We start from the raw sequence: 72,089 nt of genomic DNA, 5'->3' as shown, positions 1-72,089 counted from the left end.
TTGCTGGGTGTCCTACCTTCGATGGGACGAACTACCCCTACTGGAAGAATAAGATGTGAATGCATCTTGAGGCAATTGATAACGATCTCTGGTATGTTGTGGAAAATGGTGTTCCCTCAGTCACACCTTCTCTGAATGCTGCTGATGTGAAGAGATTCAAACAACGCGATTGTCAAGCGAAGAACATCATATGTGGCCATCTGAGCAAAGGGCAGTATGGAAGAGTGAGTGCTTTGGAAACTGCTAAGCTTATCTGGGATAGGTTGTCCAAGGTCAATGAGGGAGTCTCAACACAACGTGACTCTCGATTTGACGTTCTTCGCAATCTCTTCAACCGCTTCAAAAGACTCGACAATGAGAATGTCCAGCAAACCTTTGATCGCCCCACTGACATCACCGATCATGAGGTGGTGAAGAAATTGCTGAGATCGCTTGATTCCTCATTTGATACTCTGGCACTGATGATACAAGAACGTGGAGATTACAAGTCACTTGATCCCGCTGATATCCTCGAGAGGCTAAACACTCATGAGTTCCAGCTTGCTGAAAAGAGAGATCTCTATGGTTCGAGCTATGGCAGAACACGCGCCCTGAAGGCCAAGGCAGTCTCTAAATCTGAAGGTGAAGATTCTGGTAGCAGCCTTGGTGATCCTGAAGAACTGAGCCAGGAGCTAGCATTGCTCGTGAAGAAATTTCAGAAGTTCTCAAGGCGTGGTCGTTTTGGAAAATACTCAAGGAGTAATGATTCCTCATCCAGTGACTACAAGAAGAGGCTATGCCACAAATGCAAGAAACCTGGTCACTACATTCAAGATTGTCCTCAGTGGGAAAAGGAATCAAAGAAGGAGAAATATAAGGATTACAGTTCTGATGACTCAAAGAAGAAGAAGAAATCTTCATCATCAAAATCCTCTAAGTCTTCATCTCACAAGAAGAGAAGCTCTAAGAAGGCTCGGGGATTCACTGGCAAGGAAATGGACTCTGAAGCTGAATCTGAGGAACATGAGGAAGAGGAGGCATCTGAGGAGTCAGAATCTGGTGTGGCGAGCCTAGCTCTCGCTACTGCGTTCGTCAACAAGTCCATCTTCAACTCTGAAGAAAATGGCTTCACCGACAAGGCTGATGAAGGCGATGATGACTACGCTCCCACCTATTGCTTCATGGCAAAGGGTGCCAAGGTACTCAAATATCCCTCCTCTGAATCAAGTGAGGATGAATCTGTTGAAAACCTCAAGCCTGGCTACTCTAAACTTGCTAAGATTGCTGTGAAACAACAAAAGGCTTTTGAAAAGGTTCAAAACATGCTAGACAAAAGTGATGATATGTTGGGTGGAGAAATGGATCGCACTAAAACCTTGACTAAAAATCTTCAGAGACTTCAGTCCAAGTTTGACAACCTTCAAAGTCATCATAACACTCTCTTATCTGATCATGAGAAGCTTTCTTATGAATTTCTTCAAAGAAAGCAAGATCATCAAAAGCTAAGGGTGAGTTATGAAGATCTTCAGAAGGAGCGTGATTCATTACTTGCTCAACAAATCAGCGCTGCTCAGGAAGAATTTGTTCCTCCATGTTTGAAGTGCATTGAACGTGAATCTGCTAATTCTTCACCTGAATGTTCAAATGCTTCTAATGTTACAAATTCTTCACCTGTCTTTGCTATCACTAATTCCTCATCTGAGGACATTGCTAGTATCACTGATGATGCAGGGCTGAAGGAATTGTATATGACAGGCATGTACAAAAGCCTCAAAGGGCATCAGGCTCTTTGTGATGTGCTTAAAAAGCAGATCCTCAATAGGAACCCTAGGAAAGAGGGTATTGCCTTTGAGAGGAAACTCAACGCTGATGGTACTTACTGAAAGCCTGAGCAGTATCCCAAAACCTCATGGGTTGCTGCAAAGGGACCTCCAATAGATCCATCTACTTTATCTGGCTTTACATGTGAATCTCCTCATTCTTCTGATGAGTCATTTGACTCCAACTATAAACTGTTCAAAAATCAGAATGGTGAAGTATTTGCTAGATATGTTGGCACTAACTGCAGGAACGGTTCCCCTATGAAGAAAATCTGGGTTCCCAAAAGGTGCCTTGAAAATCTTCAGGTGAATGTCATCATGACACCACCTGTGAGGAGTAGGAACCCCAGATCAAATTCTTCATATGGACCAAATTCTCCATATGGATCCAAGTCCTCATACGGACCGAATTCCTCACATGGATCAAATTCCTCAAAAGGATCAAAGTCCTCATATGAACATCATCGTGCTAACACTTCTGTTTCGCAGGGAAGATCTAAGGGCTATGAATATGTGCATTATTCTTCAAACCATTATGTTCATAAGTCCTCAAAGAATTTCTCTACTTATTCATATGCTTATCCTAACCTCTCTTATGTGAAACGAAGTGGACTGGCTTCTATGCCACCGTTCTCTTATGGGGCTCGCAGAATGATGAACTCTTTTCCACCCCTTCAGATGTGGGTGGTGAAGAAAAGGAACTAATCTCTTATGCAGGGACAGGTCTCCAGACGAACTTAAATGTCTGATGAATTTGCTGGAGACCTGAATATGCCTGAAAGGACGCAGGCTAATCATGAAGAAATGAATCCTCATTTCTCACGTCCTCATACTGCTTTATCTGTTTTATTGCTTGATGAAATTGATCTGATGAATTTGATGTCATATTCTTCACTGATGAAGTATATGAGTTCGTAAGCTGCACTAATTCATCTGTAGGATGATCAACCCAAAGCCAATGAGTGGGTCCTCGATAGTGGATGTACAAATCACATGACTGGTGACAAGAATCTGGTGATGGATGTTCCCTTATCTCCATCACATCTGAAGCATATCATCTTCGCTGACAAAAGGCAAAAGCAAGGTATTGGGTCTAGGTAAGGTTGCGATCTCAAAGGATCGACACATGGACAAAGTCATGCTTGTCGAGTCCTTAGGATACAACCTCATGTCAGTCTCAATGCTTTGTGACCTTGATATGGTTGTTATCTTTGGCAAGTATCGTTGTGTTGTGATCATGGAAGCTGACAATTCCAAAGTCTTCGAAGGCTTTAGGAGAGGAGATTTGTATATTGTTGATTTCTCTACAGGACCACAACCAGCTATATGTCTACTTGTAAAAGCTTTAGAAGGCTGGCTATGGCATCGACGACTTGGTCATGCTGGCATGAGGAATTTGCACACGCTCGCGAAGAAGAAGCATGTCATTGGCATTGAGAATGTCAAATTCCTCAAGGATCACTTGTGCGGAGCCTGTGAAGCTGGAAAGATGACCAAGGCCAAGCATCCAGCGAAGACTATCATGACTACCACTCGACCATTTGAATTGCTTCACATGGATCTCTTTGGTCCTAATCACTATTCTGCAGTTACAAATGATGCATCTCTATATGGCTTTGTTATTGTTGATGATTACTCTCGTTACACATGGGTGCATATTGTCACTTACAAACATGAAGTGCAGGAAGTCTTCAAACGATTTTCCTCGAGGGCTTCAACCAACTTTGGTGTGAAGATCAAGCACATCAGAAGTGACAATGGAACTGAGTTGAAGAATTCTGGTCTTGATGACTATCTTGATGAACTTGGTATTACTCATGAGTTATCTGCTCCTTATACTCCTCAGCAGAATGGCGTCGTGGAGCGCAAGAACAGGACTCTTGTTGAGATGGCTCGCACTATGCTTGATGAGTACAAGACACCTCGTCATTTCTGGATTGAGGCAATTGATACTACGTGCCACATCATCAACAGGGTATATCTTCACAAATTCTTCAAGAAGACTGCATACGAACTCCTCACTGACAAGAAACCCAATGTGAGTTTATTTCAAAGTCTTCGGTGCTAAATGTTGGATTAGAGATCCTCATCACAATTCTAAATTTGCACCGAAAGCACATGAAGGTTTTATGCTTGGTTACGGAAAGGACTCGCGCACCTACAGAGTCTTCAACAACGTTCACCACAAGGTTGTTGAAACTGTAGATGTGCAGCTCGATGAAACTAATGGTTCGCAAAGAGAGCACCTACCTTCTGTGTTAGATGAACAGTCACCTGAGGAAACTATCAAGTTCAAGGCTACTGAGGATGTCATTCCCACCGAAGAATCTGCTGAAGAAATCATTCCAGAACGTGAAGAACATCATGTTGATGCACTTGAAGAAAATGGTGCTAAAGAAAATGCTGATCAAATTCCTCAACGACAACCCGCTCATCCTCGCGTCGCAAACAAAGTGTAGATTGATAAAATCATCAGCGACATCAACATTCCAGGTCCTCTCACACACTCAAAAGCTTCACATTTGTCTAACTTTTGTGGGCACTTTGCCTTCGTCTCTATCACAGAGCCCACCAAGGTAGATGAAGCATTTCTAGAGCCTGGGTGGATTCAAGCTATGCAAGAGGAATTACATCAGTTTGAGCTCAACAACGCCTGGGAACTGGTCAAACGTCCAGATCCTCGCAAACACAATATCATTGGCACAAAGTGGATCTACCGCAACAAGCAAGATGAAAATGGCCTTGTGGTGAGGAATAAGGCACGGCTTGTAGCTCAAGGCTACACACAGGTTGAAGGAATTTATTTCGATGAAACTTTTGCACCTGTTGCTAGACTTGAGGCTATTCGCATATTACTTGCTTATGCTAACCATCATGATATCACTTTATATCAAATGGATGTGAAAAGTGCATTCCTCAATGGTAAGCTTGAGGAAGAAGTATATGTTGCTCAACCCCCAGGTTTTGAAGATCCAAAGCATCCCGACAAAGTCTTCAGACTCAATAAGGCCCTCTATGGCCTCAAGCAAGCCCCTCGGGCGTGGTATGATACTTTGAAGGAATTCCTCATGAAGAAAGGCTTCAAACCCGGTTCACTTGACCCAACTCTTTTCACTAAATCTTATGATGGTGAATTGTTTGTGTGCCAAATATATGTTGATGATATCATTTTTGGCTGTACTGACCAACGTTACAGTGATGAATTTGCCTATATGATGAAGAATATCAAATGTCTATGATGGGAGAATTGAAATTCTTCTTAGGTCTTCAAATTCGTCAACAGCGCAATGGCATATTCATATCTCAGGAGAAATACCTCAAGGATGTACTGAGGAAATTCGGCATGCAAGATTGCAATGGCGTCAAAATCCCTATGCCCACCAATGGCCATCTATGCACTGATGAAAATGGTATTGACTTCGATCAAAAGGTATACCGCTCCATGATTGGTTTTTTATTGTATTTATGTGCATCTAGGCCAGATATTATGCTTAATGTTTGCATGTGTGCCCGATTTCAAGCTACACCGAAGGAATCATACCATAAGGCTGTGAAGCATATTCTTCGATATCTAGCTCACACACCAACACTTGGATTATGGTATCCCAAGGGCTCGGCTTTTGATCTCATTGGCTATTCAGACTCTGACTATGCTGGTGATCGTGTGGACCGCAAGTCAACATCAGGCACATGCCATTTTCTCAGACGATCTTTGGTCTGCTGGTCCTCGAAGAAACAGAACTGCGTATCACTGTCTACTGCTGAAGCTGAGTACATTGCTGCTGGTTCTTGCTGTGCTCAATTACTGTAGATGAAGCAAACTCTCAAGGACTACGGCGTCAACATGAAGAATGTGCCTCTCTACTGTGACAATGAGAGTGCCATCAAGATTGCTCATAACCCAGTTCAGCACTCGAAGACAAAGCACATTCAGATTCGTCATCATTTTCTTCGTGATCATGTGTGGAAGGGCGACATCTCTATTGAGCATGTAAGGACTGAAGAACAGCTAGCCGATATCTTCACAAAGCCCTCAGATGAGAAGAGATTTAGCAAGTTGAGGTGTGAGCTAAATATCCTAGAATCTTCGAATGTCCTTTGAAAAGGACACACATCCTAACACTTATGCAAAATTGATGACTTAGATGTGCAACACATGAAGAAACATTTTTCTTCAATCAATGAAGACTAACACTCTAAGTGTGAAGAAATTAACGAAGAATTTGATTCTCAGAGCCCTACGATAATTGTACACGGTGTCTGAAATCATCATTTTTATACGGTGGGTCACGCCACCACCAAAAGTTGAAAATCCTCAATTTGAGTTTTTCCTCATTTTTGAAATTCCTCAGTTGTTCATTTTCTTCAACTTTACAAATGTCTTCACTCTTTCCGATGTTGTTCTTCATTGGCTATATATATATATATATATATATATATATATATATATATATATATATATATATATAGGGTGGGTCTATTCTAATAACACCCCTTAAGAGTCTTATTCTGCACACACAATCCTTATTCTGCACACACCCTAAACCACAGCCCCGACCCACGAAACAAAAAGAGCAGGTCAACCCCGGCCGAAGCCCACCCGCCCACCCCCACTCCCCATCTCCACCCACCCCGCCTTCTTTGTCTCTCCCCCTCCCGACCACCGCACCACCTGCGCTGCCGGGCCACCACCTCCAAGTGCGCCGCCCACAACCACCCCTGCCCACCAGAACCACCTCCCGACGGTGGATCCGGGCCGGCAACCGCCCCCATGCACACCTCCCGCTGCGGATCCAGGCCGGCAACCGACCGTTGTCCTCCCTTGCCTCTTGCCAAAGCACTCCGACGCCCCGCTACCACTGCCTCGACGCCGATCTGAGCAGCACCAGGCCGTTCACCACTGGATCCAGGCCCTCCACCACCCTTCTTCGTTGTTCCCACGCCGCTCAACCCACTCGTAGGTGCAAGGCGTCGTCGGCGGGCTGTGCAGCTCCTCCGTCGTCAGGCGGGCGGGCGGGCCGCTCCTCCAACCCCGCCGATCTGTTAGGAACCGACGACCCCATCCTGCCAAGTTCCGTCGCCGCGTCCTTCTTCTGGCCGGCGACGAGGTCAGCCCTCTCCTCTATCCCCTTCTTCCACCTCACCTCCTCCTCCGGCGGCTGCAGCTGCTTTCCCCTCCTCTTCCAACTCCCCTCCTCTGTCCCAGAAGCACTGCCGACAGCGCCGCGCCGGGCCCCGTACTTTAGCCCGCTGGACTAGTCCACTGGGAGGACACCGCTGCCTACCACCTCAGCGCGCAGTTCGCTAGCACCGGGCCCGTGGTGCGGTTGCGCGGGCGTTGCAGTGCTCGGCTCCTCCTGTGACGAGCTGTAGGGCATCTGCTCCCGACAGCGCGGCCACCCTCTGCCCTGACCCCCTCTCTAGTTCTTCTCCTCCCCCGCAGTGCACGAGAAGAGCCCCCGATTGTCCCAGATGAGTCCCTCTCTCTGTTCGACTTCATCCGCCGTGGAGCAGTGCCTGCAAGAGCCTGATTGCAGTTCATTTTGAAATTTTTTTAAGCTCTCTAAGTTTTGTTTAGTTGCTCTCTTTCCATGGCGCATCCACCCCGGTGGCTCACCCCCACGGCGACGAGATTTGTCATGTGCAGTACACTGTTTTTGTTGTTTTTCGAGGAGAAATCAAAGTGCAAATGCAGTTCACTGTTTTTGTAATTTCCTAGGGAACTAGAAGTTCATATTTCCTTGTAGGAAGAATTCACTGTCTCTTGGATAGGTTCGCTCCTCTATCTGCTGCGGTTCACTATATGATCCCTTGTGATGCAAAGCAAAAAAGACATAAAGAAAATGACTGTTGGTAGTATGGGACACAGCTGTTCGCTTCAGTGAGGTTCACTCCATGAAAAAAATGCGGTTGGCCTTGTAATATTTTTTATTAGATCATGCAAAGCTCAAATGATGCAGTCCGGCTGGTGCGAGCGTGCGGTTCCCACAGGAGTACAAAGGAGTTCGCCTTGTACAGAAAATGTATGTTTACATTTGCAGCACAGTGCATGGTACAACGGTGCTCACCTTGTAAAAAAATTGTACACAGGAGTTCACTTTTTATTATTTTTGGAGAAATTACTTTTGCAAAATTGTATGGACATAGTATATAATTAGGTTGGTGTCGCAGTTAACTTCGCAAAAGTAATGTGGTTCGCTTCAATTTGTGTTGCGGTTTACTTTTCCTCAATATGAGATAACTCTTTCCATTCAAGAAATAATATGGTTCATTTCCGTTTGTGTTGCAGCTCACTTCTGCTAGTGTTGTGGTTCACTTTTGGTTGTCTTGCGGTTTACCCCCCAAAAAATATGAAGCAGAGAAAAATGTTACGGAAACGACAAAAAAAGTATGGCGGTTCACTTCTCGATAGTGTTGCGGTTCACTCTCGTTTGATGTGAAGCGCACTCCACTTCCTCACCTTGGAAAATTTACGTCCGACAAAAAAAACATGAAGTTCAGTTACCCATCTATTGCAGTGCGGTTTTCACTCTGAAGCAGCGCGGTCGGCCGTATGATGTTGTTCATCCCGTAAGTGTAAAAAAATTGTTACGGAACGACGAAAAGTAATGCGGTTCACTTCTTGATAGTGTTGTGGTTCATTTACACCCGATGTGAAGTGCACTCTACTTTCTCGTCCTAGAAAAAAATTTGTTTGAATAAAAGAAACCATGTAGTTCTCTTACCCGACTAATGCAGTGTGGTTTTTCGTACGATGCAGTGCGGTTTTCAGTCGGATGAAGTACGCACGTCGATTTGGGTGTCGCGAAAAACAGAGTGTCCGCATTTCCGTAAATTCGAAATTCCTCTTAAACCGTAAAGAATTAGAGAGAGTGTTCTACATGAAAAAGTTGCGCCTCGTCAATATCTTATCAACGGCGTATCGTTTGAATCGTTCCGACCATCAGTTTGTAAAATTTCGCGAAAAACGGCCGCTGCGACTCGTCGTCCATCGCGCGATTTTCAAAATTAACTTAAAACCGTAAGGAATCTCAAAAACATTTCAACATATGAAAGTTGCGCCTTGTCCGTAGATTTTCAATGGTATATTACACGTCTCGTTTCGACAAATGGTTAAAAACTGGAGCGAAAACAGTACCGAAAATTTGAAAAAATTTAAAAAACAGAATTCCGCGATTTAGTAAATTTGAAACTGCTCTTAAACCGTAACGAATTAGAGAAAACTTTAGATACGAAAAAGATGCGCCTCGACGATATCTATCCAACGGTGTATCATTTGCTTCATTCTGACAAGCGGTTTAGAAGAAATCGCGAAAAAACGTTCGTTGCCACTCGTCATGGGTCGCACCATTTTTAAAACTGCTCTTAAACCGTGAAGAATATCGAAAAGTGTTCAACTGGTCGAAGTTGCGCCTAATTCATAGCTTTTGAACAGTATATTACATGCCTCGTTCTGACAAACGGTTAAAAAACTAGAGCAAAAAAGGTACCGAAAAAACACAGCGTACAGTTTTTTGTGACGGGAAGTTCACTCGCCTGAGTACTGCAGCACACTTGGTTCAAACAATGACGTGCACTTGTGTTGAGTGTGCAGTGCGGAAGTGTTATCAGAATAATTATTCTGCTAATATGATAACACCCCTTAAGACCTTATTCTAATAACACTTCCGCTTATTCTGATAACACCCCGGCCTGAAACCCACCCCCACTCCTCCCAGGCTCCCACAGTCAAGCCCACCAGACGCACCTCCTCCCACCTTCGACTCCCCGTCTCCTTTTCCCCACCGAACCACCTCTCTTCCCCAACGCGTCGACCGCACAACCTCCCTCCCTCGTGCCGCCCCTCACGCCTCACACCAGACCAACCCCAATCCCCATCACCTTCTACCGCCGTCGTCGGCAGCCACCAGCGCCGCGCCGGCCGGGCACCCTGCACCGACCGGCCTTCAACCCACACCTGCCCCCACCGACGCCACCCCATCCTTCTCCTCCGTAGAGCCCCACCTCCTTCCCACCACGCCGCCCCTCTCCGGCGAACAACCTCCTGCCCTGCGCCAGATCGAGGAGGCGCAGCTCAGCGATGGTGCTGTAGGCTACGCGCCCGAGATCTGGGACGCGGCCGGTCGTACCCACCGACATCTTCCCCCGGCGCCCCCTTCCCTCCCGACCGGCGCCGCTCTCCAACCTCTGGTCGCACCAGCGCCACTGTGCTGGATGGTCGGCGGCTCACCTACCTCCGCTGCAGAGGTCGGATCCCGGGCTGGGAGTGGGCGGCGGTCCCGCATGTGCTCAAGGAGGCTGGATCCCCACGCGTCTGTCCCAGTGTGGCTGCGGGCGACCGTCACCTCCCCTCCCGCGAGCACCACAGCGACCACGCCATCGACCACCTGGACTGCATCCTATGACCGCAGCGTCCTTCCTCCTCCCCTCCAACAACGACGGCGAGGCGTGCACGGGCGTGCAGTTCTGCCCACAGGAGCATGCAGCTCGACCAAACGGGCGCATGCTGTTCGGTCCACTCCTCCGAAGGCTGATGGGGGGCCACGGGCTCCACCACCAACGCCGGCGGCCACCCATTTTGCCCCTGCGAAACACCACATAGTCGCCGGCGAGGGTGGGCTACAGGCTATGCAGATCTCCCCTCAGTGGACCTTCTCCTTCCGCTTGATGAACTGCAACATAATCGTCGTCGCTGCTATGCCATTCACTTCCATTGCTACACCCGTTCAGTTCGGCTTGGATTTCACAAGCAACACATCCTGCTGACCTCCATCCCCTTCTTTTTTGTGCAGCTTGGAGGCGCGCCACATGCAGTTCGCTGCTCCTTCTGCATGTGGTTAGTCCAAGCACGGGGCTGCACCACCACGGCTCGCCGGTAGTACTGCATTCAGCAAATCCGCCCAAAAAAAGGGGAAGTGCGGTGGCGCATCAAGTGAAGTGTGGTGGCGCGTCAGCTGCAGTGCAGTGGCGCATCAGGTGTAGTGCGGTGGCGCCGGTTGGCAAAATGACTGTGCCTTGTGGTTCGCCGGTTGACAAAAAAGTCAAAGAAAAGTCATAAACACTTCATCATGGAGTTCAGTGTGCAGTTTTTTGTGAGATTGTGAAGCGGCTCAGTATAAAAATACTAAGCGGTTTGGGGTAAAAAAAGTAAGAGGTTCACTTGGCAAAAAAATGATTAGAAAAAGGAAAAAGTCCCGAAGAAGTTTACTTGTTTTTAGATGTAGTTCACGGCCTCGTAGCAGTCCATTCTTTTCGCACCCATGGGTTCACTTAAGTCACACCAAAAAAATAACCCCATGGTCATTCACTTCGCCTTGTCCAGCCGTCCAAAAAGATGCATTACATGAAAAAAAAACTACGAGAAAAAGCAAATGCGGTTGACTTCGATAGCGTTTGCGGCTCACCTTTTATACTGTTGCGGTTCACTTGTGCAAAAAAGTGTAAATCACAAAAAAGTAAATGCGGCTCACTTCGATAGCATTTGTAGCTCACTTTTCGACAGTGTTGTGGTTCACTTGCCCTCATCTCCGTGGTCCACTTTTGTTTGTAAAAAAGTTAAAAAAGACAAAAGAAATCATGCAGTTCCTTTGCCCGTCGGATGCAGTGTGTTTTTCTATCCAAAGCAGTGCGGCTTTCAGTCCGACAAAAGAAGTCATGATGTTCACTTGACCGTCTGATGCAGTGCGGTTTTCTGTCTAAAGCAGTGTGGTTTTATTAGAATAAGGTTTAGTGTTAGTAGAATAAGGTCTTACGGGTGTTATTAAAATAGACCCATGCTATATATATACTTGCAGTGCGTTTGGTCCTCGGATGTGGTTCACTTTTGAGAGTGATGAGGTTCACTTGCGCACAACATGGAAGTGCGAAACAATTAGCGAAACAACAATAGTAATGCGGTTCACTTCGATATATGTCGTGGTTCACTTGCCCCATCTCTGCGGTCCACTCGTTCACAAAAAAAATTGAAAAAAAAAGACAACAAAAACTCGTTTGAGAAAATGTACGTCCGACAACAGAAATCATGAAGTTCACTTGACTCTCTGATGCAGTGCAATTTTCGACTGATGCAGTGCGCTTTTCTGTCTGATGAAGTTCACTCGCCGATTTGGGTGTTGCAAAAAACAGAGTGTCCGCATTTCGGTAATTTTAAAACTGCTCTTAAACCATAAGGAATTAGAAGGAGCGTTCTACATGAAAAAGTTGCGTCTCGACAATATCCTTCCAATGGCGTATCGTTTGGATCATTCCGACGAGCGATTTGTAAAAAATACAAGAAACGGCTGCAGCCACACATCGTCCACCGCACGATTTTCAAAATTAACTTAAAACTGTAACGAATCTCAAAAACATTTCAACATATGAAAGTTGCGCCTCGTCCATAGCTTTTCAACAGTATATTACACGTATCGTTTCAACAAACGGTTAGAAAACTAGAGCGAAAACAGTACCAGAAATTTCGAAAAATTTGAAAAACAGAATTCCACGATTTAGTAAATTTAAAACTGCTCTTAAACCGTAATGAATTAGAGAAAATAATAGATATGTAAAAGATGCGCCTCGACGATATCTATCCAACGGCGTATCGTTTGCTTCATTCTGACGAGCGGTTTAGAAAAAAACGCGAAAAAACGCTCGCTGCCACTCTTTATGGGCCACACCGTTTTTGTAACTGCTCTTAAACCGCGGGGAATCTCGAGAAGTGTTCAACATGGCGAAGTAGCACATAATCCGTAGCTTTCCAACGGTATATTACACACCTCGTTCCAATAAACGGTTAAGAAATTAGAGCGAAAACAGTACCAAAAAACACTACGCGCAGTTTTTTCCGACACGAAGTTCACTAGTCTCTGTAATGCAGTGCTCTTGCTAAAGAAAGTGCAGTGCCCTCGCGTTGAGCATGCAGTGCAGAAGTGTTATCAGAATAATTATTCTGATAATATTATCAGAATAGACGGGCTATATATATATAATAACAATATTCTGATCCTGGGATCAGAATAGTTATTTGGATCACGATCAGCCCTATAAGGCGCGCGGAGACCTTCCCGAACCCGCAGATAAAAAAAGGAAATCGTTTGTTTTAAACCGGCTGATGTTTGCCTCGCGTAAATCGTGTCGCGAGCCGTGCGATCAAAACCGATCCAGCGGCGCTGGTCTTGGGCGTGTGCGCCACCTCCCCACTAGACACTTTAGCATGCGGGGCCCGCTCACCGCTCAACGCTCTCCATCCCATCCTTATCCTCTCCCCGTCCGTCTTCTTCGTCATTCCCCATCCCCTGTCTCTCAGTTTTTCACACGCTTGACAGGGGAAGAGAGAAGCTCGATCCAAAGGCTAACCACCTGCTTCCAACCATGGGGCGTTTTGCAAGCATCCCGCTGCAACCACCAACCGCTTCTGCAAGCCAAAGCACAACCGGCGTTTGTTGCCGCATGCGGGGTAAAGCTGCCGCCGAGGATATGCAACGACGCCGCTGCCTGTGCTTCAAGCGGGCTGTGGGTGCTGCAGCGAGGGGCTCGTCGGTGCTAAGTCGTCGGGGCCACTGGTGCTGTGGTGCAGCGTCGCGGGGGTCGCCGGTGTTGCTATGCCGCATCGCCGGGGCCGCCCGTGTTTCTATGCAGCGTCGCCGGGGCCGCCCGTGTTTCTATGCAGCGTCGTCGGGGCTCCCGGGGCTGCGATGCAGCGTCGCCGAGGTTGCCGGTGCTGTGGTGCAGCGTCGCGGGGGTCGCCAGTGTTGCTATGCCACGTCGCCGGGGTAGCCGTTCCTATGTAGCGTCGCCGGGGTTGCTATGCAGTGTCGCCTGGGCTGCATTGGAGCGCCGCCGGGTCGTTGAAGCCGCGATGGGAATGGAACTGACTCCGCCGGGGCTGCAATGAAGCTTCGTCGGAGCTGCATTGAATCTTCGTCGGAGGCGTCGCGCTCGGTGTTGACATGGAGCAGCCCCCGGTGTCTCCCGGTGCTGCGATGCAGCAGTCGCCGGTGGTATGCTGTGCCTGAAAAAATTGCTGAAAAATGTGAGCAGAGGAGCTTTGCGTAAGCTAGATAGGAGTGTGGCAGTGATTCTACAGAAAAATGAATGTACAAGAAAGCGACGGAAGCAGCAGGTAACCAATGCATAGCCGGCTGTGGAGGGCCCAGGTAAATCAGACCGCCTCGCGCGTCTACGAAACGGTAGCTGCCAGACGTCAGATCTTGTCGCATCGGACGGTGGCGAACCCGACTGATTTGCTCGTGAAATCAGCCGGATGACGCCTAGTGCTGCCCGCACCCTGCCTGCCTCCCGCTCCTGCTACTCCCCATCGCCTCCACCCGTCACCGTCGATCCCCATGGCCGTGGAAGAAGACTACCACCAATCGCACCTAGTCAACTCCACCCGCTGCTACCCGCGTCGAGGACAGGCCCGATAGCCTACTCCGGTCAACTCTGCCACACAGCACGCCGCTCGGGGAGTCGGGGGCACCCTGCTGGGACGCCGTTCAAATGGGCCACCTCGAGCACCCTGTCGGGCCGCCGTTCAACTACACCAACTGCTGTCGTTCAACAAACTCACCCGATGCCGTCCGAGCAGAATTTGTCTAACTCACCCGACGCCGTCACCCGGAGTTTGGCGCTGCTTGGTTGCTCTTTTCTGCTGCTGGTTGTGTCAACCGTGAGAGAATAGAGTATTTCCTGTACGCTTTTGTTGCCCGCTCTATGTTCCAGCTAAGTGCTATGTGAAGCTGGTTGCCATTAGTCATTTATCATGTCTTTGTTCTAGAATCTAATAAACGACGTACGTCCGCTTGGGCATGGCGCATAGAGGTAAAACCTGAGTTTGAAACATCTTGCAGATTTTCAGATACATGTGTACAGTCGTCAAAGTTCAGACAAAATGCTAGCTAGCTCACTCCGAGGTCTGAGGCAGGGCACGCACGTTGAACAAAATGGATTCGTTGATCGGTTGTTTCTGATCGAGGCGGGGCGAGCACGTAGTAGCTAGCAAAAGCTAGCTCACTCCGAGGTCTGATACATACATCGGTTAGTTGATAGAATTTGTCAAGCTAGTACCCACGTGCGTAAGCAATAGCAAAAAGCATTCGGTGATTTTGTTCTCTATATTTTAAAGTATGTGGTGTACAAAAAAGAGAGGACTTAGTTGACCCACACACAACAGAAAAACATTGGTCTAAAACATCATGTTGTACAGTTTCTTGTTCCGTATTATTTCCTGAAGTTCAACGGTATGTATGGATGCAAAAAAATTACTTTTTTGATATGTTAGTTTCAATTAAAAAACTACAGAACACCAAGTAAGTTCAAATACTAGAAGAAGAGGAAGTCCAAAAAAGGAGAAAAAGAACACACAACATACACAACATGAAAAACAAGAAAAATAAACAAAGCCTCACCCAGAAATTGGTTACTCTTGAAGTTTAATAAAAGAAATAAGTTCATTTTTATAAAAAACAAAGTAATTTGACGTTCATAAAAAATCAATATTAAAAAAATCGTTTTTCGAAATAAATAAAAACCTAGAAGCTCAAATTAGAATAACAGAGCATTTCATTTTGTTGTTAAACCGAGAAGTTTGAATTAAACTAATAGAGTAGTTCGATCTTAATTAAAATTTTGGATTTTTTTGTTTCTAGAAATATAACCAAGAAGTTCAAATTAAAAAAACCAAAGCACCACGATACTTTCATAGGAAGAACGAAAAAACGCTCACCTAGAATAGTGTTAACTCTCGAAGTCCATATTTAATAAAATTAAAGAGTTCGACAAAAATGAGAAAATAAAACAGAGACACATAAATTTGTACCAAAAAAAGCTCATGGATTTCCTGTCTTTGGAAAATGGATTTTCCTCATTTCTAAAATAACCAAGAAGTTCAAATTTTAAAATTTGATCACTTCAAAAATTATAAAGAAAACATGGATTTCCCCCTTTCTAGAAAAACCTAGAGTTTCAAATTTAAAAGACAAAGAAGTCCAATATTTATTACAAACCCCAAGAAGGTCAAACAAAAAATACAAAGCATCTCAACAAAAATTTATATAAAAAAATTATCCGTTAAAATACCCAAGAAGTTCAAATTAAAAAATGGAGCAGTTCGATGGTTATACAAAATTCAGATTTTACTCTTTATTAAAGAATAAAACAAGAAGTTCAACTTTTAAAAAAATAGAGCAGTACAAAATTCATAAAAAAGGATTTTCACCGTTTCTTACAAAAAAACTCTAGAAGTTCATATTTAAATAACGGGCCTATTCAATATTTATTAGAAAACTAGGATTTTTCAGTTAATACAAGAAATAAACCAAGAAGTCCAAATTACAAAAATAGAGAAGTTCGGTATTTATTAAAAAACACAGGTTTTCTTCGTTACTGAAGAATAAAATTAAAGAAGTTCAAATAACAAAAGGAGTGGTTTGATGTTTACGGAAAACTCAAATTCTTTCCATTTCTAGGAAAAATAAAAGTATAGGGTACAATTTGAAAAAAAAGTTTTGATGCTTATTTGAAAACATATTTTTTTCTAAGGATAAAGACTAAGAAGTTCAATTTAAAATAACATTGAAGTTCGAAGTGTATAAAAAACTCAGATTTGTTGCAAGAAGTTCACATGCACCTCCGTGCGCGGCTTAGGATTTATACTGCGGGACGTCCGACCTCGAATTACATGTATTAAAATGGCAAAAAAATGATGTCCGCCGTTCAGTTTTGTGTAATTCAACGAATACAGAAAAATATGACGGAAATTCATAATGAAAACAACGAGAAGTTCAAGTACTGCAAAGAATGCATTTCACGTGAGAATAAAAGTATAGAAAAATAAAAGCTTCAAAGGTTTGTTGAAAGAAGTTCAAGTGCTCCGTCCGGGAAGTTCAAAAATTCTTGTGAGAGAGGTTCACCTTGTATTTCCATGTTTGAAAACACAAAAAAGAAATATATTTTTTGTGTTTTGAAATAATTCTCTCAATCCACAAAGAAGTTAAGTTATTATTTGAAAGCAATTTGATTTCAAAAAGAAAATAAAAAATTCAAATTATAAAAATGGAAAAAGTTCATGTACTACATGGTGTGTGTTTAAATATGAGAAAAATAAATTAAAAGGCAAGGTTTAATTTTGTTGTTGTTATAAGTTCAAGTCCTCGGTCGGAGAAAGTTAAAAAAATTATTGTGAGAGAGGTTTGAACAAAAGGAAGATCATTTGTGTAGAACTGAGGAATGGATGAGAAAATTACAAACGAAAATACATCACAGAAGTTCAACATAAAAACAACAGAAAGTTCAACTACTACAGTGAATGAATTTCAGATGAAAAACTTTTAAAACTATCGCGAGTATGAAAAAATGACCAACACGGGAAAATTGCGTGTTTACAGCAGCTTTCCATCGGTATATCAGTTGCTCAATTCCGGTGAGTGGATGGAGAGCTGCCAGTAAAAAATGCCCATGAAAAATAGAGTGAAGTTCAAGTAGACAAGCCAAGAAGTTCAGGTTATTCACACAGTGCATTTTCGAAAAATTTGTTTCGCGATAAAGGCAGAACGAATGATCTCGCCGTTTTCGAAATTACATGAAAATGACTAGGAATCAGAGAAAACCATCAACATGAAAAAGTTTCGCATTTTCCTTAGCTTTTCAACGGTATATTATTTGCCCCATTCCGATAAAGTTTGTAGAAATTACGGCGAAAATACGTTTTTATCCATCTTCAAAATTGACTTAAAACAGTAAGGAACTAGGAGAAACAATATATACAAAAAAGTTTCTCATTCCCTCAAGCTTTCCAACGCCATATCATTTGCTACATTCGGACGTACGGTTAAAACATTAGCACAAAAATACGAAATCGGTGCAACTTGAACCGTTTTCCAAATTACTTTTAAACCGTTCAAAATTAGAAAAAACTTTTAATATGAAAAGTAGAGCATTTTCATAATCTTTCCAATGCCATATCATTTGCCTCAATTGGATTAACTGTTTAAAAATTACATTGAAAATACGAACTCGGCTGTTCGATTTACGAAATTTTACGATTTTCCAAATTACTCTTTAACTGTAGGGAATTAGAGAAAACTTTCAACATGTGGAAGGAGCGGTTTTGCAGCAGCTTTCTAACGCCATATTATTTGCCTCATTCCAATAAATGGTTTAGAAATGCGATCGAAAATACGATTCACGTTTTTTGTGTGAAGAAAAAACGGTTTTCAAAACTGCTCTTAAATCGCTTACATTTTTCCAAAAATTTAACTTGGGTCATGATACTGGTGTCCATAGCTTTTCAATGGTATATCGCAAGCCCCATTTGGGCAATGTTGGCGGAAGTTCAACCTAGCACTCGGAGAAGTTCAGGTCGAACAACTCAGGCAGTAAAATTGCAAAAGACGCAATTTCATCACAATCCGAGAGCAAAATCCGCCAACGAGCGAGATTCCTATTTAAAACGGGTATTTAGTTGCTAAAAAACGTTTCTAGATTACACTAACATCATATAGAACACAACTAACCAGAATAATTCACGCGGGGAGACACGGTTGCGAAGATAGCCCGAAGGTCGGGTTCGTACAGAGGGAAGTTCAAGCGCGTTACTCAGGTAGTTCAGGTTGTGATCAGAATAGTGTTTATGTATATATATATATATATATATATGAGTTTATGTCCTCTACAATATTCACTTATTGCTATTTCTTCAAGTTGCTTTTTCTGCTAAGTGAATGTGATCAGACCCTTCCCCCTCTGTGCTAAACTCAACCCAGTCTATTCACAAATTCTTCATGTGCGTTCTATTTGAAAGTCGTTCAAAATCTTCACTGTGTTCTTGTCAGCTGAAGAATTTGCGAACGGAACCTTAAAACTTATCTTATCTGAATTTTTGGTGTTTGCCGCTCAAACCGTTCCACATTCCATGATACATTATCTTATTCACCCACGATCTCACACGATCGCCACCTCTCGGTATGTGGGTGACACATGTCACGCGAATGAGAAGGGTCAGGGGCACGTTCGTCCAATTTCCTCAGGCGAGCAGTTTTTCACTTCGGCTATAAATACCCCTCCCCTTCGTTTTTACTCCGCTCAACCTCACTCCCTCACTCGAGCTTCTCAAACCCTAGCGCCGCTGCTACTTCCATCATCGCCGATGAGGAAGAGCTTCACTGCCTCGACCTCGTCGCCGTCGTACTCGCGCCGGCCGCGGATTTCTTCACTCCGCCGCCGTCGTAGCTGTCTTCCTCAGCCAAGTTAGGGCGTGGAAGATCTGAACCGACGAGCTTCAAGTCCACACTTCCTAGTTCGTCGTGTTCTTCGTCAAGGGTAAATAAAAGTTACTTTTACTACCCTTGTTGATTCTGATGTTTTCTACAAAATCTTAAAAAGGTGTTTATTCTTCAAATCTTCACACACTAAACACCTCACATAACATCTGTTCTTGATCTGTTTCCCTAAGCAACATTTTTCTTCAAGATTCCTCAATTGTGTGGATTTTCAATCTGTACAACTCTGGAACCTAAGTCAAAGAACGCTTAGTGAAATTCCTCAAGACTCATCTGGTCAAATTCCTCAAACTTGTTCTTATTGCAAAAACTTCTGAGAACGCATATGACCTCCTCCAAATTCCTCAACAGGCCCCACACTGCTGAAGACAAAGGCCACTGCTGGACGAGGTTCTCGACCAAGTCCTCACAAGAAGCAGGTTGCCTTTCAAGTACCGTCTGATGACGACAAAGCTGATGATGAAGAACTTGTTGAAGTCATCAGAGATAGGCAACACAGGGTCGCTAGAGCCAAAGGCAGTAATGTGCCATTGATGCTGGATCCAAAGTTGATCCTAGACTTCATCGACTTGTGGCACAAGGATCCCAACACACCTCTGCCTGAGTTGAACCTCACTCCTGGCCAAAGTCATGTATTGACGGCCTTCATTGATGAACAGAAATGGAAATATGAACAGGAAAGGAAGGTGAAGAAAGCGCAGTACAAGAAAGAGCGCTTTCTGAAGCAAAATGTCTTGAAGCTTTCACCTGAAGAACTTGTGGCTCTGCAATCAGAGATCAAGAGCCTGAGTGATGAATTTGATCGCTACTATGCTAACTGGCTTGGAGCCAAAGTCAGATTTGTGAAGTTATCTGAGAAGTTTACTACCAATGTTGCAGCCCCAACGCAACAAGAAATTTCTCAGGCTGAGGCATCTGCTCAGCCTACTGAAGAACATGCCAGCACCGCTGATGAAAATTAGGCTGCTGATGATACTGCTAGTGTCAGGGCTGATGACTGCATTCCAGCCGCTGATGACTCTGCCAGGGCAACCACTAGTGTTGCGCCTGAAGAAATTGTCAGGACAGTTGAAGCTTCAACGGCTGTGCCTGAAGAAACTGAAAATGCCAGGGCAACTGCATCAGTTGTGCCTGAAGTAAATGAGCCAATTTCCTCTGCTCCTCCTGCACCTACCCCAAGTCCAATTCTTCCTTCTGCATCAGATGTGAAGAAGACCAAGGCTGCGGAGCATGCAGCTGTGAAGAAAAGGAAAGCATCAACTTCATCAGATTCTTCAGCTCCGAAGAAGATGAAGAAATTGAATAGCTCTTTTGAGAATCCGATTGATGTTGTTCCAGTCTCAAGCATGCCATCAAAGGAACTCGTTCCTTTTGATGAAGAATATGTGATCCCAAGCGGATCAGATGAAGAGATTCCTTCTGCTGCTTCGTCAGAGCAATTGGATGAAGAAATTGAAGCGGATGCAATCCCTTCAACCCCAGTTGTCTCATCACCTATGCCTCAGTTCACAGATGAAGAGGCCGGCGTTGAAGAAATGGATGAAGAGGATGTGGATATGGGGAGCACAACACCAGCGATGAATGATGACTTTTGGGAAAGTCAGCACCCCAATTCTCCTTTGTTCACACCTCTGCAACAAATTCCTCAGTCCCCAGTGAATACTGAAGTTCAAATGGGATCCGAAGAACCTCGCAACACCCCGTCTGTCCATGAAGAGATTCCAGCCACTAGTGCTGATGTTAATGAAGAATTGATGACCCAGGCTGCCACTGAAGAAGAACCTGAAATTCCTCAGCCTGTGGATCCTGAGATTGCGATCCCTGAGGTTGTGATGCAATTGACTGATACACCTCAGCCCAAACCAAAGGATCCCTTCTCGAAGAAGCAAAAATTCAAGGCTGATGACATCTTCGGCGAGCATGTGTTCTTCACCGAGTACAACCCATATGACTCTGCTTGTCTTAGAAGGAAGCGCTTCTGGACTGCCAGCCAAGCCAACTTCTATTCTTCACTACTTTTCAACAAAGACAAAGTCTTCGACCATGAGCATATTCCTCGTGTGGACATGGAATCACTGCCTTGCTTCACCCCAGTACTCAGTGTGCTTCATGATGCAGGACTGCTCAACTTTTGCACTGACATTGTTGATTGGAATGAAGAGCTTATTCTTCAGTTCTATGCAACGCTGCACATCACAGGAGATGCTAATGATGTGAACTCTTGGGTATTGGACTGGATGACAGAGAATACACACTACAAAGCAACGGCCTCTGAATTGCTTCATGCCCTGCCTGTCAGTCCTCCCCTTGAAGGAGCTCGTTGCCTTTACCATGAACCTGAACTTACTGCTCATTACATGCAAGTTCTGATGAAGCCGCTGAAGCCCGATCAAGCCCCAAGGACCAAATTCCTTGTGAAGGAATTGTTGTATGTGCCTAGAACTGTCTATCGCATTCTAACGAAGACATTGAGTCCAATAAAAGGCCACGACTCGAATGAGGAAGAAGTCGTTGGTGTCATGGAGAATCTGCTATTCAATATCATGCATGGCATCCCTGTCAACTACCATGATTTCTTCATGAGGACTCTGACCAATGTTGCACTCTCTCCATTTGAGTTGAAGCCTTATGCTCCTTGGATTATGAGATTCCTCAGAATAAGGTCTTCACTCAACTACAAGGCTGATTTTCAAAATCATCTCAGCTACTTGCCCCTCATTGAAGTCCTCAAACGGACATTTTCCTCAGCTGATGAAAAGGGCAAGGCCGCTGCTGTTATTGATGAAGGCATTCGTCCATTGGATGGTCAGTTCTGCAAAGCTGCATCTTACTCCACCAATGATGACTCTGCCACTCATGACTCTGCCGCTAATGCTTCAAAGCCAAATTCTCAAGCCACGGCTCCAAGGGTGATGACTGATCGTGAGCTTCTCCTCAGTCTTCACCAGAAGGTAGATCGCAACCACAAATGGGTTAAGCGTCAGTTTGGTTCCATTCTTCACAACATGACTGCTACACACAATGCAGTAAAGAAAAACCATTACTACCTCCATGAAGTCTTCGGTCGCACCTAGGCTGTTCTGTCACATATGTATGGTGAAGAAGATCTGAAGCAAATGGGTCTCAAGCAGGACTTTGACTGGTCTCAACCACCAGCGAAGAAATTCAAGAAGGTCAAAGTACCCTCCTTGGTGGCCAGCTCATATTCTTCATCATGCGACACAGACGAGCATGAAGACTTCGATGACACTGCAGCAGGCCCTACAACAACAAACGACCCCAACAACGCTGGCGCTCCTTCCTCAACATGATAGTCTTCAGGGGCGTTAGTCCTCATTTTTTTGATCCTTTTGGTCATTCGATGACAAAGGGGGAGAAATTTGAGTTAGTCTTCAAGCGGGTCTACATATATGGGCGTTTTTTTTGCTAAGTTACAACTCTCGTTCTTTTGAAGACTTTGCTGGATCGAGTTGTAAACTTAAACTCTATGGTGGTCTGATACTTTTGCTGTGTTCTTCTGCATGCTTACTCCTCATATATGTTAATGCACGCATGCTGAATTATATAAGTCACCATATTTCGTCATGCATTTCAAATTCTTCATATTATATGTTAAATGCGTGTATGAATTACAAGATATAGGGGGAGATCTCCATGATTCTACTCTTCAAGTGTGCATTGCTTCAATAGAAAATTCCTCACTATGCACATCTTCAGGGGGAGTTCTTCTATATCTTGCAATCAAATTCCTCAATATCAGTATTTACACTTCATATGTTTACCCCTGTTGAAAACTTAACCTATATTGTCATCAATCACCAAAAAGGGGGAGATTGTAAGTGCATCTAGTGCCCCTTAGTGATTTCGGTGTATTGAAGACTTATAGGTTAAGGGACTGATGCGTTTGTGAGTGTACACATGTCTATAAGTCTATGAGGAGTTTGATATTTACAGAGAAAGTCGACCCCTAAAAATGAAGTTCTTTGACTGAAGACTTTGGATTTCTGAAGACTTTCTGAAGACTTTGAAAGTGAAGAAATTGGTGTCACCTTGAAGACTTGGTATTCATTCGAGGAACATGAAGCGTGAAGACTTTTGTTTTCGTAGTTTCATTTTCTCTTTCTTGAGTCATAGGAAACACTGTACTGTTAAAGGGGGTCAAGGAAATACTAAGGAAAAATTTCCAAGTGATGCTCAACTCAAAATCCTACACCTACCAATCCCTTCGAGTGAAGCCATTGGAAATCTCATACAGTTCATTCAATTTCTTCAGTGACAGAGACGAAGTTCTTCTGGTCTTTGAGGAATTTGTTCTGACTGAGGAGTTAGGAATTCGCCAGTGCGGATTGCCTACAAGTGAGGAACATGATAGCCCTAAGGAATTTGAACCTCAAATTTCCGACCGTTGCTGTGCTACGCGCCAGCTGTCCCAAAATATCTACCCACCTAACGGTCATATCATTGAAGGGCATTTATGTCTTATCATGTCGGGCTGCTCCCTAGGCTATAAATAGCCGCCCCCTACAACCACTAGCTGGTTGGCTGCTCTGAGAGAAACTGACACTTGTCATTTTAGAGCATCCCATCCTCCGAGGACTTTGAGCGAAAATCATCAAGTGAGGAAAACCCAAACCCAAACACCTACAAACCCAAAGTGATTGAGCATCACTGAAGAGATTGATCCTGCATGGATCTGACGCTTGTTACCTTTGAAGACTGTGCATCTTCCAGACGGTTAGGCGTCATGGTCTAGAGCATCCAAGAGGAAATTGTGGATCGCCGAGTGACCGAGTTTGTGAAGGTTTGGAAGTCACCTGAAGACTTACCACGAGTGATTGGGCGAGGTCTGTGTGACCTTAGCTCAAGGAGAATACGGTGAGGATTGTGTGTCCTCAGGTTTAAATACCTAGCCGCTCCAACCAGACATACAACTGTCACAGCAGTTGGAACTGGTCTACCAAATCATTGTCTTCACCAAGCCTACCGGTTCTATTTCCTCAACTCTTTCATTTCCTCATTACTGTGTTGTGTGCTTGTTCATATATGTTTGAAGACTTTGACTGAAGACTTTCTCAATTTCCTTAGTTCAATTTCTTCAGTCTGTTTGTCTTCATCCTGTTTTATCCCGTGTTTACGCTTTCTATACTCTGTACTTGCTTTCATTTCATCATAATGACCATGCTTCTGTTCTGTCATGTTAGCATCTGAGTACTTATTCCGCTGCAAGTAGTTCTTCGCTTAGGAATTTCCTCATCCTGAAATTCCTCAGTGAAGAATTCATAAAAATTGCCTATTCACCCCCCTCTAGTCGATATAACGCACTTTCACAAATCAACACTATTGGACCAACCATACTCGTTAGTATACACTAAAAACACCATATTATGGAACAATGTTCAGAACTAGAACAAACCATCCAAATACGCAAATCCAACCAATACAGATTTGTGAGATGAAGGAGATTTCCTCAAGGAACGGAAATGACACCGGATCCACGAACCAACACAATCAATTTGCAAGGACTTGAGAGGGTTTAAATGGGGGAGACAAAGGGAAAAAGGGCAAGAGCTCGGGATGGCTAACGGGGGAGAAGCGAGTGAGTGGTGAGTGGGGGTGAGAGCCCCATAACCACTTAAAATATCTGGGGCAGAAACGCCATAGGACCTGGCGTTTCTACCAATGTTGGCTGGTTTGGCGTTTCCATCCTGCCACGTCAGCGAGTAACGCCAGCACGTCCTGATCGTGGGCCAAGGCAGGAACATTGGCTGGTTTGGCATTTCAGTATTAACCAACAACGCCACGGGCTCTAGCGTTTTCAAAAAGGGTTAGATCGTGAAATAATTTCATGGAGAGTTCATTTTGTGATCAAGTGTTCTGACAAGATCATTTTGGCCGAACGCACATGGGCCGACCATTTTGCAGCTATTGTTTTTTTTGCTTCATTATTTCTTTTCGGTTTAGGTTTTCTTCAAGTTTTTTCTTTTCGATTTTCTTTTGTTTTCTTCAAGTTTTTATTTTATTTTTGTTTATTCCCCTTTTTAATTTATAATATTTTATATATGATTTTTTAAATAGATAATGGGTATTTTTAAAATACGTGATGAACTTTTTGTTAGACACAATAGAGATTTTAAAATACATGATGAGTGTATTTTAAAGGCATGATGCGTATTTCTTCAAATATGTAACAATTGATTTTCACAACGTGGATGAAAAATTTGCATTTTTTCCAATTTTTCGTAATTTTAATCTCGAAAATTGTTTGAACAGTAATACTTTCTGAATGTTTTTTTTTGACGATTGTTTTGCGAGAAAATCTCTACTCCTAATGGAGGAGTTGGTAGTCTCCGTTCCAGGTTTATTTTCGTCCCACCTCACCCGGTTTTTTTGGTACCTATTTTGGTACCTCCTCCCACCTACTGCCGCCTAACGCTGACCCGTGAAAAACCCCTCCGCCAGCCCCATCGCTCTTCAGGTCGCGCCCGAGACATGCGACGAAAAAAAACCTACGACGGTTAACCAGCGGAAAAAAACCTACGACGATTGAACAGCGAAAAAAAAACCCGCGTCGTCACATGCCCTCGAGCGAGGACGACTCGCACGCCAGTCTCCCTGCACTGGATCGTCGCCGCCGCCGCCCTTCATCCGTTCGCCGCCGCCCCACTCGCACAACGAACCCGCCGAGTTGTTCCCCATCTGGACACGCACGCGACGACTCGCACGCCAGTCTCCCTTCACTGGATCGTCGCCGCCGCCGCCCTTCATCGACTCGCACGCCAGTCTCCCTGCACTGGATCGTCGCCGCCGCCGCCCTTCATCCGTTCGCCGCCGCCCCAGTCGCACAACGAACCCGCCGAGCCGTTCCCCATCTGGACACGCACGCCGATGCATTGATCCGCCGCCGCGGAAAACGTCCGCGATCCTGCGCAGATCGACGTTCAGTTTACCGGCGCAGATCCGGCGCAGATCCACCAGGTATGACGTTCGATAACACGTCCAGTTTACCTATATCCATCACATCTCATACAACCATCACATCTCGTCGATGCATCTCATACAAACATCATATAGGTATCACGCGCACGCCGATGCATTGATCCACCGCCGCCAAACACGTCCAGGATCCGGCGCTGATCGTTTTCGAGGAGACGCCGACGAAATATATGTATCTCATACACCCATCGCATCTCATACTCCCATCACATCTAATACACACATCTCATTGCAAGTTGGTAGTGCTTTCACAATGGCCATCTCACATACGTCATGAGTGAGACTTCAGTATCCTGTTCCAGTGAAAAATTAGATGTAGCATTCTGTAGGCACACTTAGTCATTTCACTTAGTCATTTTCTAATTGAACCTGGCATGAGATAGTAGACTTTTCCAGTTGAAGCAAAATCTATCTAGAAGTTCGATTTTATATTTTAATGCAGAAAGATGGGTACCTATATCCTTGGGGTGGGAGTCAGGTCATGTTAAATGGTAACATTTAATAATGTATATAAGCCACGGCAGATGCATGTAGAATCAGCTGCAGCTGGAGCTGGCCAGTTTGGTAGAGAGGGTAAGGGACCGTACCATGAAAACTAGAGGGAGGCCGATGTCTGGCGTCTTGGCGGGGGTGTTGTATTTTGCACTTGTCTCCTCAGCCGGCGTCCTGGGAGGCGCGAACAACAGAGCTAGAAAAGTCAAGATCATGGAGATACACCGAACAACAATATGATCATACAATTTGAAATTTTTAAAGCCTTCTTTCAAATTCTGCATACTAAAGGCAACACATAAAGTAACTAAACTGTCCTTATTACTTAGCAAATATAAAATCGCTTCTATGATTAGACAACACAACCAGGATACCAGTATAGATCATTAATGACTTTTCTTTGTTCATTGATAAAATGTGGTAACACTACAAGTCAAATGCAAGAAAGATGTCTTGTATCAATGGCATTTAGTGAGAATCACTGGATACTAGTAAAGATCATTATTGCCTTTTCTTTGTTAGGTTTGTGGACATCAAAAATTGTAGCCAAACAAAACTGTGATAATAAAATTGTAGTAAAGTCACGATCATGTAGAATCACCGAACAGCCATATGTATTCAGACAAAACTGTGATAATAAAATTGTTGTAAATTGAATCTTTCTGTGATCTCAAGCTTGGTGCTATTTTTCAAAGCCTGCTTTCAAATTCTGCATACTAAAGACAACACATAAATGAACTTGGCTCCTACGATAAGACAACACATCCAGGATACCAGTAAAGATCATTAGTGCATTTTCTTTTTTCAGTGATAAAATGTGGTAACACTACAAGTCAACTGCCGGAAATATGTCTTGTAACAGTGGCAGCAAATTATCATATTGATCATGTACATCAAAAAATAAATGGATATCAATCAGCTTAGCCAAGAACACTTATCTTCTTTGTGTCGTGAATAATCATTGCAAGACTGTCAGATTGAAGATCCACAGCAAACCCTTTATGCTGCTGCTGAGTATTTGCATTTAGTGAGCATCACTGGTTTGCTTCGAGTGTACCTTAGATGTCCAGCATGAGTAGATAAAGACATGCTTAGACAGACTCACTCATTAAAATTAGTATAGAAAACAAATTGTAGTTCATCATCAGTTTTAGTTGTCTTGGCTAAACATCAGTTAATTCAAATATTCTTCCCATCAAGCAATGATCGTTCATTAAATGGATCTTTTTGGTACCTTAGGTGAGTATGGCGAATTCAAAAAGTACGGCAGGTGAACATCAAACAGATGAGGACGTAACTACAGGTATGATGCAGTCCAACGTAAATTCGATCACATGCGATGCGTGCTTTTCTGACAGCGAAATGTGTTGCAGTCCTTACGAAAGGGGTAATTGATGATGAGTACAACCCAAACACCATGCCCGTATCTGAACATTTTGACGATATTTACGCGACGGAACCAGGTATAATTCAGTGTGCAGATTACTTATATGTGTTGCCTAACACAAAATTCTTACATGCACAAACTGTCGGCATTTTGTGTTGCAGTCCTTACGAGCGTTGAAAATGTTGAAGAATACAATGCATGCATCATACCCGTAGCTGATAATGTTGACGATACTTCCACAACAGAACTAGGTATGAGACTGTGTGAGTACTTCTTGGAATGTTGCCTACATCCTATGCCTCCTTTGATTCATTTGTCTTGTATTCATCAACATTACAACTCTACAGATGGTTCTAAATTGCTACGTGTTGATGATGCTCATGATTATTCGTTGTCCGCTCTGAGTAATATAACACTGAATTTTGGCACACCTGTAGTGCAACATGGAAATGGTACTGACTCAGACTACTTCATGTGACATGAGTAATAAAATTTATGGGTGTAATCCTTCATGTACAACCTAACGCAATTTGAGTTGATTTCTAATTTGTAGGGCAAGAACCTTTGAAATTCAGGATGCTTGAGTCTTTTGAAAACAATAAGGATAATACGACTAACCTACAAGATGAAAATGAAGGTAGTCTCCAAGCATGCCTATCCACTTTCCGAACCGCCGTTTTTGGTATAGCATCGGTGAGGTTTACTCAGATTGATGAGATGACATGTACGGGATTATTGTTTTATCCTTTTATTCACACTGCAGAGGACACAACTTGCGAGCAGAAGGCAACGGGATCTGTATTTTTTTAACGGAAGAAATCCGCTGATTAAGCTAGGGAACAGTTCAATGCACAGAAGCGCGCAGCTTATCGGAAGAAAAAAGATGAGGATATGGTCAGGTTACAAAAGGAGATTCAGCCTTCCCTTCCAAAGACTGGTAAGTAGTTTGGCGTGATTTTTCTGACTACTCTTAGGATTACATAGATTATTATTTGAAAGGGCACGGTATGCGAAGAATTCGTTATAGTAACGTAACTATATATTGCTCCTTAAACTCTCATATATGTGGTACGTATGATAGACCATAGGGATCTTATCAACGCGTGGAGGCGGGCATCTTATCGCACAAACAAGTCAGATTGTTTAAAAAAACATCAAGAAGATGGGCATAATGTTCATCGCCGTTCTCTATGTGATATCACCAACGTGAAACAACCTTCATATGTGATTCCAGGTATATTGTTGGTACTTTCGCAATGTTGTGCGTTATATGTGTGTATTACATAAGTGTACTAGATCAGCTTCTATTTATTTTATTTTTACTCTCCGCATTTATGCCGGAATACAATAGGAGATGAACTGATGGGACAATGCAACAAAAACGGGTCGGATCATATGCTTGGGCAGCTAAACAAACACACACGAGATGATCTATGTCCCCTTCGTATTTCAAGTAAGTCTATTTTATCTTACATCTGTACATTCATATGTTTGTACGGCTCCAGCTAAACATTCCCATACGAGACGATATTTGTCCCGTAAGTGATTCAATAACATCTGGTTCTGCCATTTAAGTTTATACTAACCAATCATTCCCATCGGATAACCCAGGTAGCTCGGACTATACATTAATCTCGCATAATGATGCGGGATATCCTTGTAGTGGTACGGACACTTATGGTATGATTTCTGCGAATGATATACAAGGTAATATGATTGGACCTAATCCAATTTCATTTCATATCAAAATATGTTGTTTCCTTTGGTTTTTGAGAGAATGGCATGAATGTTACCAGTAAATGACTTGAACGCCAACAAAGAAAATACGCAAAAAACAGAAGAAGAACACAAAAGAGACCATAGAAACGCCCTAAGGAGAACTACAGGTCGGCGAAAAAAAGATCTGCGACTCCAGGATGAAAATGCACAGACCCTTAATTTATCAGGTAAGCTTTAAAAGTTTTATTAATCATAGTCAGTACCACGGTTAATGTCAAAACCTTTGAGATTGCAATATGTATTGATTACTTTGCTTAAGTAGACAACCCAACAAGCTTATTTTGGTATACATCATTCTCGCATGATGAGTCAACATTTCCTGCAACAGCTACTGTCACATCTGGACTCATTAATGACAATGATCTACAAGGTAAACAAATTGTGGGTACTGAAGTGTCAGTTGCTGACTTGGTTATGTTTTGTTATCTAAAAATTGTGAGTGTCCTCATTTATTTCAGATTTAATCTTGAGTGACACCCAAGAAACAAATCCAAAAACGGAGGAAGAACTCAAGAGAGACCGTAGAAACGCCATGCGGAGAGCTACATATCGAATAAAAAAGATCGGCAACTCCAGGATGAAAATGCACATGCCATTAATTTATCAGGTGAGCTCTAAAAGTTATATTAATTATAATCAGTAGCACTACTCTTGTCTTAACCAGTGACTTGGCGATATGTATGGACAACTTCTGTTAACAAGACAACCCATCTATCTCCAACTATACATCATTCTCGCATGATGGGTCAACATTTCCTGCTACAACTACGGTCACATCTGGTCTCATTAATGACAATGACCTAGAAGGTAATCATATTGTTGGGACTCCATGATCAATTAAGGGCCCGTGGATACATTATATTTTAAATTTTGTGAATGTCCTGAATGACACCAGACGTCATCTTGAATGACGCCCAAGAAACAAATCCAAAAACGGATGAAGAAATCAAGAGAGATCGTAGAAACGCCATGCGGAGAGCTTCTTATCGGAGGAACAAGGATAAGCTTCTCGAAGAGGAAAACAAACGTCCACTTTCATCATCAGGTAAAATATTACCTTGAGTTTCACCATGTCTGTTACATTTTTTTTGTTGCTCATAGCAAAATACTTTTTAGTGACCATCATGCTCGAAGCGTACAGTTTAACGGTTCATCTTAATGCACATTGTTTTTATTTACGTTAAATTAGAATATGTATGATGACACTGCCTCCATACGTCTTAATATCGAATAGTGTTAATTATTTTTGCAAGACATTGTTCAACCAGCCCCCCCCCCCCCTAATAGCTCGAGCTATACAGAAATATTGCAGGAGGAAGCAACATTTACCCCTTCAACATTAGACATGTCTGGTGTCAATCATGATAATGATCTTGCTAGGAGGAAACGTGATAATGAGCGGAAATGTAATTTAACAAACGAGCAAAGGGAGCAGATAAACGAACGTAGCCGAGCTTCTTATCAGAAGAAAAAGGAGGAAGTAACGGTTGATGTGAGACAAAAACAGAATGAAAAAGTATGAGAGAAGCGGATGGAACGCCGGAAAAGCATGTCAGTAATTGAAAGGGGGAGTCAAGTGCTCAAAGGAAGGCCAATTATGGCAGAAGGAAAAACACCCCGTGCAACGAATCCATCGCTATCCCCCGTCCAGACCTGGGAAACTCAACCTCTCAATGTCCGGCATTCATCTGCCGCACATCACCCGTCTCTCGGGCCGTCGGAGATGATTCATCTGATGGCGACCCTCCGACGAACATGCCGAATTACACTGTCCGTACTGATGGTATGAATGTACTATTGTCACTTTTCTTATGCTAATTATAAGCAACCCTCTTGTAACATGATGAAGTCTACTGGCACATTCGCCACGACGACAATGCAGAAGACATCGATGTATTCCTAAGCGACATCATGGGCGATGAGCCGACAGGTCCCAATTTGATGGACGAGGAGTACTACATGTTTCGCAACCAAGGTATGGTCAACTCTGAACTAGCACGTCGTGTGGCTTTATTGTAGTTAGAATTATGTGCAGTTTTTATTTTCAATGTGATGTTTCAACAAATACCCGTAGGATCCAATAATGACAGCATGGATGATGAGAGCAAAGCAACCATGACTGGTGGTAATCCTAGCGAGATTGATCCATTTGACTTTGTCTACTCAAACATTCCAGACAACACTCACATCCTGAAACTCGCCGCAAACTGTGAACACTGCAAGGCCAGAAAATTTGAGTCTGAGACTAACGGGTTCTGCTGTCGCAATGGCCAGATCGAACTTAAGCAACCGGAACCAGTCCCAGAGTTGATGAGGCTATGGTCCAGCATGGATGCAGATTCTAGACATTTTCGGGAGAACATACGGTTCTTCAACGGGCATTTTGCCTTCACAACCCTTGGCGTCAGCCTTGACGAAAACTACACAAACATGAAGTCTGGGGTGTACACATTCCGGGCACACGGCACCATCTACCACAATGTGCATTCGTTCGGGCCTAGCTCCCGTCCTGAACATCTGCAGTTGTACTTCTATGATGACGACCCAAACCTTAATCATCATAAGGCGGCGACCAATCAATTAGACCAGGATGTCGTGAAGATGTTAGTAGACATACTCAAAGAAAACCCATACTCCCAGCAATTTAGGAGTTTGGGTGCACACAAGGACAACCTCGATAATTATAGGATAGACCTAAACACCGATAAGAGGCTTGACCAAAGAAGATATAATAGACGGCTGTCAACTGAGGTTTCTGCAATTTGGGTTGAGGGCAGTGACCTAGCCAAAAGGTTTGACAGGAGGATAACGCTTTGTGGTAACAACAACAAAAGGCACAGTATACGTGTGACCTCCGGAGCATATGATCTGTTGTCTTATCCCCTATTCTATCCAAGGGGGGAGCTAGGTTGGCACCCAAAGCTACCTAAACGTAATGTTCCATGGGAGGTTGTACAACATCCTCAACTGGGCCATGATGATGAGGAGGATGCAGGTATGTCGTTTGTGTCCGATTTGGTTACAAATAATATATTATTTCTCAAAAGTATCCTCATTTTCGTGGTACTCAATCATGTGCAGAGGGGAATAGCAGGTTATGCGTCTCCGTTAGGGACTACTACTGTTACATGCTGCAAACACGGCCTGCGATCTTCAATCCCATACTCTGTGGAGCACGCCTGCTGCAGCAATGGCGGTCGACATGTACATCAAGATTGAGAGTTGTCGGTTGAGGTGGTACAGGAAGAACCAGACGCAGATTCGTGCCGACTTGTATAAAGGAGTTGTTGATGCGATCACATCGGGGGAGACAAGAGCAAGCGCTGTTGGCACCCGAATAGTTCTCCCTGGAACATACCCTGGTGGCGACCGCGACATGAAGAAGAGGCATATGGATGCCATGGCAATTGTCCATACATACGGGAAGCCTGACATCTTCTTGACCATGACTTGCAACCCTAAATGGGAAGAGATAACAAATGAGTTGCTTCCTGGTCAGACGGCGCAAGACCGACCTGATATTGTGGCTCGCGTGTTCTACGGCAAACTAGAGGCTATGAAATACATGTTGTTCAAGAAGCATATCCTGGGTGTTGTGGTCGCTTACGTTTACGTAGTCGAGTTCCAAAAGAGGGGCCTCCCCCATGCACATTTTCTGTTGATCATGGATTCAACATATAAGCTTGTCGTCCCGGAGCAGTATGACCGACTAATTTCCGCAGAGCTCCCAGACAAGCAGAAGTATCCGGAATTGCATGCATTGGTGGTAAAACATATGATGCACGGACCCTGCGGTGCTCTCAACCCGAAGAATGTTTGCATGCAAGATAACGAATGCAAGTGCAGATACCCGCACCCGTTCAATGAGAACACATCACAAGGCAAGGACTCATACCCAGTTTATCGGCGTAGAGACGATGGAAGTTGTGCTAAGGTCCGAGGGAAAATGTTGGACAACAGATGGGTTGTGCCTTATAACCCTTACCTTCTGCGGATGTTCAATTGCCACATCAACGTTGAGGTCTGCTCTAGCATAAAGGCCGTCAAATATCTTTACAAGTACATTTACAAGGGCCATGATAAGGCTTCTTTCAGCATCGACCAACCCGATGCCGATGGTAACATCGATGAGATCAAGAGATACGTTGACGCAAGGTGGGTCACCCCTCCGGAGGCTATGTGGAGGATATTTGGCTTCCCACTTTGCGCCAATTACCCGCCTGTCTTGCAGCTGCCTCTTCATCTCCCAAATATGCACAGGGTTGCATTCAATGCGCAGGCTGACTTGAAGAATGTTGTCGCCTCCGAAAATGCTTCAAAATCCATGTTAACGGAGTATTTCAAGGCTAACCAGGAACACCCTCGGGCTAGGCATATATTGTACAAGGATTTTCCCGGAAGCTTCACGTGGCAGAAGAAAAAGAAGTTTTGGAAGCCTAGGGTCGAGCGTTTTCAAATAGGTCGCATCGTGTCTGCCAATCCTGCCGAGGGGGAGCGATACTACCTGCGTGTGTTGCTAAACCATGTTACGGGCAAAACATCCTTCAACGACTTGCTCACCGTGGACGGCGTGCTATGTGGGAGCTTTAGAGATGCTGCTGAAAGGTTGGGACTCATCGAGGCAGACAACACGCTCGACGACTGTCTTACTGAGGCTGAGCAGTGGGCGATGCCATGTTGTCTTAGGAGGCTCTTCGCAACCATCTTGGTACACTGCGAGCCAGGCGACGTGCGCGGTTTATGGGATAGGCACCTCGAGCCTATGTCAGATGACTATCGTCGAACACGCACGTCCCCGAACGAGGTGGAGCAGATGGTGTTGCTTGACATTAGGGGTATGCTGCAGTCCATGGGTAAAGACATTGTTGATTTCGCTCTTCCAAGCATCGATGATGCGTTTGACCCAACCGAGAGCGAGGCAAGAGAGGTCATCGAGGAATCAACCGTTGAGTTTGACGTGGATGACACTAAATTGGCATCTTCCCTAAACTTGGAGCAGAGGGCCGCATACGACGAGATACTAGCGGCTGTTGAACGCGGTGATGGGGGTGTATTCTTTGTTGATGGCCCTGGAGGTACAGGAAAGACCTTCCTATACAGGGCGATGCTTGCCAAGGTGACGAGCGGTGGCAAGATTGGTATCGCTACCGCGACGTCGGGCGTCACCGCTTCTATCATGCCTGGCGGCAGGACTGCCCACTCGAGGTTCAAGATCCCATTGAGTTGCGATGATGGAGCCTCGTGCAGCTTCACCAAGCAGAGTGGGACCGCCAAGCTGCTAAGGATGGCCTCATTGATAATATGGGACAAGGCCAGCATGACGAAGCGACAAGCGGTCGAGGCATTGGACAATAGCATGCGCGACATTATGGGAATACGCGACCGACCCTTTGGAGGAAAAACTGTTGTTTTTGGTGGGGACTTTACGCAGGTGCTTCCGGCCGTCAGAAGGGGGTCGCGGGGCCAGATAATTGATGCAACCCTCCGAAGTTCTCATCTATGGAAGGGTATGCGGCAGCTTCGGCTCATCACCAACATGAGGGCTCATAATGACACGTGGTTTGCAGATTACTTGCTAAGGGTCGGCAATGGCACTGAGGATGTCGACGATCAAGGCAACATACTACTCCCTGAAGACATTTGTCTGCCGTCTACAGGCGAGGTTGACGACCTGGAGAAGCTTATTGACCACGTGTTTCCGAGTCTAGATGACAACATGTCTGATTCGAATTACATGACATCTCGCGCAATCCTTTCCACGACAAACGACAATGTCGACAAGATAAACATCCGCATGATAGAGCGTTTTCATGGAGATGAAGTAATCTACCATAGCTTTGACAGTGCGGAGGACGACCCATATGGCTACTACGCTCAGGAGTTTCTGAATGGATTGACTCCTAACGGTCTTCCTCCGCATGCACTCAAGCTAAAGCTGAACTGCCCTGTCATACTTCTAAGGAACATTGATCCAGCTAATGGACAGTGTAACGACACTAGGCTTGTTGTTAGAGGTTTTGAGAGGAACACCATTGATGCAGAAATCGTGATTGGACAACACGCTGGCAGGAGGGTCTTCCTTCCTCGAATACCTCTCTGCCCATCTGAAAACGACATGTTTCTGTTCAAGTTTAAAAGGAAGCAATTTCCTATAAGGCTTAGCTTTGCTATGACCATTAACAAGGCTCAAGGGCAGACCATCCCGATTGTTGGTGTCTACCTACCCAATCCCGTGTTCTCTCATGGTCAGCTCTATGTTCCTCTGTCTCGAGCCACCGCGAAAAGAAATATAAAGATACTCATTCAGAAGGAGAAGCCGAAGGAGAAGGCCAACAAGCAAAAGGACAATCCAAAGAAGCGAAAAAGACCGACCGTGTCCTTACTGACGTCAATGAAGAACATCGTCTACAAGGAAGTCCTTACAGGCTGAATTCCGGTCTTAATAGACCGGCAGGTTTTGTAATGACAGAGCATTTATTCTTGCGATGGTCAAGATTTGCTGTAATTCGTTTTTTTACATATATCTTTTTATTTGGTATTTTGATAGTTGGAGGTATACTCCATTTAGTTGAGCTACTAACTGCATTTCAATAATCAGCCGTCACATTGGCACCATCATCGCTGTTATAGGTTTTCTACTATCGCAATGTTTTTGGCAATGTACATGTCACACAGCGTAGTATTTCATGTGTAATATGTGATTCAGATATAATGATTGGCCTGATAAATATCTGGAACATGCAATGAAACTCTTGTATTACGGCAAGTGATCATATCCGTTGTTATTATTTTGGTATTTTGATAGTATGCTTGAATGTAAAATTATTGGCATCCTTATTATCCCTGTATTATTCTGATAGGTCAGAACTATCAGATTATTATTGGTCTGAATTATAAGACCAACACACGCAGAAGGGGAGCTATGATTATTAAGCTACTATAGTGCTCCATAGTACATGTGAGTGCCCGTGCGTCAAATAATCTCGCTGCCAACTAAATCTCATCTGGTGCCCACACATGATCATGCATACAACTGGAAGATACAAATACAGACTTCCGTAGCTATCTTCAAGTACTTTCAGATTCATGGTGGTTTGTTATGCAGGTGATGCCCTGCCTGAGCACCTTAGGCTTTACCAGCAAGACCAGGCTACGGGCAGGTCATATAATTTCAGACATTCAACATTCTCCATGTATGCTATGCAAATGGTGATGCTGTGTGATGCACGGATGCTGGGGCGTGTTAGCAGGTCGGCGGGGCAAAGGCATTCTAACTGATGGTTGATAGGAAACCCGCCCGTAGTATAGTGTAGGACTCAGTTTTTCCACCTTCTAATTCTGGTAATTCAATTCATAGGTTACTAACTTTGCTTTAACTAACAGCCGGCATAGTGCCATCTATGAATATATGAACAAAACAAACTGGTAGTCTTTTAGTTGCCCTAATTCTCCTTGTGAAATGCTTTCTGAATGTCGACGGTTGTGTAGCTTTTCAAGACATATTTTGCATATGTACTCCTAATAAATAGTAAAATGCTAGCCTGCGTACTTGCGAATAAGTTTAAATGCCCATGCGACTCTGGAGAATGTGACAATGCACATGTCTGATCGCTGAAGTGTGCAATCTTTGGAAAAAAGTTAGACTACTTGTACTTTCACGCATCTAAACTAATTATTTAACAGTTCAGAGCAAGTTTCATATTTTTTTCTTGCATTGGTTCATTTACCTTCACGAATTTTCTGCGGATCTGAGAGAGCTCAGACCTAAAAATTTGTACAAGGCTGCATTAATCTAGGACCTGGCGAGGATGGGTTCAGCGAGCAAGCATCCTTTCATGGATTTCTGGTCCATGAGAACTTGTTTTCGGCTGATATCGAGCATACTGTGTTGTGGTGCCGTAGCGGGACAACAAGGATTCGACTTAGAAGGAAAGCAACGTCAGGAGTCTGTCAGTGGCGAGATGGTGCATTTTCTGCCATTTTCTGAGACCATTGTTTCCATCATGCTAATTCTTAATCGCTTCAATAAAGTCTCTTCAATATTACTATACTTTCTGTTTCAAGGAGGAAGGCTATCATTCTGGTTTCATTTTCTGCATATTTGCTATGTTCATGTTATCTATTCTCTTCCCCACAATCCGGGATATTATTGTACTTCTTATTTGCTGTTACCACCGCTTGTGATCTATAAATGGGTTAAGCATATTTGATCTTATTAGGAGTTTAAGAAATAAAATGGAAAAGGAAATTACTATATATATTGACATTTTTAGAGCGAGTGAAAAAATAGTGCAGATAAATATTGATAGTTATGGAATTTCCTAAGGTGGTTCATATGACCATACTTGGAATATTAAGAGTTTAACAAAAGAGGACACTAAACCACCAAGCGTAGATGAATGAGGTGACAACGAGTAGCCCTAAGAAACAAAGAAAAACATGCCCAGAGAGAATCAGTACTCAGGTATATTGCAGTGCCAACTAAATTGGCATTACTAATACATCTGCTTTTCGAGGTTTTGACATTGTATAAATACTCGGTGTGTGTGCCAGAAAGCTATAGTGATATTGTGTAAAAGGCAAGAGAAATAACATCCATATTGCACAAAATGATCCATTAGTCATAACTTTAACCAGTACTTTTGAATGCGAAGTAGCAACACACGGGCCTTCCAAAGTCGATGCCATTAGCAAGAAACTGTTAAAAGGATGAATATTAAGTTTTTGTCCTACTATTTATCTTCTGCATGTTTAAAACATAACAAAACCGGAAAAGGAAATAACTTAATTTTAATATCGGCAGACTTATTAGTATATATATCCATAATAAAAGAAGCCAAAATCCCCATATAATATCCTGAAACAAATAATATATTATCGGCAGACTTAGTATTTATTACGGCAGGTGATCATATCCGGTGTTTATATAATGGCATGTTCGGTGTTTTTCCTTGTAAAGTACTACTGGGTTGATCACGCCGAATCACAACTTTCCTTCCAATACGTTATAGTATCCAATCTCCCGGTGTGGCCTACCATACATTCATTGGGTTTCCCAGTTTGGCCATTAATTTTACCTTAATCGGATTTGCTTATAAGGAAAGTTAAATCCTGCTTGTTCCGGTCGGGAAAGGGAGACGTATATAATAGATATATAATCCGGCGTTTATTTATTTGCCCAGTGCAGTAAGGAATAAAAATAATTGCTTGTCTGTTTATTAGCAAGGTTTTGTAATGGAAACATGCAAAGATGGAAGGATAAGGGGCACCTTCCAATCCATACAACATGCTAATGCCTCACCGACCTGGTGCCGGACAATTCCCCTCCGACACTCATATATATGGTCCGGCTGTGAGTCCACCATTGTCCAATGCCCCCTCGCTCGCTCATCCTGGTGCTAAGACGACTTTCTGCCCGCGGTAATGGCTGCAATGCCGATTTTTGATGGAGTGGACGATGCAGTCGAGTACATCTACAACTACGTCATGGTTTCCTCAAACGAGGAGGAATTAGAGTTTGTTCTGGCAGCCCTAAACTCCATCTATACTTTATTTGCACTTGTTAGCTGCAGATCACTACCATTATAGTTTGCATTATCGGCTTCTTATTTTAAACCCGAGTAAAAATCTGTTCTTTCACCTAACCATGGCGATTAGTTGGTCACGTTCATAAGTTGTTGCATGCATGCATGTACTGGTTAGGATCATGCTATCCTTTCTAAGTCCATAAGGTTCTTAAGATCTAACGTAGTGGTTGCAAAAAACTGGCCATGCGCTAATATTATCCTTTTACATTACGCCATGATAGTACCATCCACAGCACGTTATTTTAAACTACAAATTTTCTTTGAACGGTAGTATATTGCAACGGGTCCTGGTGCATGATACGTGTACCATCTACAGATTTTTTCATAACTGGGATACTACAGAAATACATTACAACCTAACATGTCATAATAGATTTGGTTATCTTAAGAAATAGTACTTCTCTCCTCAAATGACAGTACAACTCCAATTAGAAGATACATACATTTCAGACCTTACTAAAGTTTTGAAAAAATTTTACTATTGTTTGCCCACACATTGAAGTACTACATTTTTTTGATACCCTTATTTTTCTAACAACTTTGCTATCATGCCGGTTTGTTTGCAGCACAATATGGATAAGGAGCCCTCGTCCATTCTTGATCGAGTTAAGTCTACGGACTATCCAAGACACCATGCGAGGTGATACATGGGTCAATCCGAGCTGCTTTGATCTTGCAGTGCGTAAGCTTACTAGCGACGCGATACAGAGGAACGCGGGAACAGACTTTGTTGGCTCCACACATATGTTTGATTTGCAATTCCATCGCCTAGCACAGGTGCTGAGTCAGACCGGCTTAGGCCAAGCTGAACGCACCAACTTGTTGATTAACACTGTTATTGTACGGCCTTTGCCGAAATACAACGTGCTCATGACCCCGTCCATTGCAAGGATTTTCATTCTAAAAAATTGGTGTGTATACTACCTGTTCACCATTAACTTTGTATACCTATTGCAGTACCTATTGCCGTTGTATTTGGTGGATTCCTCCTACGGCCTCCTTGCAGTTAATATTGAAAATAGGAGGACTTTCCTGATTGATCATTCCAATGAGTCATTCCTAGGCTTAGAGGACTTTCATGACAAGGAACTTAAGAAGGAAGCCCTGATGGTTTTGCAAGAATTTGGCAGTGTATTGCAACAGGGGAGGCCTGGTTTGAATCCCCAACTCGTGGATTGGCCACAAGATCATACCTATATTACAGCCCCGCGGTAATAGTTTAAATTGGTCATGCATATTATAGCCACACTGATATAGGTTCTAACATATGGAGTTTTTTGGTCACAGCCTGGACTCTGGATTCAAAGTCCTACAGGAGATGGCTCACCAAGATGATACTCTCGGGCATAACATGTCCAGGACTTCGGTACATGCATATATAACAAGTTTCTGTCTTCCATAGCTTTGTAATTTATAAATTTATGTTCTTCCTATCACGTAGGTCTGTTGTGCAATTCATTTTTCAGCGATTTATTAAATTTTTGTTTATGTTTTTCAGGATTCAATACAGCTCAGAAAGCACTTGCTGGTCCAGATGCTGATGATCAAAGGCAATGAAGCAGCTGGAAACATCCCAGCTGAAATTACAGCGTCCTTGAGGTTTTTGGACGAATGACTATGGACTGATGCATATTCAAATGTCGCAAATATAATAAGCTAATAGAACTTTGTTAGGGATCAAATTGAGATTTATCCTTTTGGCAATATGAATAATGTATTGGATTATATATATGTAGGGAATAAACGGTTTGATGGCACCCTCTAGCTTCGTATTCGCTTCAACATTGTCTGCTTGTTTTGGTTCTATCTATATATTTTGGCTTCTATGTATATTTTGTACTATAATACCCGTGCGGTCAGGAGCAGGTTTGTTGCTCCAGGTGAACCGGAGGCATTTTGTAATGGACCATGGCAGGTTCAGCCGGCAAGTGAGGTTTTCAGTCATGCCTCACATCATATACTAACTCGTATCGTGTAACTCCATCCATACACGCACTGCTATACGATACGAGGTTTACTTTGTCGGCAATCGTCACATGCCAGCTATGGAATAGCCAAATTAAAAACATGCTGGATATAAGGCACGTACCTTCAATTGCCTTTGATCTTCAAGTTCGCACATGATCCACATTTCTCTGTCATGCTCATGATGTTTCTGATAACCAGCTGATTATATTGTATGTGTTCCTGAATAGAGTGACCAAAATAAGTCCCCGCCAAAGTGTTTTCTTATTGACTACATAAAGTACTAGACGGTGCCAGCATTTTCCAACAAACAGTATACGTTACCAACATTTCCTGATTTGAGGGGGGGGCAGGAAGAAAAATATTATTAAGCTACTCTAATGGAGTCATATCTTGTTCAAATATAATATAATTGAAAAAAATGTGTTGTATGTATGAACTTTCTCTAAACAGAATAGCCATATATACCTACCTATGACGTTAAATAACAATAAAATAAAGGAGGCACTAATGACTGATTCAGAGGACCAAAAAATAGGCATATGCATCTCAATAGGTATTACACATGAAATGCAAGAAAGAGTTGTAAGCTGATCTCAATAGGTTTATTTTTATTTATTTCCCTAATTCATGTTTATTTTTTGATTTTCTCTTTCCTGTTTGAACAAGGAAATGTAAGAAAATATTACAGCTGGCACAAACTTGAAGGAAGTGTTAATGCATTTGAAGAAAACACTATTCAACATAGTTTTAAAAAATTCTCGTGTATTAGGAAATTTTAGAAGTGTTTTTGAAAAATGTACATCATGCACTCAAAGAATAGTAAGAAAACTATAAAAAAAATCTACATGTATTACAAAAAATAATGTGTAAAATTATTCTTACATTTCTGCAAACACGTTTGACATGGTTTAACACATTTATAGACTTTATTATTTTTACACGATGATTTTTAAAACACGTTGAACAGTTTGCAAAAAAATGTAGACAAAATTTTATAGTACACGTTGAACTGATTAAATACACATAAATTATATAGATAGTTTGTTTGGGACAGGGGGCCGGTTTCTTTATATGTTTTGTTTGGGAAATATATGGGCACCTTCCACTTATCGGAGAAAGATATGATCCGTCCGGAGCTGAAAATAATTTCTACTAGGAAATGAATAATATAGACATGCACGGATGGAAGGATATGGGGCACCTTCCATCTGCCTTAGGTACCATGTGCTGTGAGACTTAATGCCTCCGATGTTGAAAATCAGGTGTAATCAAAAGTTTGCTTATTATTTGGCTTTCAAAAATGGAAGTTGCCGTATTATGTGGAAGGCACTTAAGTCTTGAAAATGCAGCTGTCAAACAGGATCTGATCCCTTCATATAACCTCCGACGAGCTCATGTTTCAACACCCACCCCAGTCTTCACCAATTTTCGATCACTCACCACTCTCATCAATGGAGGTTGTGCACGAGCCAGTGGATGTTCATCTCGCACCACAAGAGGCTTTGCCCGCCCCTCGGGAGGCTGCGGGCAACGTGAATGCCCTAGCAGATGCCGTTGAATACATTTTTCAATTTATCACTGTTGTCCAAGACGATGAGGCACTAAAGTAAGTTGTATTGCTCTGCATATTACTCTCGTACACAGCAGGCTAGATATCAGTTGGGCACCACAGCAGGCTAGACATAATTAACCATGATAGTCCACTATATTATGTTTGGTTGTCTAGGTGTTATATATTTTAGTGTATATATTTTATGCACTGTTACACCGGTGTTATATATTTTATGTGTGCATCTGTATCACACCTTTTTACCTATGGTACATGTGCCCATGTTATTTTTATACATCTAAAACATTATTACAGAAAAAATAGCTACCAGGTTATCACAAAAGCGCTAGCATGTTTTTAATTAAATAACTTTTTTTCACTGCTTTATATTATACAAAATAGTTAGTCTAAATGTGATACAGAGATGGATGGATGTTATTTGGTAAAGATTGGTCTGCATTTTTTGGGCAGCACAATTTGGATTAGAAGCGAACGACCATATCAGATTGAAATCAGCCTACGGATGCTCCAGGAAACAATTAGCCTTTTTGGACAAATTCATCCCGAATGCTTCAATCTTGCAGTTCGTAAGCTTGTGAGCGCTGAAGTAGAGAGCACTGCAGGTACAAGAATGCTTGGAAACAAACATTTTTTCGACTTGCAGTTTCATTCTCTTGCACGGGCCCTCAGACACTCTTCGATGGAGCAAGAAACACGCACCACAGTGCTGATTGACAATGCCATTGTTCGGCCGTTTCCTAAATATGATGTGTTCAACTCTAACATTGTAAGAGACTCGTTCTTATAATTTAATTTGCTTATTATATTTTGTACTAACATGTGTCTATTTACAACAGTAGCTACTAGCATTTGTTTCCGTGGATTCTTCGTACGGACTACTTGTAGTCGACATGGAAACTAGGAGGGTTCTCCCAATTGATCCATCAATCGACGTCTATGGTGGACCATACAGCTTTCATAGCACTGAAACGAGGAAGGAAATCACAATGTTGAAACAAGAGTTCAACAATGTGTTGCAGATGAGGATCCATGGTTGGAATAACAATCTCATGGACTGGTCACCGCACGGCATCTCTTCAACCGGCAGGCGGTAATATACTAAATTGATCACACGCGTTATACGCACACCGTTATAGTTTTAATATAGTTTCTTTTTTTTGTAACAGCAAAGACTCCGCTTTCCTTGTCCTACAGGAGATGGCCCACCAGAATGGTACTACTGATTCTGGTAGGAAGACCACTCACGTAAGTACACAATAACGAGGTTTATCGTGCGATTTTTTCCAGCAATTTATAAATTACTATTTTTCCATCTTTTCTAGGATTCAATACAGCTCAGAAAGAACCTGTTGGTCCAGATGCTGACGATAAAAAACAATGAAGCAGCTGGAAACATACCGGCTGAAATTAGAGCGGCATTGAGGGTTTTAAACGACTGACTATGGTTCGATGCATATTCATATGTCGCAAATAAATGGCTACTACAGCTTTGTTAGGGATCGAATTGAGAATTATCTGGCAATACGGATAACTATAAAATGCATTGGATGGTATATATAGGTTTAAATACTTTTTGTTGTTTTGGATATATTAAACATTTGTTTTGCAACGCACCCTATAATTCCTCGTTTCGTATAACTGTATCCAAGATATGTCAACTAGAACTCGAAATATCACGTCAATGAGAACAAGTCATGAACTACATATTTGGTAATACGAACTATATATAACTAACACGTGAATGCCTACTTATCAACATCAGCGCTAAAAGAAAAGCAGTTGTCGTAAATCATAGGCTGATGGAAAGTATGTATCTCATATTCAAAGCTTATTGAAAGCCAACAATCATTTCCTGCATGCTTTGCCTGCAAATTAAAGTGGAGCTTGACCCTATTGTCATGATGTAATGGACTCAAGTTATCAAAATTTTGTGGATCTTACTCTTACATGAGAAGGCATCAAGGCTCCCCCTGATTGTACATTCACCAAGGTTTGGTTGATCAAAGAACACATTTACACTGAAAACAGACATATGCAATACGATACATTAGTAGCAAGAAAATCCCATGTTACCAGTAGCACGACGAGTTCAAGACAGAAGAAAATATGTCATACCAGTCGAACGGGGTGTATTCTAATAGCTTCATGTCGAATGTCTTGTCAACTCATACAAATAACTACCAGATCAGATGTGTGTCTAGAAGCTTAGCTTCATAATAAAAGCTGCCAAATCAACACATCAAAAGATAACTACAATGAGTTAATATACAGTCAACCAAACAAGTGACATAAAAGGCCAAAGCATTATTTTTCAGTGAGAAAATAAGTGAACAAAAAATTCATTATAATTTCACCGTTACCACTTTAATATTTTAATAGACAAATTGCATATTGTAACTATTATATTTTTATATGCGAAAATTTTATACCTCATAAAAACTATTCAGTAACTTAAAGAAATAGTAAAGAAACAAAATTGTTTTAAGCAAGTTTGGATCTTTTACATCTTCTCTGATTTATTAGCAGACGTACTCCAGTGCAATCCTTCGGTGTATACATTAATATGAGTTAGTAAATTAAATATTTCATTTGTCTGGGATAGAGAAATAAGATTGTATTAAATCTAGAGATACGATTTTCCTAATAAAGAGATAATGCTTGTACATACAGACGACCACGGGGAGTAGGAAAAGGAAGTTTCTTTTATTTCCTTTTCTGTTGTATTCACAAAATAAGTGGGCTGAAATAATGGAATTGGGAATATATTATCTGATACTGGGATAAAGAACAGATACAATAATTTAATTCTTTAGTAAGTTCTAATTTTTTACATCTTTTCTAATTTATTAACATGTGTGCATTTGATGAAAAAAGGAAATATATCTGCACCATCAACAATGGTATATATGGTAGAAAACAATGGTATATATGGTAGAAAACAATGGTATATATGGTACAACTATATTCAGCCATGATCTGCTACCCAGTTATTCTCCGCATGGCCTACCTATAGATGTTAACCTCCTCTGCCATCCCTCCTCCCCCTCCTTGCTCTTCCTTCGGCCATCACAACAGCAGACCTGGAGGAAAATCACAACAGCATCAAGAAGGCGAGTTCCTCTAGGTACGAACAATTCTGGATCTTTATCTTCTCTAAAAGTGTAATACTTGTTATATTAGGATCATGTTTGGTTGAGGTATACAATCAAAAGTATGTTTTATCTTGCATTTTCTGTATGTTCACCTACAAAATTATGCATGCAATTATGAACACATGATTTTCTAAAGCACATTTTATAGCAATAAAAGCATGCATGCAATTCTGAACATGGCAGAAAACAAACAAATAAACAAACACTTCTGAAAAACTTAATATCATGACAGTCATAATATTAAGTCCTTCTATGTAATAAAAACCGCATAAGGTGAAAATGCTTCGATGGAATACTCTAAAATTATTCAGAATGGGCCCCTCATCCAACTTCCACCACTAGATATAATTAATACATTAAATTTGTCCTTAATAGTAGTTTAAAAAAAGCATACCATCAAATTTCTGGATCTTTCTCTTTTGTAAAATAATTAGATTAGGATCATGTTTGGTCAGGCATACCATCAAATTCCAAATGAAGAACACCAGTGGAGATAGTGCCAGCTTATAAAAAGCTCAGAGCCAATACAATTGATTGTAGATCTAATCAAGCAGTCCTATTAGGTGGGATGCAACTGAATACAAACAGTTCTTTCAGATATTATAGGCTAACAGTCTATTCTGGGCATCGCAAGTGTGGCATACACCTAACTTTTTAAGTTATGACCATAGTTCACTGCCTAAATTTGCATAGCCAAGCAATATTTTTTTAATGAAATCTCACAAATATATTTGAGCCAGAAGAACAAACTAATAACTTTTTAAGTGTTTCAACATGCCAGAAAACAAACAAATATAATTATCTGTCTGTGAACAGATGATTTCTTTATATGAAATCGGAGAGGCAAGCTCTCTTTTATCAAAAAAAAAGCATCTAAAGATATATATCATCATAGTCATAATATTATGTCATTTCATGTAATTAAAATTGCATGAGGACAGAATGCTTCGATGGAATAGTCTAAAATTATTCACAATGGATATGTAATACTCCAATACCAACTATATCCCAACCAAATGAATCTACATTCTCAAGATAGAGCAAGTAATACGATGCACGTGCTTATTTTGAGCTGGCACTATTTGCAGATGCTACTAGCACTCCTAGGAAAGTGAACACCGTGCACTGGGCTCACCGTTTCTGCATGGCAATGGCTGTCAGTGGTGTAGGCCCCTTCTTGCCCTCAGTTGGAGGAAATTTTTCTTGAAATGCTTTGCTTCTGCATCAGTCTGCACATTAAGAATCCAGTGAATTAGCGATTAGGAAAGACGGGATAAATAACAATTAATCACTTGCTCTGCATAAGTTGTGATGTGGGCATTCTTCTTTATTACTAGAATATAACAACAATATTCTAAACCACCTTCGTAGCTGCCAAGTGAAACAACTATTTAAACTTTATATTGGCTCATAAAGCATATCTTGCAGACCATCACGAATCTATAATTGATGAGAATGGTAGTAAGGGGCACAACACAGCTTATCAAACAATGCTGTTGTTAGTACAAGAGTTTATATCAGTACCTTCCAGTTTCTTCACTTAGAGTTCCTTGGCGGCCAATATTGTAATGCTGATCTCAGTCCAACTTCCACAAGAGGAGGTTTGCCTTGTTGAGGCTGGAAATGGCCCAAGAATCTGCATTTCAAACAAACACAACATCAAAATCTTGTGTGTAACAATATTAGACCAATGTCTCTCTACTCCTAAGGTTTTGTCAGAGTGATATTTTTGCACAGATAAATTAACTTACACATTTATAGATCCTGCTTCTCAGGATCTGTGTAAGCATAATTGTATTAACGCTGAAAGGTTCAAAGGAACTCCTGGGGTTGGGTTCCTGCCTTCCACTGCCCTCTTTGTTCACTGAAGATCTGTCGCTTGTTTCAATGGAGAAGTTAGACTGATCATTCAAAATACAAAGTTGCATTTATGTTGACTATTGAACAATGCCTACCAACAAGACTCAAATCATTCTGAAAGAAAGATGTTCAAGATAAAACAACAAACACTTAAAATGAGAATTAACTATATGGTTTTTCTCAAAAACTATAATCAGTAAGAAATGCCTGTTACTTTAGTCACAAAAAATTTAGATGGAGGGTGACAGATGCCCTCGGCCTCTTATCGTCTTGTACTACTAAACAAGTTTCCAAAGGGCAAAGCCGCGTGTACGAATTGATTTAGGAAGTTCACTAGATAAATGCCCGTGCGTTGCTAGGGCAACAATATAGATACATAAATTAAAAGAAAATTTCCATTTAGCACTGAGATGACAAATAAATACTGAATAGCAGTATGGGACGTTATCATTGGTGTACCATGTGCATTGTACTCTCGTTGAGGTACCCATTAGCAAAATGATCTGTACAGGGAGCCAAGTTCCTCGAATCGAGATCACATCGAAAACAAGACGCATAGATCTTCAGAATGTAAAAGGGAGCCAAGTTCCTCAAATCCAGATCACATCAAATCCAGTGATAAGGTGAGAGCCGATTTAAAGCCAGCATCCACCCATCCATTAAGCACCTACTTCTTTGATCGTCTGGATGTCTAATCTACGCTAACGATCTGCTAATCAAATAATCCGTCCAATTTCTAAACCAAGATGAAAACCTAGCACGCAAACCTTGATAGAGCAAGAGTACTTATAACACAGAAAGAGAAGGGCAAAGGGAGGACTCACGCTGCTGCTTCGCTTTCCCCGGCAGCACAGGTCACACATGCACAGACTCGTAGAAGCTAGAAGGAAAGGGGTCGCCGGCCAACTCCTCCACAACATCTCTCCGACCGCCGCATCACCTGAGCCCAACTTCTCTCCCACCAAGTGCCTCTGTTCACTTGCCTTCTACATCATCAGGCGCCTCCCAACCAAGCCCCATCAGGCGCCTCTCATGGATGCGTCAGACGCGGCGTCGGGAAGCAGTCGTCGTCCTCGTCGTGCATGTGTGGTTTGGTGACGGTGCCGCGGCACAGAAAGACAAGAGGAACGAGATCAGGGACGCAAAGATTCGAAGAAGACCAGGAGGGGCGGATCGGAGCAGCGTGCGTTTAATGGAGTTGTCAGGTATGGGGAGTGGCGTACCAGAGCTGTGGCATTGCAGATCGGGACGCCTCGCTTCGGATCCACCTGAGACATCGCCGGAGAGGAGCGCCGCCGTGGATCCGACCGGAACGGGACCGGATCGAGCACCCACAGGTGCTCCAGGAAGCGCGCCCCGTCCGTCCCGCTCGGTCGCGCAGCACGCAACACCAAGGTCTGTCGATGCAGGAGATCGATGCGGTGGTCGGCGGGCGAAAGAGTGCGGCTGCCTGCTCATCGACGCGGGCGGCGATGCGGCAGGGGAAGGGGAAAGGGCGAGATGGTTTGAGTGAGTGAGTTGAGAGGAGAGGAGAGAGTGATGTGGATAAGGGGAAAGGGGCGAGGGGGTAGGTAGAATGCGGCGGGGGGAGGGGAAAGGGCTTGCCGCGTCGCTCCAGTGCTTCTGCCGCCCGAGAGGCATGCGTGCCAGGTGGGCCGTCGTGCCGGGCCGTGAGGCTGTTATATAGTGGCTTCGCTGAAGCTTCGCCTCGCAACAGCCCTGTTTGGGCCGGCCCATACTTGTTTCGCTGCTGCCTCCCTGTTTCTTCTGCTTTCTATTTCTTTTATTTTCCTTTTTCTCTTTCTTATCTTTTTTTGTTTCTGTTTATATTTCTTTTCCTATACTTTTTTATTCTTTATTTATATCGTTTCCTTTTTATTATAATATACAAAGTTCATTGCATGTTACACAAGTGTTCATCGGTATATTAAGGAAATGTTCATGGTTTTTTACAAAAGTTCATCATCCATTACAAAACTGTTAAACATTTATTAGAAATTGTTCAATGAATATATAATCACAGTGTTTTGAAATTTGTTAAATGTATATTACACAAATGTTCAATGTGTATTACAAAATTGTTCAACTTATATTACATAATGTTCAATGGGTATTCAAAATTTGTTCAGAGGATATATTTGTATGTTTAAAAAAAATCATGTATGTTAAAAAAAGTTCATTCTATAATGAAAAAAGTTCATTGTATGTCAAGAAAATGTTCAACGTATATTACAAAATGTTTAGTGTGTATTTTTTGAATTTTTTCAAAATAAGTTTGATACTTAATAGGTCGCTCCACAAGCCTATCACGAGGTTTCTTTAAGACATGTGGTTAGTTTCGGGCCATTTTTCTACGCGGCTGGAGCTCGTTACCTCCAAATGGGCCGGCCCAGTCGCCCCTGCCTTCAGCATTATAATCAAAAGCATTTTTTATCACAGAGAAAATAGTTGTGTTAGTTTCACATTATATGATGCAGCAAAAAATACTATTTATATTTCAGCATAGCTATAAAGTGATGGGTTCCAACATACGCACTGATGTAACGATGACAGACCGCACTGAAACACCACGAGAAGAGGTGCATATAGCTAACCTTCCTCTCTATGTATATTATAGATGATAATATGAAAGGTCTATTTTTATATTTTTGGGTTTTCAGAATATAGGAGACATGGATATGGACTTTGGAGATGCACGGAAAGAATCCATTGAGGGTTCACATGCAATGTCGCTGAAAGGGGACGAAAATTCATAACATAATAATGTCGAAGAGGTTATATCTCATAACAAACCAAAAAAGGATGCTAATTTACATATTATCCCACAAGGTATTTTTTTAATATTATTATCAATCTTTTTTTTGTGATATTGCCTTCTGTATTCAACTAACTTTGCTCATTTGGATTTCTAAGTGGGCTCATTTTTTATGAATTCGACAGACTATGTTTGTACCCCTAAAGATATTACAGTCATTGAATCAATCAAGTCTGCCCCCAAGAATACCCAGTTCGTGGACATTGGAGATGCCTTGTTATCAACCGACAATTTGGAATGTCTTATGAAAGATGATATGTTCTTACATGACGGTGTAAGACCAATTGCATAAACCTTGTAATTAATAATATGAAAAATATATAATATCATGAAATATAAATATAATCTAAATGTTGATTACAGGTGATAAATGCTTACATATATTGCATGCTTGCTCACGACCATCTACAAGATAGGGCGGGTGAAAAGGTACACATTATTAGCATGTTTGTATCTGGCCAGATAAAAGAAGATGGGGAAAAAGACATAGACCCATCAAAATATCACCGCATTGTGCATCATGTTAATACTTATCTACAACAAGATATGGTTAGTTTTTGTCTCGTTATTCATGCATATAATTATGGATTGTTTTTATTTAATTCATATGTATAATGATTTATTAATATTTATATCTAATTGCGACCGTGACTTGTATGATATTTACACCAGTTATTCATTCCGATTAACATGCCGGGCTACCATTGGTGTCTAGCAGTCGCCAATGCCAAAAAACGTGAGATTCAAGTATTGGACTCACTTGGTTCTCGGGTCAAACGCAATGACCTTGCTACTACGGTAACTATCTATTTTTTTACTCATTCTTAACATATGCTTTGTTTGCCTTCATCCCTAATATTTCTCATGTATAAAATAGTTACTAGGACTCGAGAAGCGTCTGAAACTTGTAGAGCATAGTCCGGAGTTTATCAGAGGTCATAGTGGCCCGATCTCAATGTTACAAAATGGACGGTTGTAGAGCAGTTTCATGAGGCAATACAAACCGATGGGTAAGCACTTGTTAGAATGGTTTGTTTATTTGATTCATCTGTGTGATATTCTAAAGCATTATTTTATAATATTATAGCGTATCATGTGGGTTGTTTATGCTAAATTATATGGAATACTAGACATCACATGGACTGTCAGACGAGTTCACCCAGGTATTTCATTTTTATACATTATCTCGTTATTTCATCTCAAAATATTTTATAAATTGTTTTTATATATATTTTGTAGGAGGATATAAAACATTTTCGACAAAAATTAGCTGTCATTTTGCTCGATTCAGAGCTGAATAAGCTAAAAGGAGGTCCCATATACCATCAACCTGACGATGAAGAAACTTTAGCTGATTCTGATCTCGAGATCCTGGAGAATCCATCTGACGTACTCAAAGACAAACGTCCTGCCCCAATCACTATCATACCCACGGACCAACGTGAATTACTTGCCGGCCTTTGCAACTACATCATGTCGATCAATGATGCCGGGTGTTTGGAGTAAGTATCATGTATCAATATTTAATGTGCGGATGTATATTATTGTTCTTCTTACCATCCAATTTATAGGGAGGTATGGGTTCGGAGCTCGACACCCGATCCAATGGGCTTAAGTCTTAAGAAACTTCAGTGCATACTTAACATGGAGCAGCCCATGGACAATGATTGCTTCAACACCGCCGTGCGTATGCTGGCATGTGATGAGGGAGTATTGTTCACAGACCCTCCTGTACACTACATGGATCTACGATTTTGTGTAAGTTATCGTAACTCTTCATTCTATGTGTCATTAGTATCAACATGTTGAAACAATATTTCTTTTTTTGCTTAGTCCATGATGCTAGAGTCAACACGAGGTCAGAAGTTTTGCGAGAAGGAAACTATCCAGACGTTGGCAACATTATTTGATAGCTGGCCTGGGATGGACAGCGACATCTCATCGTGCAACAAGGTAAGTAAAGTATTTTGTCCATTGTTATCATGGTTTATTGTTGTTTCTAATAGCTTCACTTTTAGATTTATCTTCCCTATGCATCCATCGGCCGATACATCTTGTATGTCGTCGACAAAGAGGCACATCATCTATATATTATGGACCCTATTCAAACATCACAATCGTTAGAGGAAAAAATTGAGGCATGCACTGAAATTAAAAAGTTTTGCAAGGGATTTCAAAGAAGCACTCGAAATAAAGCTGCCTGGTTGGAATTATGATATATCTAAATGGCAACGTTTATTTCCGTTCGGTGTTCCAACGAGTATAGACGGGTAATGAATTAATAACAAAAACATTTACTTTTGTTATCACTATATTTATTTATATTATTAATTTAAAATTTTGCAGGAATGTGTCTGGCTATTTTGTTTTTCATTTTATGCTCTGGTGGAACGGTAACGAATTGGTCAAGCCGATTTGCGCGGTGAGTATTGTCCATTACATGTTTTAAGCCCTTCGGCGTAAAATTTTCATACTAACTACATGTATTATTTGTGCAGGATGGGTATGAATTGAGGAAGCAGTTTTTACTATACTTGCTAAAACATCGTGGGAATGAAGCTAAAGGAAAATTTTCTGATATTGTGAAAGAATTTCTTAAGCGCATCATCTAGATGTTAATAGTTTTGTAATAGATGTTTAGTTGGAACATCGCTCAGTTTGTTACATGGACATGTCGTTAATTTTCTTTATGTTATCAATTTACATTGCAAAAATGAACTTCAGTTATTAAATAATTATGTTTGTTTATATTGTTTGTACGTGTGGAAATTAATATGTAACTCTTGTAAATTATTTTAAGAGCCCGTGGCACGGGCATTCTACTAGTAAGATGTAAGGTTTCTGGGCTGCGCTGTGGGCAGCCCATAACGGAGCTGTCGGCCTTGGCCCGTCAAATAGGGGGACGCCTCCTTCCTTCCTCCCATCCCACCATCGGCGGCGTGCACCACTTCTCTCCTGCTGCCGCTCGCACAGTCTCGCAGCTCCCCATACCTCACCGCTTTGCTCGCCACACGAAGGCGAGAGACGAATCCGGCCGAGCCTCCGCCGCCGCTCAGCTCTTCCGCTCGGGACCTCGACTCGTCGAGGCGGAGTTCCTCGCCCCGTCCGTTCTCCATTCCCGGCACCAGTTCAGGCTTCGTACTCCAGCTCCAGCTGCAGTGTGACCCTTACCACCGGTACAATACAATCCCGACTCTGTACTACGGACCTTTGCTGTGCGCAGCTTGTTCTTTTGAAATGGTCTCTAGTGGCGGAGACCTCTGAGCAAGAACCCTAAACCCCGTCTGCTCGGCCATTTGCTAATTTTCGCTGTCACGAAGGCCTCTTCCCTTTTCGCTGATTCAAATTTCCCCTTCCCAATCTGTGCAGGGACGGTGGCGCGCGCAGGGGCAAATCGTATTGCCATGGCGGTTCAGTAGAATGGTGCATTCGGGGGGCGCAGGCTGCCACCGGTGTGGTTTGTGGCCAAGTGGATCCGCCCCAATTATCGTTATCACCATCTCGATGATGCGCCCTTCCCATTTCAGAGCACATGCGGTGCATTTAGATTGTCCCCCTAGAACTGAACAGAGAAATGTTGACGATTTAGTGGTGATGAGGCCTTACCAGCGGCCTGGGTCAGGGGACGATTTCGCCAAGCGGAAGAATGCGGGTAATGTGGTAGTAATGCGGCCAGAACGAAGAATGCGGGATGGTTCGGTGGATCGTGCAGCCTCTGGAAATGGCAGAGCAGCCGGGGACATCGAGAGGGCCATTTTGTCCCTGCAAGCTAAGCCGTGGAAACACTTGGGTCAGAACTCAAACGAGGGGGTTGATTTGCCAAAAGATAAAGGGGTGTTTTATGCTGGCAACCTTCGCCGGTACTGCAACAATGGGAAGCTCATTCAAGCTTGCTGTGTGATTGATGAGATGGTGCTACATGGCCAAATTCCGGATGCTAAGAGTTGTATTAGATTAATCCGTGGCCTTGTTAAAACTGGTAAGGCAAATAAAGCCAGGGATGTCCTTGAGGTTATGGCGCTCTCAGGTGGGATTCCAGATACCATCACCTGTAACATGCTGATTGCGCAACTTTGCTGCACAAGGCAGCTGGATTTGGCGATGAACGTACTGGAGGACATGAGGTATGGCGGTATCTCTCCGAACGGCATCACTTTTAACACTTTGATTAGGTGCATGTGCAACCAGCGTATGTATGGCCGGGCAATCACCTTTTGGAAAGAGCAATTAAGAATAGGTTGGCCACCATATGTTATGACGAGCACCTTGCTTGTTGATCTTGTATGCAAAAACTGTGGTCCTAAGCGTGCCATGGAAGTCTTGAATGAACTTGCTCTGGAGGGATGTCAACCAGATGTTGTCACCTACAATGCTCTTATCAGTGCATCATGTAAAGCAGGCAGGCTGAAGGACGCAAAGACCATCTTAACTCGTCTTATTGCTGAAGGCCTTGAACCAAATAGTACAACCTATTGCATCTTACTCCATTCTCTCTGCAATACAAAAAGGTGGGCTGAAGTTTGTGATTTACTTGCACATATGAACCATGCAAATTGTGAGCCTGATGTTACTGCCTACAATATCTTTATCAACTACTTCTGTAAGTATGGACATCTCGATCAGGCTATTGGTGTGTTGGAGATGATGGTTAGTGATAAATGTTTTCCTGATATAGTGACGTACAACACACTCCTAAATGCCATATGTAAAGAGGGTATGGTGGAAGAAGCTCTTTTGATAGCCCATTGCATCAGAGAAAATGGATGGCAGTTGGTTCGTATTACATACAACACCCTGATAGATGCTTTAGCAAACAAGGGTGAGGTGAACAAAGCTATGGATCTGTTTGATGAGATGGCTAGTGATGGGATCAGTCCCGATGACATTACTTATGGTTCACTTGTTATGTGCTTCTGTAGGAAAAACATGGCTGAAGAGGCCCTACTGCTCTTGAATCGGACGCTTGCTCTTGGTTTTCAGGTTAAAGTAACTACTTTTGTCATGGTGATCCAGGCATTGTGCAGAGATAGCAAAGCAGAAGCTGCTGCTGATATACTGCGAGTAATGGTATCAGAAACTAAAAACACCAGTAACTCATTTTATCTATCTATAGTCAGAAGAGTCGCCAATTCAGGCAGGATTGAAGAAGCAGAAAGGCTGCTTCAGGAATTAGTTGACTGCAAGATAGTGAAAGAAGATTCCCCTGTTGTGTTGAGCAGCTAGCTACTAGAGCGTGATGCCAAGATACTTCCTAGTCGTGAAATATGGAAGTCAGCTAACTTAGCAGATAACTCCTGGAAGTTATGCATAATGTCTCGGCAAGCAAAGGTACAGTACAAGGCTATGCTCACTCAATGGCTGTTTATGTTGCAAATATTATGAATGAAGTTTGAAGCGTGAATTGCTGCTATCTTTTTCATTTGAAACATATTGTCTAGACTCTAGATTATATATGCTCTAGTGTTGTTTCAAAAGGAAAACTTCTATGCATTCCTTGGATTGGAGTACACATTCTTCTGTTGTGTTCTTCGTTGAGTGCGCGTTTCTTCGAAGTGCATGACCACTTCATTTTTTCAACTGCATCACGTTTACAGGGAATTTTAATTACTCAGTTGCTGCATTAAGGAAACAGGGCTATCCTAATCTTGTTGTACTGATTTTATATTTGCAACAGTTGCCGCTGTCAGGGAATTTTAAGGACTCAGTTATCTTTTTTTAATTCTAATCTTGTTGTACTGATTTAAACTGTCCCATCTGCCCCATGCACTTGCCCTGCCGTCCCTCTCCAATCATCTCCATCATGCCTTTTGTTATGCGACAAACTCCACCAGCCTCCTCCTTGACTGCGCATTTGTGCCTGCTGCCACAGTTTTCAGTTTGCTGGGTGGGTTACATCAATGTCCTGCAGGTCTTAATTCACGGAGAACCTCAGCCGCTTTCTTCTCCACAAACCTCTAAATTGGCTGTGGTACGAGCCCGGCGGCCCGCGGCAAGGCTCTCCAGTCTGACCTCCACGATGACTATGGGAAAGGCAATAGTGCCCTGCCTATCTGCCACAGATTGTTTGATGTCATCTTCAGAAATATTTAGTAAAGGAATAAAATGCAACATAAGTCCTAAAACTATTGGTGATGTGTCAGTTTAGTCCTATAACTTCGAAACTGCAGCTTTGGGTCCTAAAACTATTGGAGGTGTGCCAGTTTAGTCCTATAACTTCGAAACTGCAGTTTTTGGTCCCAAAACTATTGGAGGTGGTGTCAGTTTAGTCCTATAACTTCGAAACTACAGTTTTGGGTCCCAAAACTATGCAAGTTTGTTCATCTCAGGTCCTAAGCTTGCATGGCCAGCATCTATGGTGCATTTTTTTTTTCAAAAGAGCACTTTATATGTGTTTACTTCCCCAAAAGTGGTCCATACGCTTCAACGTCGCAGTGTGTTGCAACCTGCACGCCCTCCACCTGCGTGCCCATGAGCCACAAGGCAACCTTGCTAAGAGGTTTTGGCGCGGCCGCCGGGGAGACCCCGAGCCAGTCGGCATGGAGAACAACATCCCTCTCCCTGGGCGCGGACGCCGGAGAGACAGCGAGCCAATTGGGATGGAGGATGCCATCCCAACCCCCCCTCTCTCTCTCATGACATTGCCCTTGCCCTGATACCCTTGCCCTTGCCCTGATACCCTTGCTGTAGAGCTGGTCGTGCATGTTGTTGTTTGGGCACGAGCATGGCCACAGGTGGGAAATAGTCACTGCTGCGGGACGGCGCGGAAGTTAACCTGGTGGGTCCATTGGGTCAACGTGGCAACAATTCAAGCATCTCCAAGTGACACGGTGGCGAGTCAATGCTGGACATGCAAGCTTAGGACCTGAGATAACAAACTTACATAGTTATGGGACCCAAAACTGCAGTTTCAAAGTTATAGGACTAAATTGGCACACCTCCAATAGTTTTAGGACCTAAAACTACAGTTTCGAAGTATAGGACTAAATTGACACACCTCCAATAGTTTTAGGACTTATGATGCATTTTACTCTTAGTAAAGTGACCACATTTAATCACTAGATGGATAAGTTGATTTTAAAATGAAATTAGGACCGGTGGAAAGGACTTACATGTATCATCCAATATCGATCAGAGTTAAAATAAAATCCACCGAACTGGAAAGAGACTGAGCGTCAATGTACAATTACATTTTTGCCCCTTACATCAAGGTACTCCCTATCATTGGAAGTTTGCACTCCGCAATACTGGCTATGAATTAATCTTTTTTTCCCCTCGAATACGCACAAGCATGCGTATCATCGCATTGAAGGAGCGGCAAAGAAGCCGGATACAAGGCCTTTCAACCATCACAACGCAAATCACGACAATTAGCCGCCACACCCACCACACCCACCCATCTTGCCTACTATGATACATGCTTCCCTAGTCCAACCTCATGCCGATGGCGATGAGGCGAGCCTTCAGAGCAACCAAGCCACGTCACAACCAACGCCGAGACCTCTACAACAAGACCAAGACCCAAGGCCAACACAAACCAACATACCGCCACCCATTGTGCCAAGAGGAAGTCGGCAAGTGAGCGGCAGGGCCTGGGCAGACTTAGGGAAGGTGCCGTCGAGATAGCGCCGACGATGTCGTACATTGCGCATAGGAGGCCCACGCCCAGAGCATCAGCTGACCATGACTCAAGCCACACCGTTGAGACTCCTTGCGCAACAAGACACGCCTTAAAGAAGGGAGCGATGCCATGACGCCGCCGCCGCCTGATCCGGAGGCCGGACCAAGGGTTTCCCCCGAGCTCGAGGAAGGGAGCCCGATCTGGACCAAAACAACGCCTTCAGGAAAGGAACGACGCCCGCGGGGGTCGCCGTTGTCAACCTCATTCGAAGCAGGGATTTCTTCCAACCCAGATCGAAGAACCATCGAAGTTGCTCAAGCATGCCAACCGTGCAACTGGAAGGGTTGCAATCGCACCACAGTAGTCACCACCATGGCACACCCACCGCGGCGCCATCCAAAGCTGCAGCTCGCCGCCACCACCACAACTCCCCCGGCCGAGGGAGGCGACCCCAGGCACCCCAACATGCACATCAGTGCGCCTCCACTGCCAGATCTGGGGCCGGGCGCCAGATCGATGACGCCGGCCTCAGCACCGCCCCACATGCCCCCAACCGTGGGAGGGGACGAGCAGCGCCGCCGCTGCCCCGGCTTACCCGCGCCGTCGAGACGCAACCGCCGCCTGAAGCGCTGCCCTGTTCGGGGCCGAAGCAGCGCGACGAGGTGGCTCCGCCGCCGCCGTCTGCCGAGTGGGCTTTGCTCGTCGGCGGACAAAGGAGGGCGGTGGCTAGCCGCCCCCCCGCGGGAGCGACGCGAGCGTTGATAGGTTTCCCCAAAAGTTTGTCTCACTATGAATTAATCTCACCTGTTAGATTAGAAAAAAAATAGACCGCCCTTATTAACTTTTGGGTACTGTATAAGGACTTGAAAACTGACAGACAAAAAGTATAACTGATATAGTTCGACAAAAAGAAGGCACACTATAAGACCATGTACAATGCTAGGTGCTTGGACAAGTACTTAGAAAAACAAACCAATTTTTCCTTAAGTGCCGGTGCTTATTTCTGGAGCAGAGGTTCCTAAATAAGCACCTGCGCTCTGCAAATAAGCGCAAGTGCTTAAAAAACAACTATTTTCCTAAGCCCTTTTATTAGCACTTAGCATTGTACACAAAGGTGCTGGAGGACCCATCCATAGACTAAACCACCATCCATGCGGGTTAACTTGCTACTCGCTCCAGTTGGGTGCATGCTACCAAAAAGCTCCCTGTGCTCCGTCTGCTGAATAAAAGACTGCGTATGGAGCCAATGCGTACATGAGTGTATAACCTGCGTAGGGGAAGAAATCCTCTTTTTGTCAAAAACCACATCATTCCTGCATAGCTAAGAGCCCAACACACCCCCACCAGGATATGGGAAGAAAACCCGTGTATTCTAGGGTGGCAGTTCTTCTATTTATTCACGCTAGCACATACTATTACTAAGATTTGCTCAATCTGATTACGGTTATTAATTTATTATACACTCTGTTCATAGGGTTAGACAATTTCCTTCCGAGACTAAGAGTCCATTTCTGTATGTACTCCCTCCGTAAAGAAATATAAGAGCGTTTAGATAAGTGGTGATCGAAACGCTCTTATATTTCTTTATGGAGGGAATATTTGAGTTGCACTTATACTGATGGAAATAGAAGTTGATGGCCTCTGCACCCCTTCAGCTTAAACAAATGGGTTTCAGTTGGCTCTGCTGTGCTTGAAGCTACTGTGGAAAATAAGTAGAAAGTGTTACTCTGGTTGGTGATCTGAGCTAAAAAGTACAATAAACCCTGTTATCCAACCATTTGGTATGTTTTAGAAAACAATAATACATCTTTGCTGCTTGATCAAGAAAAGACGCCAAACCCTTGATACAAGCAGCTCAATCAAGCAAGGTTATCGTAATCTAACATGATACCGGGTGGAGCCTTAACCAATTCTCCCTCAAACTTTCACCTCAGAGTAAACAATTTAGTTACTGTACTAATGATCTATAGTATTATTGAGAGTTTGTATTATTCATCAAGATTATCTTTATTTTTCTTCAGGGGCTCTTATGAGTCTGAGAGGAACGATGGCTTTTCTTGATGGTCCTCTGCAAAAGTCTCGTTCCGGTGCTATGCAATTATGCTTCAATTGTCCAGACGTCGCAATGGTGTGCCCGTACCCTGCCCGCGTCACATCTTCAAGCAGCACCGTAGCCGTGGTTCGGTGCTGCGGCGATGTGCTTGGAGGTGAATGAATCGTCACGCTTTATTCTTTCGGCCTCAGAAAGATGATGTATTTTGCTTAAAATTTAACTTTTAAAAGTATTTTGTCTAAAGTTTGGATGCATGTAATGGCGGCAGCAGTAGCGTGCATCTTATCGTCTGTTTCCTGATGAGGTGGCGATGACAGTGGCCAATGCTGCCATGCTGGTGCGCTTTTCTTTTCTTGTGATGGAAAATTGTTTGCGTTAATTTATCGAAGGGCCGCACTAAGGGCCGGCGCTTCCCTCCTCGCAACGGCATGACAAACAATGTAAAAAAAAAACAAGCATGACAGATTTTTCTAAAATCAAATTTTCAAAACTATTTATCTCTTAAAACGTTGACCCGATTGACGTTCCACTTTCATTGTTGGCTTCCTCGCGATGAGATCTTTGAAACTATATTGACGTGTTTCGACTACTTGATTTACTTATATTTGCTAGATTATTTTGTTGGAATTTTGCTAGTAGGCCTTTGTCTCAAAGCCCAATTAAAATTCTGAAATTCTCTTGGCTCATTCATGCACACGTGTGAGTGGAGTGAGTGAGACTAAAGTTTGGTCCCAGCATGGAAGTTGAGTGAGACTTGCACCTCTTTATAAGGTGAGCTCTTCTAACACTTGTATGAACATGAGAAGAGGAGACCTACACGTGCGCTCCTCCTCGCTCGCCTCGCCACGCCGCGCCGCGGGTTGCGGGATTGAGCCGAGCCGAGGACAGAGCTATGCACGTTGTCTATATTTTTGCTGCTCGGGAAAAATTAATGAGTCGTTAATTAATAATTAACGGACGCGTTAATTACTGAACCGTTTTTGACCCTAGCCGCCACCGTATCGTATGGCTTTGCGCTACCGTTCTAGATCATTGCGCCGCCAAACAAGTCTTCTCCATCCCTCCTTTCGGCGTGCACCGCGAGAAGGGACAGCGGGCCTCCGGAACCCCGCCTCTCGTGATCCTGTACGGGAGAGGGGCGATCAGGTTTTCGGGAAGCGCACTCGCGCGACTGCTGGCAGTGACGACTTCTTCCCTGATCTCGGCAATCTTATCCTCGATGACATGGGCGACAACGTCAACGCCGGTGAAAGGATCGATATAGTTGACTAGGGGGGGGGGGGGTTTGAATAGGCAACTAACAATTGTTAGCTTTTCTTTAGCAATTTAAACTTTGCATCAAAGTAGGTTGTCTAGATATGCAACTAGGTGAGCAACCTATATGATGCAACAACAACAAGCACACAAGCAAGCAAGGGATACAACACAATATAAGCTTGCACACGTAAAGGTAAGAGATAACCAATAGTGGAGCCAGTGGAGACGAGGATGTGTTACTGAAGTTCCTTCCCTTTGAGAGGAAGTACGTCTCCGTTGGAGCGGCGTGGAGGCATAATGCTCCCCAAGAAGCCACTAGGGCCACCGTATTCTCCTCACGCCCTCACACAATGCGAGATGTCGTGATTCCACTATTGATGCCCTTGAAGGCGACGGCCGAACCTTTACAAACAAGGTTGGGGCAATCCCCACAACTTAATTGGAGGCTCCCGACGACACCACGAAGCTTCACCACAATGGAGTATGGCTCCGCGGTCAACCGTCTAGGGTGCTGAAACACCCAAGAGTAATAAGATCCGCAAGGGATTAGTGGGGGGAATCAAATTTCTCTTGGTGGAAGTGTAGATCGGGGCCTTCTCAACCAATCCCTAGAAAATCAACAAGTTTGATTGGCTAGGGAGAGAGATCGGGCGAAAATGGAGCTTTGAGCAACAATGAAGCTTGGGAAGGGAAGAGGTAGTCAACTTGGGGAAGAAGACCCCCTTTTATAGTGGGAGGAAAGATCCAACCGTTACCCACCTACTCATCCTGCGACATGAGGTACTACCGCACATACCCACTGTACTACCGCAGAGGCATGCGGTACTACCGCTAGCGCGGCAGGAGCCAGGCGAGGCCCTGTTGCACAAGGCAACGAGCGGTAGAACCGCCGGAGCGGTACTACCGCGCGCCCTTACGGTACTACTGCTAGGCAGGGCTCATTCTGGGCTGGGAAGGCACAAACTAATAAAATTACATCCGTGGCTACTCTCGCTGAACTTCGGTCAGTGCAAAAATCTGGCACGATACTACAGCTCACAGGGAGCGGTACTACCGCGTAGGGTGCGGAAGTAAAAAATTACTTCCGGCCCTACTTCCACTCACGCTACCGTTCTGGGCCAGAGGCCACGGTACTACCGCGTGCTAGGAGCGGTACTACCGCTACCACGGGCGGTACTACTGCTCCCTTGAGCAGTACTACCGCACGCCACAGACCAGCATCACTAGAAGGCCTTCATCTTCGCAACGACAAGGGGAACAACCGGTGCTCCAATGAAGCAAGGAAAGGTGGTGCAAAAGAACAGATGTGTACGTGTTGATTCCACCCTAACCTTTCTAAAGCGGACCCCCTCTTAATAGTATGGCTTTCCTACGACTCAAATCCACCGAAAAGAAACATAGAGAAACGCCGTCTTCGATAGGCTCCGAGGGGCACCGAATCGTCTTGTGCCTAGACATGAGATATCTGAAATGCTCAATGCACACGATTAGTCCGCAAATGCATTGTCATCAATCGCCAAAACCACTTAGGGAGAAATATGCCCTTACAATCTCCCCCTTTTTGGTGGATTGATGACAATACGGGATTTGCACATAGGGATATAAAATGAAACATAAGCAAACCCAACATCTATAAAATATAGACAGGCTCCCCCTAGATGTGTGCACTCTATAGAAATGCTTTGGACTGCACGGCACACATACTAGGATCAACACCCCCCTATATTTTATAAACAGGGCAATCCTTGCAACAAAAAGAATGACACTAAGCATGGAGACAAGGTATATAAATGAGCATGAAGTAAAGGGCACATGACATAATAAGCTCATAATCTAATAAACATACTAGACAATAGGATAAGACAATAAGATAAGCTGAGGACATATGTCTTACACCATATGATAGTCTCTTGGACTCACACGAACACAAACCAACAAGCCAAAGCAAATAGAGGTTCAACAGAACGAAAGCAAAGCAAAACACTCGACACAAGACTCGCAAATCCTACACTTTCTCCCCCTTTGGCATCGAGACACCAAAAAGGCAGAGAGGGCACCTACGACACAGGTGGTGGCAGAACTCCACAGCATCACCAGTCACGCTCCTCCTCCTCAGACTCCTCAGCAGAACGGGATGTAGATGGAATACCAGTCTCCTCCTCTGACTCGCTCCACCGGCAGTGCTGTCTGGTCCACTGCTCCTCATCTGTGATCCTCTCCTCAGAGCCATCCTGGACCTCAAGGCCAACCTGCCTCATAATGTCCTTGTCGTGATGACGAGCCATCTTGGCGTTCACATGAGTCCGATACTGACCCTTGGCCTGCATGCAGAACAGAGCCTTCATCTTGGCCTTGAGCTTCTTAGCCCAAGTGGGCTCAGTGGAGGGAGGAGTGTATCCCTCAGAACTGTCCTCAGCCGCTTCCTCCTCAAACTCATCCTCATCCACATCCATCCTAGCAGCCTCTGCCTCAGCCTGGGTAGTGGTGTTAGCCCACTTGCTCTTGATGCGTAGCTTGATAGGCTCATGGCGAATCCAGTTGGGAGCAACAAACTCTTCATTGGGAAAGAGCCGCTCCCAAGTCTTCGAGATCAAGAGATACATGTACGGTCCATAAATGGGTACCTTACGGTTGAACACCGCAAACTGCAGCTCACACCACATGATATGTGAGACATCAAGTGGTTGCGTTTGATGGAGACGTGCCTCCTCACAGATGAGCATCATGTCCACTAGATAGGCATGCACCTTATCCTTGTCGCCTATGCGAGGAAAAAGTGTGTTGCGGAAGATTCGGTGCATGATGTCAAGGAATGGATTCAGTACCGAAGTCTTCTTATTATTGGCTAGCTTCTTCTCAACAAGGTGGGGCTGAAGCTTGTTCTTGTTGGCCGACTCGGGGTTGCCATGTGGGCAAACACCAACGGGCGCATTGAGCCCCTCATCACGAACGTGGAGCATCGCCATGAACTCCTTCCACTTGGCAGACATCCTCTTCCCATTGGTCATCCATGTCATGGTCCGCTCCTCATCCGTATGGAAGTGAACCGTCGCAAAAAACCGAGCCACAATCTCTGGGTCAAAGTCCATGTGGAACGTGAGCAAATCCTCAATGCCAAACTGCTCTATCAGATCCAGGGTCTCACCAAAGTATGCCCGGTTGCTTTCCTTCCTCATATGAACCATGTCAATCCAGTGCACATCCACGTAGATGTTCTGCTTGCCCTTGATCACATCCAAGAAGATAAGATTCTATTGCTTGGTCCAAAACAAGTCATTGCCCCTTGTGACCTCCTGAGGATTGACGTAAGGGTTGAGCTTCCTTCGCACAAGAAACTCCGCTTGAGGTATCTCATCCATGCCAAGAGTTGGCTCCTTGGTCTTGGTAGTTGTGGACTTGGTTCTGTGTTGGGGGGCACTGGAGCCCTCTGGAGCCTCTTGGTTGTGCAGGCGCTTCGAGCTCGTGTCACGGCTGGGATTCGAGCGCCGGACATTGGAACCGAAGCCACCACCTATGACACACAACACAAACACGAGAAAACCGAGAAGGATTATTGCAAAGACGAGGGCCAAAACCAAATGAAACAAGCAGACATGAGATTTGGAAGGACAAAACAGCGTAATTGTCAATTGTACGGTAGTACCGGACTAGACCACGGATGTAAAAAATTACAGCCGCTCGAGCCGCGGTAGTACTGCGCCGGGGTGGCATAGTAGTACCCGCGTGTGGAGCGGAAGTAATTTTTTACTTCCGCGCCTCGGGCGGTAGTACCGCTCCGCCGAAGCGGTAGTACCGCACGAGGATGGTTCTCGGGCGAGCGAGCGGTAGTACGGCTCCAGGAGGAGCGGTAGTACCGCACGGGTTTAAATCCCTCAAGAACCGCATCTCCAGATCTAGAAAATCCGGAAAAATAGATTGGTACTACCGTTGATCAAAACTACACTGTTGTATCACACCAAATAGCATATCTACCGCACTAGCACTCTCCTACAATCTCCTCTTGCAAAGATTTAGCTGAAAATCACACGAAATACACATGCATCTCCCCAAGACCTAGAAGCACAAGAACGGAACAAAAAGAGAGGGACTAGGGGAGATACCGAGGTCCATGGCAAGAGCGCGAAGTGGGGAACAATTCCACCGGTCAGAATGCGAGGAGAGCGGCCGGAGACGGAGATCCGACGAGGTCCTCCGGCGCCGTTCTTGGGCAGGAGAGAGAGAGAGAGACAGAGTGGGGAAAAGAGATGAATGGGTATGGGGGAGTTGGAACTCCCCCTGCCCCGCTCTTAACCCCCACCCGCTCGCGATGGCGCGGTAGTACCGCGGGTCCTTGCGGTAGTACCACCCGGGCAGAAGTACTGCTCGCAGGGCGGTAGTACTGCTCTTCCAGCGGCAGTAAAAAATTACTGCCGTGATGGAAGCGGTAGTACCGTGCCTGGGATGCAGCTGTGCACGCACAGGGCAACCCAACTCCTGCGGTAGTACCGTGGCTTGCCACGGTAGTACCGGACCCCAAGAAAGTGCAAGTTTCGACAAGAAAGGAAGAACACGGCCTTTGCAACGCAACCTTCAAGCAACCGGACACACACAAGAGCACACACACGAGGCAACTCAAACACACGCACGGCACAAAGGAAAGGCAGGAGACAACAAAGAAAAAACACGAAACACAACCTCTCCGAGGAGAGAGCGGTGGCCGGAGCCACCTATGTTTGAGTTAATTGGTATGGCACCGCGAAGAATTATCCTTGGGCTCATGACCAAAACTCGTCTTTGAAGCACAAGTACCATAAAAATGGCTAAGGTGAAAGACTTGATCAGTTTATGCATAATGGGGGGAGGAAGAGTTCATTGAGAGAACAATACTCCCCCTATGTCCATGCCTACACCTAGAACAAGACAACACAATGAGTATGGTGGGGTGTGCAAAGGTTCATGCCACATGGATCGAATCAATGATATTTAGCTCATGCCTTAACTCCCGAAATCTTGCTTCATCCAAGGGCTTCGTGAAGATATCTGCAAGGTTATCATGAGTGTTGACATAGTTGAGCTCGATCTCCCCTCGCCTAATGTGATCCCAGATGAAGTGATACCGAATCTCAATATGCTTCGTCTTGAAGTGTTGCACTGGGTTGAGGGAAATCTTGATGGCACTTTCATTGTCACACCAAAGAGGCACTTTGTCGCAAATGACACCGTAATCCTTTAAAGTTTGCCTCATCCATAGAAGTTGTGCACAACAACTACCGACGGCCACATACTCCGCTTCGGTGGACGAGAGAGACACACAACTTTGCTTCTTAGAAGACCAACTCACCAAAGAGCAACCAAGAAATTGGTACCCTCCGGAAGTTGACTTCCTATCCACTTTGTCTCCCGCCCAATCCGAGTCCGAAAAGCCCACAAGGTTGAAGTTTGCTTGTCACATCCCTAGTCTGGTATGCACTTAGGCTAGCTAGATATGCTGCATCATGTCTAAATTTCATTTAAAGTTGAATTGGGGATGACCCAACCCTAGCACCAAATGAATTCAAGTAGGTTCAAAATAAAAATATTTTCAATGAACCCAAAATGCCCTTAGAAATGTTCATGATTTTTGATAAAGGTGAAAACCTCTGCCAGAAATGATGGGCATATTTATTGGCCATTTATGGATTTTTGAGCTAAATCATACTGTATTTGAATTGGAGCATTTAATGCCTATAAATATTTTAAATGCTTCAATACTTCTAAAAACAATTGGGGGCTGTTGGAAATAATTCAAATAGTGCCCACAATTTTTATCAGGATTTTACAAAATGAGTTAGTAATTTTACTAATTCAAAACAGATCAAATAAATAGAAAACATAAAGTAAAGAGAGAGAGAGGAGAGTACCTGAGCCACTTACCTGGCCTGCACTGTGTTGGCCCAACACTGTTGGCCCAGCCCATCTCTCTCCCTTGTCCTCTTCCAGCTCACGCCAGAAGGACTGGAGCGCGCGTGCCCGGCGCGCGCAGCCACACGCCGGCCACCTCCACCCTGCCTGCGTGCTCCCTCGTCGCCCTGGATCTCCCTCGCGGCGCCACGACACCCCCTCGACGCCTCGACCTCTCCCTCGAGCTCATCCCCTCCTCTGTCTCCCTCACGCGCGTCCACCCGAACACAGCCGTCGCCGCCGCTCGCCACCACCGCGGCCACCGCCTCCCCCTCGCCTCACCGACGCGCCCAGAAGCTCCGCCACTTCGTCCTCGACCCCCTCGCTGAGCTACACAACGCCGGACGCCTCGAAGCGCCGCCGCCGACGCCTTCTTCTTCCTCGGGTCGCCGAGATCGCCTCCGCCGCCCCGCTCGCTTCGACCTCCTCCGAGCTCGCCGTAGCCTCTGCTGTAACTATTGTGAGCTCACGGACCTACTCCCCTTCCTCTCCTACTCGCGTTCATGCTCTAGCTTCGTTCCCCATCTCCGCCGAAGCTCGCCGCCGCCATTGCTAACGAGCTCCGTGCTCCCGAGCTCGGCGGCTCGCCCGAGCATCACCAGCGTGCTCGCCGCGCTCCTGTGAACCTGAAGCACCCACGGGTTCGCCCTGCCGTGCCCTATAGCGCCATCTCCGCCGTTGCCCGAGCTCCGGCCGCCGCCCAAGTGGTCGCCACCGTAGTTCCCGACCTCCCCTCGCCCAGCCGCCTGCTCCGTTGGATGCGGTGCACGTCCAGCAGCCCGTAGGGCCAAACCCCGAGCCCAATGGTCGCCGGATGGCAAAACCCGACGCCTCCGCCGTGCGGAATGCTTGCCGCCGGCCATATTCCGGCGAGGCTGACGTGGCGACATCATTAGCGGCTAATGACGCCACTAACTAACCCCCCTAGCTCACTAACAGACGGGCCCCGCCCTTAATTAACCACAGGGTTATTTCCTGTTTAAATTAAGCTAATGCCGTGGACCCCACATGTCAGCTTTGACTTTGGTCAAGTCAACGTTGACCGGTTCCACTTGTCATCCACCCAAACCAGCCAGTGACACTGACATGCGGGCCCCACCGTCCAGGTTTGACCTGGACCGCCCAGTTGACCTGCTGATGTCACTGTGATGTAATGCTGACGCTATAAATCATTTTCTGGATTTATTCTTATACAGAAAATTCCAGAAAATGTTTAAAACTTCAAAAACCCATAGAAATTCAACCGTAGCTCCAAATCAAATAATTTATATATGAAAAATTATCAGAAAAATCCAATCTATCCATTTATGCTACTTTCATGCATGAAAAACCAACTTATACCTGCTGTATAAGTGAAAACATTCAAATGGCATTTTAAATGCTCAAACTAGAGTTTGCATTTGAACCTTTGGTTCAAATGGACTCCCTTGCACTTGTTGCTAGCTGCATTAGGTCAATTCACAGCATATTGCCATGTCACATTCATGCATCATATTGTGCATTGCATTGATTGTGTTCTTCCTTGTTTGCCGGTGCTTGCCCCTCTCGATAGATGTGGTTCCGACGATGAGTTCGATGACACCGATGAAGAACTATACTATCTTCAGAAGTGCCAGGCAAGCAAAGCCCCTTGTTCATTCCGATACAATCCCACTCTCTCGCTCCTGCTCTCTTTTACTGCATTAGGACAACAACGCTTCAACTGTTACTTGTTGCGGTAGTTGAACCCCTTTCCTCTGCATGACCTGTCATTGTCACAGTAAATAGATGAAACCCACTAGCATGAGTAGGAGTTGTTTGAGCCCTGATGTGCCTACTCATTCATGCTTGTTTGTCATGCCTGCTATTGCTTAGAGTTGTGTCAGGTCTGATTCATCGGGAATGAATTGGAAAGTTGTGAACATGTCCTACTGTGTGAGAGCTAAGTGTGTGAACACGATTTGGTAAAGGTAGCGGTGAGAGGCCATGTAGGAGTACATGGTGGGTTGTCTCATTGAAACCGTCCTCAGGAACTGAGTTCTGTGTTTGTGATCCATGAACAGTTACTACCACACATTGGGTTCCGGTAACTCGACCCCTCTCGGCTTATTAACCGCCTCGATCTCTGTCCAGGAGTTGCAACTAGTCTCTGGTGTTGTAGGTAGTGTTAGTAGTCTACCAAGTGGCACCCGGTACAGGTGGGCTTGGGACAGACTAGGCACACGTGGCCTGGTGTACCGAGTGGCACCCGGATGGTGGGCTCGGGAACCCTGCACACATCGTTTGGGGCCGTGAGCGACACCCCGGCCGGATCTCCTTGCGGATGGAACCCGAATAGGCGATAAACCTGGACGAGAGACTTGTGTGGTTAGTCAGGTCGTGGCCAACTCCCTCGCCAGGCTTCCGCTTGAAGGTTGCCGAGGTACACGAGGTGTACATGGTGGTAAGTGGCGAGAGCGTGTGTGACGAAGTACACCCCTGCAGGGTTAATATGATCTATTCGAATAGCCGTGTCCACGGTAAAGGACTTCTGGGTTGCCTATAACAGTTCATAGACAAGTGAAAGTGGATACTCTAAAATGCGCAAGATAAGCGTGAGTGCTATGGTGTGACGCCCCCGATTTGACCGTACACTAATCATGCACGCAAATGTGTACGACCAAGATCAGGGACTCACGGGAAGATATCACAACACAACTCTACAACATAAATAAGTCATACAAGCATCATAATACAAGCCAGGGGCCTCGAGGGCTCGAATACAAGTGCTCGATCATAGACGAGTCAGCGGAAGCAACAATATCTGAGTACAGACATAAGTTAAACAAATTTTGCCTTAAGAAGGCTAGCACAAAAGTAGCAACGATCGAAAAGGCAAGGCCTCCTGCCTGGGACCTCCTAACTACTCCTGGTCGTCGTCAGCGGCCTGCACGTAGTAGTAGGCACCTCCAGTGCCGTGGGAGTCGTCGTCGACGGTGGCGTCTGGCTCCTGAACTCCAGCATCTGGTTGCGACAATCCGGTACAGAAAGGGGAAAAGAGGGAGAAAAGCAACCGTGAGTACTCATCCAAAGTACTCGCAAGCAAGGAGCTACACTACATATGCATGAGTATATGTGTAAAGGGGCATATCAGTGGACTGAACTGCAGATTGCCAGAATAAGAGGGGGATAGCTAGTCCTGTCGAAGACTACGCTTCTGGACATCTCCATCTTGCAGCATGTAGAAGAGAATAGATTGAATTCCTCCAAGTAGCATCGTATAGCATAATCCTACCCGGCGATCCCCTCCTCGTCGCCCTGTTAGAGAGCGATCACCGGGTTGTATCTGGCACTTGGAAGGGTGTATTTTACTCAGTATCCAGTTCTAGTTGTCATAAGCTCAAGGTACAACTCCGGGTCGTCCTTTTACCGAGGGACACGGCTATTCGAATAGATAAACTTCCCTGCAGGGGTGCACCACATAACCCAACACGCTCGATCCCAATTGGCCGGACACACTTTCCTAGGTCATGCCCGGCCTCGTAAGATCAACACGTCGCAGCCCCACCTAAGCACAACAGAGAGGTCAGCATGCCGGTCTAACCCTATGCGCGCAGGGGTCTGGGCCCATCGCCCTATGCACACCTGCACGTTGCGTACGCGGCCGGAAGCAGACCTAGCCTAGTGGCGTTCCAGTCCAATCCGGCGCGCGCCACTCAGTCGCTGACGTCAAGAAGGCTTCGGCTGATACCACGACGCCGGGATACCCATAACTACTCCCGCGTAGATGGTTAGTGCGTATAGACCAAATGGCCAGACTCAGATCAAATACCAAGATCTCGTTAAGCGTGTTAAGTATCCGCGAACGCCGACCAGGGCCAGGCCCACCTCTCACCTAGGCGGTCTCAACCTGCCCTGTCGCTCCGCCACAAAGATCCACTTGCGGGTACTCCTACGAGCCGACCCGACTTTAGTCATCACATGTGTCATGTATGTAGTATATAAGTATATACCTGTGATCACCACCCAGGTGATCACGGCCCGATAGTATAGCACAGCAGACGGACAAGAATGTAGGGCCACTGATGGAAATCTAGCATCCTATACTAAGCATGTAGGATTGCAGGTAAAGGTATCAACAGTAGTAGCAAGGATAGGCTATGCATCAGGATAGAATATCGAAAAGCAGTAACATGCTAAACTACTCTAATGCAAGCAGTATAGAGAATAGAGTAGGCGATATCTGGTGATCAAGGGGGGGGCTTGCCTGATTGCTCTGGCAAGTAGGAGGGGTCGTCGACTCCGTAGTCGAACTGGGCAGCAGCAGTGTCGGTCTCGTAGTCTACCGGAGAGAAGAGGGGGAAGAAACAGTAAATACAATGCAAACATAAGCATGACGATGCGTGACATGACAGTGAGCGGTGCTAGGGGTGTCCTAACGCGACAGTAGGTGGTACCGGTGAAGGGGGGGAACACCCGGGAGGTATTCCCGATGTTTCACGTTTTCGGACAGACGGACCGGAGGGGAAAAGTTGCTAGTTCGATAGGTTAGGGAGGTGTGGTGGACGAACGGACTGCGTATTCGGATTCGTCTCGTCGTTTTGAGCAACTTTCATATAGAAAA

The 72,089-nt window shown here is 44.1% G+C and overlaps 2 protein-coding genes and 1 long non-coding RNA gene across 5 annotated transcripts; 2 read left to right on the top strand and 1 right to left on the bottom strand.

Moving 5' to 3' along the window:
- Positions 1-27,787: 27,787 nt before the first annotated feature.
- LOC109758555 (uncharacterized) lies at positions 27,788-36,138 on the top strand. The gene is made up of 9 exons (XM_073505917.1): positions 27,788-27,845; positions 27,916-28,005; positions 28,091-28,180; positions 28,277-28,381; positions 28,483-28,566; positions 31,558-31,683; positions 31,783-32,500; positions 32,606-32,703; positions 32,897-36,138. The coding sequence occupies exons 1-9, from the start codon at positions 27,788-27,790 to the stop codon at positions 36,136-36,138; spliced, it is 4,611 nt and encodes a 1,536-aa protein (XP_073362018.1).
- Positions 36,139-43,985: 7,847 nt separating this feature from the next.
- On the bottom strand, positions 43,986-49,332 carry LOC123494764 (uncharacterized). 2 transcript variants are annotated; one of them, XR_012200252.1, is made up of 4 exons: positions 49,069-49,332; positions 45,841-45,913; positions 44,949-45,056; positions 43,986-44,851 (listed from the first exon to the last, which is right to left on the bottom strand). It is a non-coding gene; the product is annotated as an uncharacterized lncRNA (long non-coding RNA). The 2 variants fall into 2 exon arrangements; XR_006666604.2 differs by lacking the exon at positions 49,069-49,332 and having other exon boundaries at positions 45,841-46,175.
- Positions 49,333-53,498: 4,166 nt separating this feature from the next.
- LOC109758574 (uncharacterized) lies at positions 53,499-60,710 on the top strand. Of its 2 annotated transcripts, XR_005771230.3 has the most exons (3): positions 53,533-53,836; positions 54,030-55,988; positions 60,300-60,710. XR_005771230.3 is itself a non-coding variant. In XM_040402063.3 (2 exons), exon 2 carries the CDS (start codon positions 54,081-54,083, stop codon positions 55,881-55,883), a length of 1,803 nt encoding a protein of 600 aa, XP_040257997.1. In that variant the 5' UTR covers positions 53,499-53,836; positions 54,030-54,080; the 3' UTR covers positions 55,884-56,169. The 2 variants fall into 2 exon arrangements, 1 of the variants encoding a protein (XP_040257997.1); XM_040402063.3 differs by lacking the exon at positions 60,300-60,710 and having other exon boundaries at positions 53,499-53,836; positions 54,030-56,169.
- Positions 60,711-72,089: the final 11,379 nt, after the last annotated feature.

The sequence above is a fragment of the Aegilops tauschii genome, chromosome 1, assembly GCF_002575655.3.
Source record: "Aegilops tauschii subsp. strangulata cultivar AL8/78 chromosome 1, Aet v6.0, whole genome shotgun sequence".
Lineage (NCBI taxonomy): Eukaryota > Viridiplantae > Streptophyta > Magnoliopsida > Poales > Poaceae > Aegilops > Aegilops tauschii.
Note: the sequence above shows the minus strand (reverse complement) of the source record. Positions and strands in the feature narration are given on the sequence as shown.

What these genes read in the sequence shown, in the direction of transcription:
- LOC109758555 (XM_073505917.1), top strand. Translation starts at nt 27,788, where the DNA reads ATGGCGAATTCAAAAAGTACGGCAGGTGAACATCAAACAGATGAGGAC. An exon ending in CCTACAAGATGAAAATGAAG is followed by an intron (nt 28,567 to 31,557) that starts GTAGTCTCCAAG and finishes AACATGATGAAG; the next exon opens with TCTACTGGCACATTCGCCAC. An exon ending in GGCAGTGACCTAGCCAAAAG is followed by an intron (nt 32,501 to 32,605) that starts GTTTGACAGGAG and finishes ATTCTATCCAAG; the next exon opens with GGGGGAGCTAGGTTGGCACC.
- LOC109758574 (XM_040402063.3), top strand. Translation starts at nt 54,081, where the DNA reads ATGGTGCATTCGGGGGGCGCAGGCTGCCACCGGTGTGGTTTGTGGCCA.